At 33.5% G+C, this 72,089-nt stretch overlaps 2 protein-coding genes and 2 pseudogenes across 2 annotated transcripts; 2 read left to right on the forward strand and 2 right to left on the reverse strand.

The window, feature by feature from the left end:
* Positions 1-1,093: 1,093 nt before the first annotated feature.
* On the reverse strand, positions 1,094-2,963 carry LOC146885394 (uncharacterized; annotated as a pseudogene).
* Positions 2,964-9,007: 6,044 nt separating this feature from the next.
* On the forward strand, positions 9,008-43,186 carry LOC114187830 (uncharacterized). Its single transcript, XM_028076207.2, has 11 exons — positions 9,008-9,105; positions 39,740-39,825; positions 40,568-40,716; positions 40,898-41,114; positions 41,212-41,308; positions 41,394-41,478; positions 42,074-42,228; positions 42,319-42,439; positions 42,536-42,685; positions 42,786-42,863; positions 42,977-43,186. The coding sequence occupies exons 1-11, from the start codon at positions 9,008-9,010 to the stop codon at positions 43,184-43,186; spliced, it is 1,446 nt and encodes a 481-aa protein (XP_027932008.2).
* Positions 43,187-47,773: 4,587 nt separating this feature from the next.
* LOC114187835 (uncharacterized) lies at positions 47,774-52,602 on the forward strand (annotated as a pseudogene).
* A 915-nt stretch (positions 52,603-53,517) lies between these two features.
* Positions 53,518-54,765, reverse strand: LOC114189091 (uncharacterized). The gene is made up of 3 exons (XM_028077800.2): positions 54,606-54,765; positions 54,325-54,412; positions 53,518-54,098 (listed from the first exon to the last, which is right to left on the reverse strand). The coding sequence occupies exons 1-3, from the start codon at positions 54,674-54,676 to the stop codon at positions 53,907-53,909; spliced, it is 351 nt and encodes a 116-aa protein (XP_027933601.1). The 5' UTR covers positions 54,677-54,765; the 3' UTR covers positions 53,518-53,906.
* Between the last annotated feature and the right edge of the window lie 17,324 nt (positions 54,766-72,089).

Genomic DNA, 72,089 nt, shown 5'->3' on the forward strand with positions numbered 1-72,089 from the left:
CCACATAATTATGATCCAAAGAACCAAACATAGTGTATTGGGCAACAATCCCATGTTCTTGAAGAAATTTCGCAAATGGACTATGTGCTTGTCCACTCATAGTGTATCTACCATAATACTTTTCACCTCTATCCAATCTCACAATCTTAAGTTACTTTTCGTTTTGTAACTCTACTTCGATTCACTATACAATTGTATTAAGTGCTTCAATTCACAAGAATTTTGGAAGTTTTGCAAGACTCTTCATGCTTTTCACCATATCCATCAATGTTCGATTTCTTCCCTCTACCATATAATTATGATCCAAAGAACTAGGCATAGTGTATTTTGCAATAATCCCATGTTCTTGAAGAAAATTTGCTAAATGGGTAAGGTGCTTGTCCACTCATAGTGTATCTACCATAATATTTTCCACTTCTATCCAATCTCACAATCTTAAGTTGTTTTCCGCATTGTAACTCTACTTTAACCTTAAAAACTTTAAAGGCATTTAAAGCTTCATCCTTAGAACAAAGCAAGTAAAGATACACATATTGTGAGTAATCATTTATAAAGGTGATGAAATATCTCAGAATCTATAAATATATGTATGAATTATTTCTAGTAGGTTTGAACTCCTTTTAGTACCCCTTTTATTTATTTTTTTCGGACTTGTTAGTTTGCTTACCCTTAATGCAAACCATAGAAGTCCCAAAATTAGCAAAATATAACTTACTAAGTACTTGATCATTTCTTAATTGCTTGATTCTCTTAATAGAGATATGTTCCAATCTCCAGCGCCATAACATAGAGGAATTCTCATTCACAACACATTGTTTTAACCCAGTAGAAAGATGCATTGAACTTTAAGCAGTGTAATTTGTAATTTAATGGAGTAAAAACCATCAGACAGTTCACAAAACCAACAACGTAATGGAAATACCCAAAGATGCTAATTGAAAAATGGAAATTAATTCTTTTTTATCAAAAATAGGAACACAAAAAGATATTTTCTAAATACAAAATAAAACCACTACTTAAAATCAAATTGCATGTCCCAATGACCTTCACATGTGAACTCATATTTATTTATGAATGGATGCAATGTTCACTTTCAATTGATCTCCTTAGGTTTTGCATACCCTATATGGTATTATAAAAATGGATTGTAGTTCCATAATCAATCCACCTTGTGTTATGATTAATATTATTCATATTAGATTCATAACAAACAAAAGCAAAATAATTACCTTTCTTCTTTAGCCAATTCTTAAACTTTGTGCAATCCTTCTTCATGTGTCTCTTCCTTTTACAAAAGGAACACTTGGTCTCCTTTGTAACTAGCTTAACAAATATCTTTCCCTTCTGATTAACTTAATTCTTCTTATTCTTGAGAGAAGTAGTCAAGTTTACCATTTGACCTTCTTCCATTAGCAACCTTTCCTCTTCTTGAACACACATGGTCACTAATTCATTAATAGACCACTTATTCTTATGTGTGTTGTAAGCAATTTTAAAATGAGCATATTGATGAGGTAAAATATACAAAATATAATGTACTAGAAGGGAATTAGACATGATAACCTCTAAGGCCTTTAGTTGAGCCACAATGTCTCTTATGCACATGATGATCATGCACTTCTTTAGTCATGGTAAGCTTTAAGGATGAAAAATACATGATAATAGTGTTGATAAGAGATTTATCAAAGGTGATCAACTATTCATCAATACCCTTTAGCAAATATCTCACATTGTCATGTTGGTTTAGAAAACCCTAAATACTAGTAGAAAAGTTGGTCTTTATTAATGTCACAAAGAGACATTAACCTCTCCCACTTTTCATAGAAATAAACAACATTTGGAGTGTTAGTCTCAATAATAACAATGATTCTAGTTTTGTAGTAGCATAATCAATATCCATCCAACCCAAATAAAGAATAACTTTCTCCTTCCAGAACTTATAATTATCCCATTTTCTAGTTTGGGAATACCATAATGGATATAAGAAAAATTTACAGATTGAGAAATTGCAAAATTTTTAAAATATATGCTCATTATCATAATTTGAGACTATAATAAAGAATGTTTTGTCAATAGAAACATGTTTTAATCAATGAATCAAGTGACATAAAACTTGTTTATGGGCCAAAGTCACACTCAATTAGACTCACATAAGCAAATGATAAAATTATTTTGTTTTACCAATGCAAACATGTCTTAATGAATGAAACTAGTGATATAAAAGTTGCTTGTGTGCTAAAATCTTAATCAATTAGACTCACATAACCAAATGATAAAACTATTATACTATTATGTTACTAATGTAAACATATGTCTCAATGAATGAATCTAGTGACATAAATCTTGCATGTGGGCTAAAGTCTTACTCAATTAGACTCACAATATCAAATGATAAAAATATTATACTATTATCACTACAAAAAAATTGGATTTTCCAACAGCCAATATTAATCGATAATTAAAGAAATTCGTCAATAACAACATTTTTTCGACAGATTACCGAAGAATAAAAATCCGTCGGTAAAAGCATTGTCGGTAATAATTAATTTAAATGAATGAATTGATTAATTAACTAAAAGTTAAAACAATTATAAAATATCAATAATTAATAGTAATAAAATCTTATATTATAAAAGAAAAAAGAACTTAAATAAATATTTTTTATAACTAAAATTATGTAACGTCCCAATTAAATACATAAAACCAATTTAACAAAACGTCGCATACATGAATATTCAAAGAGTACGGAGTTTGGGATATGAAGGTACACAGTGCACCAAACATGTCCATAACAAAAGAAAAGGGCACCACACTGCCTAAAACAAAGTTTAAAAGTTCTAAAGGTAGTACAAGGTCCTGTCCAAGACAAGAGAATCATAACCTATCAGGTCTCCTTCATTTGTAGGCTCCATAGTGAGCCCAAAACCCGTCCAACCATCAAGCTGCGGTGTCTCTACTATCATTACCACTGCTAGGGATTCTCACATATGCTCACATCAATAAAATTGATGATCATCGCAATAGAGAAAGCCACACACAACATACACGCAAGCAAAAAGGGTAAGCTAGTGTAAAGGAATCTTATATCATAATAGTCAACATGCAGTTTCAAAGTCAGACATAACTAACAAACATTCACACATAGATTACCAAATCATTTAAGACCCCAAGACTTGATTATCCGGATACGTAAAATGAGGCACCACCACGAGACAGTGGAATTATGTCCTAGCAGTGAGGCATCACCACGAGGCCTTGGCGTAATTACACCCTTACATGAAGCACTACTACGTGACCTTCGTGGAATTACGTCCTGGCCTTGAGGCACCACCATGATACTCGCGTGGAATTACGTCTTTATGTTGAGGCACCACCATGAACTCTCACCACAAGGTTCATGGAATTAAGTCCAATAGATGAAGCACCACCAATGACTCTCACTAGGAAGGTCCATGGGATTACGTCCTACAGATGAGGCACCACCATGAGCTCTCACTACAAGAGTCATGGAATTACGCCCTACTCACGCTTTGTACATGTTTCACTAACCAATCAGAAAGTTCCCATAATACTAATGTCATGTATAAACAACCAATCATACAACTCATGCTTTCCAATTCATACACAATAAAGCAACATACCATTTCCATCTAAACCTCATATATTAATCATGGCATCATCCCTCAAACCCTTCTAGTAAAGCATTTAGATCAGACAAGCAAGCAACACATCAGTGAACCATTCAACAATAGTACCAAAACTCGCCCCAGTCTCGCTCAAGCTAATAGGTCTCGCTTAGGCGAGCCCCTTCTCGCCTAGGCGAGGGCTCAAATAGGGGAACAATGGATTCTGCGATTTCTCGCTCAGGCGAGCCCCTTCTCGTCCAGGCGAGGCCACTCCTCGCTCAAAAAGAAAACTCGTCGCCTAAGTGATCGTCGAGCAGCAGATCCTGGGCGAGCCTCTGTTAATTTCGCCTAGGCGAGACAAGCTCGCTTGGGCGAGAAAAACAGTGCCCACCACTGTTCACTCGTGCAGAAATGCAAGAACATCACCAAATCACATTTTAACCAATACCAAGTAGTCAAACCATTAGCATACCTCAAGCATACGACTTAAACTCAAAAAACATACAAAAAACATAGATAACCTTAAACCCTAGCTTCCCTTACTTGGAAAGGGTTTATCAAAAGACTTCGACCCTGACTCAACGAACCCAACAACTTCAAAAGCGGACCCAAGAGTTGAGAATAAAGACATAAGAAATGACGAGGTTGCTACAGTAAGCCCAACAGAACCATGAGAACCAAATTAGAACAAGAAGAGCACGGTTCAGGAGCAACTTACGTGGAGTAGAAGAACATAAATGATCGATTAACTAGCTTGAAAAAGAGAGAAGTCAAAACCCTAGCAGAGCTCTACAATGAAGAGAAGAGTTTGAGAGACTGGAGCGTTTACAAATGAGTGCAGAATGGTGAACCCTAGCTACTTTAGGGGCCTTGGCACCCTATGGGCCAACCCTTAAGCCCATCTGCTTAGGATCAACACTTAAGAATAAGGTAGAAAATAAACAGGCCTTACAAATTACATTTGTTTAAAATATTTAAATGAAAAATTAATTAACAAAACATTAAATAAAAAAATAAACGAATTAATAATTAAGAGTGGTAAAATTATTATACTATAAAAAATTGGGATAATTGTTATATATTATTATTATTATTATGTATAACATTAAATGAATGAATTAATTAATTAAAAAAGAATTAAAAGAATAAGAAAATATGAATAATTAATAGTAATAAAATACAAATATTATAAAAGAATAATAAAATTATAAAAATATAATATTATAATAAAATCTTTTATTTCATTTATTTAGTTTGATTGAGTCAATTACGGAAGATTTTATAAATGATATCCTCTTTTTAAAGATCCTTTTTCTTTCTTATTTATCATTTAGTGATTTTTTTAATTTGATTGGATCAATTATAGATAGATATTAATTAGTTAACATAAAAATTAAAAAATAATAAAATATTAATAATTAATAGTGATAAAAATTTTATATTAATTTAAAATTTAAAATTTTATATTAATTTAAAATTTAAAATTTTATATTAATTTAAAATTTAAAATTTTATATTAATTTAAAATTTAAATTTTTATATTAATTTAAATATAAAAATTTTATATAATTAAAATTATGTTTAACAATAAAATTCAAATGAATTAATACATTAATTAACACAAAAATTAAAATAATAATAAAATTTCATCAATTAATTGTGTAAAAACTAATATTTTTAAAGAAAAATAAAATAAATATTTTTCTATAATTAAATACTATACTTTTTATAAATAAACGTTTCCTTATAAAAGTAATTCGAAATAATAATTTTCTTATATATAGCAGTTTTTAAAATGATATATTCTTATTGAAGCTATCTTTCTTTATTTTTAATTTTTTAGTTATTTTTTAATTTGATCACATCAATTACATATAGGTTTTAATCAATTCATATATAATTAAAGTTATGTTTCACATTAAAATTTAAATGAATGAATGAATTAATTAGCAAAAAATTTAAAAAAATAATAAATTTTAAATAATTAATAACTACAAAAATCTTAAAAGAAAATTTGAAATATGTATTTTTTTCTGATTAAAATGATTTTTTATAGTAATAATGGATGAATTAACATAAAGGTTTAAAAAATAATATTTTCCTAGTAACAAAAATATTATAAAAGAAATAAATTTTGAAATAAATGTTTTTCTATATATAAATTATAAATAAATATATTTTTATGGTTAAAATTTGGAATAAATAATTTTCAATAATAAAGTATTTTTATGAATGTTATATTCTTTTTGAAAATCTTTTTCCTTATTGTTAACTTTTTAATTATTTTTGATTTGATTGATCAATTACCGACGGATTTACAGACATATATTAGGGTATGTGATCATTGATGAATTTTTTGAAAGATTTATCAATCGGTAATTAAAATTTGTTTTGTCGACGGATCTATCCATCGGTAATTAAAATATTTAAATTTGTCGGTAAATGATAGTTACCGACAAATTTATTTTCTTCGGTAATTACCACATTTTTTGTAGTGTATGTTTTACTGATGCAAACATACATATGAATGAATGAATCTAGTGACATAAAACTTGCTTGTGAACTAAAGTCTTACTCAATTAAACTCATATCACCAAATGATAAAACTATTATACTATTATGTTTCACCGATAAAAAAACAACGTCTTAATGAATGAATCTAGTGATATAAAACTTGTCTATGAACTAAAGTCTTACTCAATTAGACTAACCTAACTACATGATAAAACTATTAGACTATATTCCTTTTCTCGACTCCTGACAATTTGAGAAATATAATCCAATATTTCATCATACTAATTAATGTAATTCCTCTAGGTAAGAACTCACAACATCACATATAATTAATTATAATTAATATTATGTGATTATAAATATCAATCGATTAGAGATACTATGACTACTCTCTAATTTATTAATGAACCTTCCAAGCCATTCAAACTTTTGAAATAAATATTTGCATCAATATTATTTATAATGCAATCAAAATAAATAATAATATTTATTATATAAATAAAATATACAACATATAATTTATATCAACATTTATTACATACAAAAACTTAATAGTACAACAATTCAAATAAACTCATATGTTAATCCATAATAAACCCATACAGTAATTCAAATAAATAGAATTACTTGACCATTACACCATCAAATATTTCACGTTAAACTATTGATATAAAACAAAATTATATATTCCTCATTATTTTAACAAAATAAAAGGTACATTTTTAATTCATCTTTAACCTCAAAATAATTGGCACATCCACTGTCCAAAAGAAAAAAAACTTGTGTCAATTGCCATAAGTAAGTAATAGCGTTCCATACTACATGAGTACACAAAAACAAATTTCAGATTCCTTAGAGCAACTTCGGGAAAGCCTCAAAGAGCCCCAAGGCTAATGCTTTGAGATCTTCTGTACTCATAATAATAACACCCTAGCGCCACCTCATCAATAGTGACACCTTCAACACCGATAATGTTAGGTTCAACATCAAACACTAGAAAAACACAAATAAAGAATCCAAAAGGATAATCACAACAGATTCAAAGAACAAGACAAAGCTATTTAACATTGCTCTAATAAATGTCATTGTCACGAGAATTTTTCATTTCAAACCCTTCACTCTCTCAACTTTGATGGTATAGTATACTGTAGAAGAGAGAGCAGATTTGGTGACCCTAAAACACAAAGTACCTGTGAAATTTATAGGGTTCTCTACCCATTGCAAAATAGTTGACATAATAAATTATTGCCAATGATATGGATTACAATATCAAAATTTATGAAAAAGTTATAAAATTGATTGACAAATGGACCACATATATGGAAATAATTGACTAGGTGAATATTTCATATTATCCCACATATCATATATTTGAAAATTTTCCAACATGTTTTGGATTTTATTTCTTTAATGAGTCAATATTTAAATTATGTAGAAACCTAATTTTCATTTTATTTTCAAATAAATACCTGTAAAAGAACTTATTTTATTAGGACTAATTTATGTAGATTTTTTAATAACTAAAAAAATAATTGTACCGAAAATTTTAAATATATATAAACCCAATTAGTGCATACTTTTAATCTTTACCACGATATTATAATAATATATTACATTAATTAAAGTATACATCATATAAATTTACCATTTATAGTTGGATAATATGTGTAACACTTTTGAATACTATTTAAAAATGATTTTATTATTATTTTGTATTATTATTATTATTTACTATATCTATATGTATATAAATTTTGTGTATTTTATATTTAATCATTTAAAATAAATTGTTTCTAAAATTAAATTAACATTAAATAGTATAATAACGATAAAATGATTTTGTGTTTCTAAAATTTGTCATGTTTAGTTTATATGAAGACCTAGAAAATTGTATTTTAGAAGTGACACCGGTTTAAAAATAGTTAGATTCAATTATTTTAACATTAAAAGTTTTTAGTGTAAATAATTTTGTTATAAACGAACTTCATTTTTTTAAAACGCATTATCTCTCTAGAAACCACTTTTCTAGAGTTCTTTGACATCTCTCTAAGAACAAATATGTACCACACCTAGCCAAACTCGACCAAATAAGTAAACAATGCATATACCAAGGCAGCCAAGTATTCAGCCTAGGACGAGTCAGCCTAACTTGTACCAGTTCTAACCTAAACATCTAGAGGAATAACCTGCACCTCATATAAGCAACATAAGTCGTCAAGGTAGGTAGCCGGCCTAGGCCGACTACTCCAGCAGACCTGGTAAGATTAAGGCCCAGGCCGAGCACTCCAATAAACTTAGTGAAAATAGAAGCCCCCGCGTTCAATAGGTATTAAGGGCCTGGGTTAGGGCCCAGGCCCACTTACAGCCCAAGCTAGAGCCCAAGTCAAGGCCCGACCCATGAGGTAATCAGACATCATTAATGCTCTATAAATACGCGTGGATCCTAGTAATTAAAGGTACACATTCATTAATCACTGATTTGACCTTCTGAGAACTTTGACTTACTTGAGCTTCAGAGACTCTTCTGCAGGTAACCCCTCTTGGGTTCAAGCTAACATGTACCAACTGGGAAGAAACCAACTGAGTAGATAACGAACTACATGGTAAGGTGACGCTTGTGCTTGACTCATCTTATTTGTTCTCTACAGGAACAATTGGCGCCCACCGTGGGGCACGAGACGAACACCTTTAGTACCCATTTTTCTTTGAAGATGGTTTCCACCCGTAGCAAAGCTGGAGTGAACAAGCAGGCGGATGCTGGTCCCTCAAGACCTGCTGGCATCACCCCTGATCTGGCCGCCATCCTAGACGGCCAAGCGAAGGTGCAGCAAGAACTTGCAAATCTGAAGAAACGCAACGCCAACGAGATGGAGGCGCTACGACAAGAGAACTCTCGCCTGAGGCGAAAGATCAAAGCTGATCCCAACCTGAAGGGGAAAGCCAAGGAAACCTCTGAAGCTGCAAGGTCTCCGGCCTTCCAGCCCACGGAGGAGGAAAGAGAATACAACCTCACTCCTCACACCTTCACCACCACTCAACAAACACCCATTCCCTCTACCCAACTGAGGAGATAACGAACTACGTGGTAAGGTGACGCTTGTGCTTGACTCATCTTATTTGTTCTCTGCAGGAACAAAATACTATAGGATGGATCCTCGCAACGAGCTCTTCAATTTGAACTTATCAGTTTCTTTATTAGCTTGAGTTTAGTTTCAGTCATTTTTCTTGGTCTTTGTCTTTTTTTAGTGGCATGCATCTTTTAATCATCAGTATGAGTCTCTGCTAATCAATGATCATAACAGTATCTTCTGGTCGTTCCTTTGTTGTTCCTAGGTATAAATAGAGCATTTGGTGGAGCTAAATATGTTTTCGGTGTCTTATAGCTTGTTGAACAGTTTTAACAAGTAAGGGAAGCTAAAGTTCACACAAAATTGTATGTTGGTTTTCTTCTTGTTTTTGTCAATTGGTTGCTTATGTTAAATTTGTGATGTGGATTTTAAAGTTAGGCTTAATTAGTGATTTAGTCCTCTAATTTGTTACTTTAGTTCATTTTGGTTCTCTTATTATTTTTTGGATCAATTTAGTCCTTCAATTTTTTAAAAATGTTCAATTTTGTCCCCTTATTATTTTTCATTCAATTTAGTCCTTTTTTTAAATGATCCAATTTTGTTGATGAATTCATATTTTTGCCCTCATTTAATGTTTAATTTTGGGGATTTAATTGAATTTTTGTTCTTAAAATATTCATTTAATTGAGATTTCTTATAATTGAGTTTATTGAGCATGTGATACAAAAACATGTTAAAATAGCTTTTTAGTTGCATAAATGTTCTTTGGATATTTTGAGTGTGTTAGTGCAACTACAGCTAAGTTGAGCTCTTGAAAGTGTGGAAATAAATTGATTAAAGCTTCATGGCACCTCCAAGCAAACATTGCATGAAGAAGGCGTGAAAAGCTTCAAAAAGTGAAGAAGTTTGGCTAAGCCAAGAAGAGGAAACAGATAACAAAAATTGGCCCTTGTCGTTTTCTCTATCTTTATGATAAAAGTTAATTTGGAAAAATATATCTTTAGATATTTTATTTGATATTTTTAAATAATTATCTTATTTAATTATGTCATAAAATATCAAATATCTTTAAATAATTAATTTATCAGATATTGATATTATCAACCAACTATATTTGTCAAATAGTTTTAAAATTGACTATATCTCCAAATATTTTTAGATATTCATAAAACTAAAAAAAAATGATATTTATGATTATTTTAAAGATATTTGAGAGATTTTAGTGATAGAAAAACCTAGTCCAAGTCCTATATAAAGAGACCAAGGGGAAATAAAAAAGAAAAACTCGGAACTTCGGAGTTTAAGAACCCTTAGAGGGGCTTAATTTCATTCTCTCTCTCTCTCCACCTTTTGTTTTATTTTTTATTTTTTATTTTCCATTCTAGGGAGGGCTAAGCTTTAAAGGTTAGTTCCGCTGTAATTTCTTAATTGGATTCTAAGGTTAGATAAATAAATTTGTTTGTTCTTTTGATTCTTGTTGTGATTTATTTTCATCTAGGTCTTTTGGTTCTTAATCTAGTAAAAGTAATGATTTTTTAGATTATAGCAAGTTAGCACAATGTTAAATCTGCATACCATAACAATCATATGAGTCCAAGGGTTTTTAAATTTTAATTGAGAAGTTAATTTGGTTAACTTTAGAAACTTTCATTTGATTGAATGAGTTTTTGCTAATAATTGAGAGGTTACTTTGATTAAAGTTGAAAACTCTAATTAGAATTAATCAAGAAGTTATTTTGATTAATTAGTTGTTTACTAGATACAAGAGGTAAAAGAATAAACATGACTAGACATAGTAATATTTAATTGAGAAGTTCTTTTAGTTAAATTTACTATGATTTAACTATAAAGTTCTTACTTTTGATTGAGAAATTACTGTGGTTAAACGTGAGGACACAAACAAATTAATTGAGAAGTTATATTGATTATTTTGAAATCTTAGACAAGAAATCAATAACAATAATTTTTAGAAACCAATGATGAATTCTATTTTGAAAAAGTAGTGGAATCGACCTGTTTTCTTTATTATTATTTTTATCTCTTTTTATCTTTTCAATTCTATTTCTTTCTTTGTTAATGTTAATTCTCTTATATTTTTATTATTTTATTTGACTAACTCTTTTGTATAGTTTTTATAAATTCTAATTTGTTAAGAATCAACCATGTTTGTTGGTAGACGACTTAGGGTTGACTTTACTCTTTCTATTTTGTTGGTTACTGTATTAGCAATACTAACGTTTCTATAGTTTAGTAGTATCAATTTGATCGCATCAACGACAATGTTATCATTTGTCCTCTCCAATTTGAGACCAAATTAGTAATTAAACTTAATTACGACTTATATATACATGTTAGAATTTTTTTTTATAATTTATACATCAAGTCACTCTACCTAAATACTCAGATTATTTAATTTTTTACACCCCACCTAAATACTCACAAATAATAAGGGGACTAAATTGAACATTTTAAAAACATTTGAGGTCTAAATTGAACCAAAAAATAATAAGTGGACCAAAATGAACCAAAGCAACAAATTAGAGGACTAAATCAACACTTGAGGACTATTGATTATGTTGTTGCATGTAATGTTGGGGTTATGATTTGCTATTGGAAATTTTTTGTTGTAGATGTTTGGGTTGTGTTTTAGGGGTATTGATGAGATTAGAGGTTTCTACTTAGATAATTGGCCAAATTGGTACAATTAAGAAGAGGTTTTAAAATTGATTTGAGAAGGAAACAATTAGAGGGTGCAAAATTGAGCAATTGTGCAAGAATTGAAAATCCGATTTCACTAAAACCAATGATAGAGTGTTAAGCAATGACTTTGTACCGTTGAGAAACAATTAAAAATTCCAAAGTCAGAGAGCATTCTCGTCACAAAGAGCTAAATAGTATTTTTAGTGCTTAGCGCCACTCTAACATGCCAAATCTTGAATTAGAAGGCTTTAGAGAAAACAATTTTTCTTGTAAGGTTCCCATAGATTAGATTGTTGACAACTTTGACCTTTATTGCTTGTTCTGTGTATAAAATTTTATACAGTTATCCAATTAGGTTGATTCTTTTTGTATTGGGTTCTTGATTCAATTATCTTCCATTTGAATGTAAAAACCAAAATTTTGGAGTTCTGCACATGCTGCAATTTTATTTCTAAAATCCCAAAATAGTTTGTACCATGTTTTCAAGTTTTCTTTCTTTTATCTTTAAATACTTATGTGAGGATGTGCAAATTAATGTGTAATTCATTAAAAAGCATTTATATACATATATATATATATATATGTGTGTGTGTGTATATATACATATATATATATATATATATATATATATATATGTATATAAATGCTTTTTAATGAATTACACATTAATCTGCACATCCTTACACAAGTATTTAAAGATAAAAGAAAGAGAACTTGAAAACATAGGTACAAACTATTTGGGATTTTAGAAATAAATATATGTATACCAAAATTTTGGAGTTTTGCACATGCTGCGATTTTATTTCTAAAATCCCAAATATTTTGTACCTATTTTTTCAAGTTTTCTTTCTTTTATCTTTCAATACTTGTGGAGGATGTGCAGATTAATGTGTAATTCATTAAAACATATATATATATATATATATATGTATATGTATATGTATATGTATATGTATATCTAGAGTACTTGTGTGATGTGAAATGTTAAGGATGTACGTTGTTTGTGTTGTGAATGATGAATGGTTGAGGAACAATGGAATATTATGTTTGGGGTGATGGGCTTATATATTGAGAATTTTGAAGAATGGATTATATGGGGAGAGTTGTAGGAGATCTTAGTCACTAGACTTGTTAGGTCCTAAATGCGAAGAGGATTAACCTTGTGAGTGACAAGGTGATAACTCTTTTGTCTATAGCTCTATAGAGCATAGAGACTACTACAAGTGGATGCCTCTAGTGAATTCAAACAACAAAAGGCATGTATCTGAATAATTAAATTTAGTGTCAACTGCTTGTGTGCATATGAATATTCATTATATTTTATCCATGCTTAGTTTATATTTGATATGTTGTAATTGTTTAGGGATAACTCTTTTGTACACTAGCTTACCTTGTTATGTGTTTTGTGTTTCTTGTGTTTTGTTCACTCTTTTGTAATGATCACTTAATAGTGTGAGCAACAAGAAGAGTTTGGTGGTGATGTGTCTCGGGAGGGAGGTGGTTATACTGCATAGTAGTCTCATAGCTTGTAGTGGTTTCCTTGTATAGGAGTTAGATTTTGAAAGACTCGTGCTCTTTTAAGTTTCTTTGTATATATTATATTATTATGGTTATTATTTTGGGATAATTTTATTAATTCTATATATTTTGGCTATCTGATTTTGTTTTATCGATCTTATATTGTCTTATTTAATAATTTTATGCTACTCAAGGGGATGTTACATTTTTTGTGTCAGATCAGTTCATCCTTAGGATGACTTGAGGGTTGTGGGTTTGCCATGTCTAGCAAAGTTTAAGAGTTTAAGTTTAGATTGTAGTTGGTTATCAAACTTAAAGTATTAAGAATAAAAAATGTCTTGATAGAGTGATAAGGGTGCACACTCATGACTATATCAAAGATTTCCTTTTTTTAATTATGAAAGTTTGGGGAAAGAAAAGTCATAAAAAGTAAGTTGTTGGTAAAAAGTAGGCTTTGAGCCAGTAGATATTAAGAATATAGGTAAGAAATAGTTGGGTTTGTTAAAGTTATAGTTTGAGTTTCTTCTTCTATACCAATTCTTGTTACATTTACACCTCCGTGGTTTGTGTTCAGTATCTATAGTGGTAGAAGAATGAAGATTTAAGGTCAACTTGACTTGCTTACCTTTATAAGAGTTAGGTAAGGCTCTGAGACAATCTCTTGCCTTGAAGATGTGAAGTTGTAATAGGTTGTATATCGGTGTAAGACTAATACTAAGTTTGGGTTTAGTAGGTTGAGAAATGATGTTGGAGTTTAGAAGCAATGTTTTGGACTAACGGAGCTTCAAGAATAATTTCTTCGGACTGGATGCCACAAGTTTTGCAAGAGGAGTTGAGTCAGGAGGTTAGAATAAAGGGAGATATCAGTGCACACTTGTGTAGTAAGGTTTGAGAAATCAACTTGGTTTTACATCCCGATCATGTTTGAGTCCTGAAGGTGGAAGATTTGAGGTTAAAGATAAAACAGGTAGAGACCATGAAGTGTATAAGGAAGGAAAATCTCTAATGGGAGGCTATGAGGTAGAGCTTTAAGGATCATTCAAGCATAAGGGTGTTTTCTAAGAAAAGGGAAAATAATTTTTTGATGAGAGTGAAGTATATTAGGGGTTTTATACCCAACTCAACATCAGCAAGAGGTAGTTGGATCTTCTCAACAATAACAACATCAAAGTAGAAATTCGAAGGGACGTTCCAAATAAAGTGGTTCACACAGGAAGAAGGTTTGACATGGGTTGAGGTGAAGGGTTTCAAGTGATAAAGGGAGAAGCACATCAATAATATTATTCTTGTAGGGAAGGGCATCAAGTAATGCCATAATATAGTCAAGGGAGAAAGGAAAGGAAAGGTCTTGAGTAATTGGAAGGGTGTTTGCAATATCTAATATTGAAGTCGTTAGTACAAATGGTCACATTCAACATGTATGTTACATAAATTGCAGTTGTGTTAAGCATTTTGGTTTAGCTGGGGCAACACACTCCTTTGTGTCACATGCATAGGTAAACAAGTCGGATTGCCTACAAGGCAGTTGGAGCTTGAGATGGTGGTTTTTGTGACAACTTTGATTGATGGAAGACTACTTTAGTGTGTGGCATGCCTTGATGAAGGATTAAGTTGGTTTATTTTAGATTTTTGAATATGGCGATGAGTTGTTTAAGAAAACCTAGTAAAGATTCCCACTGAACATTAAGGTGGCAAACTATCTAGATGTGAAGTTGCATTTCAAAAGGATCAAAGAGAAGGAAAGAAACCAATTATACAAGAAAACAATATAAGATAGCAAAGGAATTGAAAGTGTCAATTTGAAACAAAGGGAAAACAAATAGAAAATGGAAGCAATGAAGATGGTTATGGTTGAAGATGGAGCATGCCACTCATAGGGGGGCCATAAGGCTAACCAACCCTGGAGATGAGTGATGTAGGCTACCACTTGCTATACAAGATAAGGCAAGGTAAAGACTCTACTCCTTGGAGGACAGCTCACGATTTTTTTGAGACAATATAAGTGTTTTACTTCGAAATGTTCAACCCTTCTACAAGATTATGAGCACCCTTTATATAGAGAGTTCTAGGGCTCTCTAGGAAAAAAAGTGTAAAAGAGTATCTAAATAATTAGAAAACCCTAGTTTCTAAAAACTAGGTGAAACCATATGGTACATGTGGTAGACAAGGTGGTCTCCATATGTGAATTTCGTCCAAGCCCATGGAGGACCACATGGTACATGTGCTTTTTGCTTTTTGCTTTATGCTTTCCTCTCTCTTCCACATCATACTTGTTTTATGCTTTATGCTTTCCATGTACACATGCCTTAATCTACTTCAATTGATGTTCATCCTCTCCTAATTACCATAAGCAAACCTACAAAACAAATCAACAAGGATTTAGTATGTCAAGTTAGGTTAAGTAAACTCTAGTCAACAAGTCAACCCTAGTCAAAGGTCAATAAGTCAACCTAGGAAAATTCAAACATAATGAAAGCTAAAATAATGGAAGAGATTAGGTAACTCCCATGTGGGTTTTCCTAGGCATATGTATTAGGCCACTATCCTTAGAAGGGGTCAAGCTTTCATTATGCTTGATGGTGGTAAAAGGATCCAAATTCAAAGTCAATTTGATTTGTTTCCTTTGCAAGGTTAGGACACAATCTCAAGGGCGAATTGGTTGTCTTCCGATCTCATTCTGGAATATTGTGGTACCAAAGAAGTGTTTTTCCTTTTTTTCAAAATGTGAGTCAATTGTTGCGGATCGAGGTGGATCAAGTTGAAAAGTGGGGGGCAAAGTCTTATGTGGGGGCAAAGTCTTATGTGGATAAGGGTTGTATGGCAAAGGCAAGTGAAGAATAGGTGTGAGGGATCATAATTGTGGAAGAGTTTTTAGATGTGTTTTGAAGCATATACTAGGAATACCACCTAGGAGCGGTGAGGTTCACTATTGAATTAATGTCTGAAGCAAAACCAATGTCAATAGTTCCTTAGTGGATGGTTTTTAATGAGAGTGTGGAGTAGAAGAAGAAAATGGAGGAGCTATTAGAAAAGCAATGGTTTAGTCTCAGTGTGTCACCGTGACCAAATACAATTTAACGAATCTGGAAGGAGACGTAGTTATATGTCAAGATATTCAAGCATAGGTTTTGTTTAAAGGAGTTGGATCTCTTGGGATGGATAGTTATGATTAGTGGGAACATGATGAAGGAAGGGAAGTTCTAAGAGTGTCTTTGAAATGAGGAATTTCAAGTGATTTATTGTTGTTATAGAGGTTTTGTGGTAAGTTTATCAAGTGTGGTTGTTTCCTTGTAATAACTGAGATGAAAGGATCATCGTTTTGAAGTAGGCAAAGAAGTGTGAAGGGAGTTTTATGGATGTTGAAAAAGAGATTGATCAATACTTCAATGCTAATCATTTTTGGCACACGAAAGCCTTTGAGGTCTACTGTGACTCAACACACCTGATGTAGGAATGTATGTTGATTAGAGTGGCATAACAAAGTTGTTGTCTTTATGAGGATTAGTTAACGGTGTTCAATGATCATCAAGAGCTAGTAGTGTGGAGTTTCACAGGGGAAGTTGGACAGGACACGAATGAGATGAATTGAGCTTTGGTTTCAAATTGTGGTGTCAACCTTGAAGTGAGAAAGTACCAGTAGATGCTTAAATAGAAAAGTGGTTCAAGTCGTTGTTTTGATGAGGAAGGTGTTAGCGTTGGTGAAGAAGTTCAGGGATTGAAGCTTGGGGAGTGAGACTTCACTCGTGTAGTCAACTGATTATAGCTAGTGAGTGTTTCAAAATGTTTGGGAAAGGGGCAAATCGAAAAATATTAGGTTGAGAAATATTATAGAGATGTTAGGTACTGATAAAGCTAGTGATTTCAAGTTAAACCAAGATGTTATTGAGGGATGGTTAAAGGTTAGTAGATTAGAAAATGAAGATGGAATGCCAAAATGAGTTTTGTCATTGCAATAGTTGAAAGTTATAGTTTGGAAGTGGGATAACATTGTTATGGACTACTCACTAGCCAAAGCTAGTAAAGGAAGCATGATGTTATGAGGGTGGTTGTGAATAGGGTGACCAAGAGTGTTCCCTTATTGACAGTAGGCCAAAATTCATGTGTGATCAAGTCAATTGAGTAATACTTCAGGGAGTGAATAAGGTGGTGTGAAGTGATAACTAACATGTTTTAGATTGAGACCTAAGGCTATCTTTAGATTTTGGTAAAACCTACAAGAGGTAGTAGAGAGCATATGGAAGATGAGTTCATTATAGTAGATAAAAATTGTTGTCAAGTGTATAGGATAATTCAAGCTTTAGAATTGAGGTTATGAGTTCTTCCTCATTGCTTGTCTAATTGAAGAATAAAGACCGTAGGATTGATCTTCCCGATGAGCTCTTGAATTTGAACTGATCAATTTCTCTATTCACATAAGTTAAGTTTTAGCCCTTTATCTTGGTCTATTTTTGTTTTCTGTTGCATGTGAGCTTTCTTCCACTTGCATGCGTCTTTTTAATCATCAATATGAGTCTCTACTGATCAGTGATCAGAACAGTATGTCTGGATCATTCTTGTGTTATTCCTGTAACACCCTCTATTTTACATATATCTACCTTTCTTGCTTAAATATACAATATGAAATAATTTTATGATTTCATAAGTAAATTGATAAAGGGCTTTGTACATTGTAAATGATGATTTTTTTTGGGTGCTAACTACTTCCTAATTTTGAGTTGTCTAAGTAACATTGTGATCAAACCCTTATAATTGTTGGATTAGGCTGAAAATTTTATAGTGCATTCTTAAGACATAGTTCTTCACTGTGACCAGTGTGATTTTGAATTGGAAGTGTATGGAAGGAGCAGTAATTCCCGCACTTTAGTGTAAAAGTTAGGTCTCCACATGGTGTCTAGTCTGAGTTGCCTAGGTAAATATTTTATTCTCGCTTCGTTAACTGTTGAATCGAGATGAAATTTTTATGCAAAGTGCATAAGACATAGTACTTAACTTTGAGCGTTTGGATTGCGATTTAGAGGTTTGTGGTTTGAGAAATAATTTTTGTAGTTTGAACTGGCGTCACTTACGTCCTATTTTGAGTTATTTAAGTAAAAATTTTATTTCAATTTTATTAACCATTGGATTGAGCTTAAATTTGGTCGAGATGTTATAGAGACATAAGGCTTCATTTTTACCATAGGGATTTACAAATATAGGTGTGCGGTAAGACATGAATTTTATAGCTTATGTATGTCATTTATGTGTTATTTATTTATTTATTTTGTTTTGATTATATATGTGATCATGTTAGTTTGCATGAAACATGATTGGTTGAATTGGTTGTGCACTTGCTTTGTGATTAGGTGGTTATGGGTTCAAACCTTGGTGAAACCTAAATTAAGCTTTCTTTTTCCTAAACTTGATTTTGGCAAAGAAGAGAAGGGGTAGAAACCCTAGCAGCCACGTTAAGGCGGGCTGAAAAGCAACTCTATAACGGCCTTGAATGACAATTATCATTAACATTAAAACTAATTTTCGTTTTTGATAATTAAACCCACATTAAGACCCATTTAAAAGGCCATTTTGAGGTAAGAGAGAAGGTTTGGCAAGGCTGGAATTTTACTCAGAAAAGAGAGCACGACTTATAGAGATTGGTGAGGTTGAGTAAGGTTTTGGGACTGAATTGAGAGAAAGCCAAAAGGGTGGTCATTGGTGATCATTGGAAGCTCTCAAGTAATCCACTTTTAAGTAAAAGGGTCCAGGTTAGGGGAGTTTTACACGCTATTTTTATGTTTGAGTATGAATCGTATGAATGATGGTATGAATTGTATGCATGTTCTTGCTCTGATTGCATTTTTCGTAATTCTGGAAAATTTCTACCAGGCGACGCATGACGTTATACCAAAATTCATACCTGGCGGCACATTCTCGACCACCAGGCGACGCATGACGCTATACCAAAATTTTGAGTTTTTGGATGAGCTGCCTGGCGGTGATGAACACCTTCCCGACGACGCGAGTTGAATTGACTCGATTTTTATGTTTTTCGTGTTCTGGAAGGATTCTGATCGGGGAGAAATCATGTTCTAAGGATTCATGAATGTTTGGGTATCATATAAACCTGGAGCCATTTCGTTTGGGAATTAATTGAACGAACAATTTGAGAATATGACTTTTGGGTTCGAGAATTGGGGTTTTTCATATTGGTATGAATTATGTAAGTCAAAACAAGGAAATTTTGTGTATTTTAGGTTTAACATAGAATTATTAATCTTAAATATATAATAGAGGGGAATTGAGTGGGAAAATTGATGAACTGGGAATTTTGAAATTTTTGTAGAGTTCGCGCAGGGTGATGAAATCCTGGGAACTGCCTAGAAAGGCATGCATCGCCTGGCGGCACGAGGCTTGCCGCCAGGCGCCAACGGAGGGATAGCACCTCTGCGTGGCTGTGAGGTGTAGTTCTATTTTGGATGTTTTGATGTGTAGTGGATATTGGGAAATTGATCGGGGTTGGTAGTGTATAGTCTTGAGAATGAGGGATGGATGAGAAGATGTGTGTAAGTGAGAGTATCTAGTGTAACTAATACGAAAGCCTAACCATGATATATTGGAAATTAGATGACTAAAGTAATGAAGGGTATAACCAGGTGGGAAAATAGTTCGAGGGAACAAAGAATGTATTTTTAAATGGGATGAAAATGATTGCTAAGTAAACTGTTTGATATTAGAGATTTAAGACTTAGCCAGGCTAATATGTGGTGCATTGAGAATCAGGATTTTGAATAATTACGAGAGTGAATCTAGCATTGAGGCAATTGTGACAGTAAGTAATAAGTATTGTGGGCACATTGTGTTATGGAGTGATGAATGAGGTTTTCTTAAGAAAACCAATTTTATGCACCTGGATAGTTGGCCTTAGATAGAAGTAGGAAACTGGATAGTAAGTTAGCCACTGGGAGAGCGATTCAACTGGATTGATGAAAGGCAAACTGAGGATTGATGCTTCGAGTGAAGAATTAAATATGTGCAGAAATACTTAGATACCAGAACTATGTAGGTACTGATACAACGCCTAACAGTGGGTTTAGACCGCTAAGCGATAGTTGTAGTTCTAGTGAGCATTAGAGGGTGTGGCACCTGGCGACAATGGATGATGCGCCAAGCGGTGACGGTGAAACAACGAGCAATAGGGCGCTTGGTGCTTGGCGGTACGCGTCCCCTGCCAGGCAGTCTGGAAGCTAGCAACGCCTGACGGCACGTGTCCCCCGCCAGGCGATTTTGCTGCTACAGCTCTAGGTTGTTGATTCTGTAGGCATGATCTACAAGGCTTTTGGTGATGCTTCAAAGGTGGGATTGCTGGTGTTCCTTTAGTTGTGGCTCGAAACGTATCCCTTGAGTTGTGGCTCGGGATAGGGGTTAAAGCACGTGGTATTCCTTGAGTTGTGGCTCGGAATAGCATTTCTTGAGTTGTGGCTCGGGATGGCGAATGAACACGAGGAACCCTTGAGTTGTAGCTCGGGTTGGCTAGTGTTGTCGGTGTGAGTGTGCTGGTTGTAGCCAGTACGGATAGGTCCAGATGGATTGTCCTCCTCAATAATTAGCTGACGAGTTTGGTAGTCTTGGGACGTTACGAACTATATTCGTATTTGGGAACTCCACCTCGCGTTACGGTGTATGCTCCGTAACATGGTTTCTTGCATGTGCTCTATTAGTTGTGGCCGATAGGTATGACAGCAAGTCACCTTGAAGTAATCACTAGAAGAGGTAGGACACGAATAACCTGGTTGTGGCCAGGTGGAATGAATTAGATGGGTTGGAATTCATTTCGGATGAATGTGTTGTCTATATATATATATATATATATGTGTGTGTGTGTGTGTGTGTGTGTGTGTGTGTTATATATGTGTATGCTATTTTATATGCTTTATTTGTTAAGCTCACCCTATCTGCTTGTGATTGACGATGATTGTGTACGCGGTACACGTGAGCATATGATGTTGATGCAGGTGGTTCTGGTGGAGCTTAGCCACGAAGAGGGGATAGCTCGGGAATCTTTTATTTTAATTTTTAGTGGTTTGGAAATGAGTTGTAAACCCATACGGGTGTTTGTTTTATAACATTCTAGTTTTGAGAATTGTGGATTTGAGTACTTTTTATTTATTTAATAAAATTTAAATTTCCCGCGTTTGGGGAAATGAGGTATTATTAAATGCGATGTGTTATTTATTCTTTCCTTATTTTATTAAAATCCGTAATATCCTGACGGGATGTTACATCTTTCATGTGGAAGTTTTAGATGACATAATTGACACTACAAAGAGCCAAATATTTGTGAAGTCTCCTTTTGCGAGAGTATTGATAGATGCTTGTGATGATTTGACTTTAAATGAGGAATCTAAAGTTGAAGAGGCTACACATCATTTAGACAAGTTGAAAGAAGTAACCTCCTCCACTAAGGTTCAAGTGGAGAAGTTGGAAAAAGGAAAGTTAGATGATCAAGGCAAAATGGAATTGAAATTGTTGCCTGGTCATATCACGTATGTGTTTTTGGAGGATGATTCAAAGAAGCCAATCATTATGAGAAATTCTCTATCAAAAGTTCAAGAGAAAAAGCTTGTTGAGGTTCTCACAGCAAATCAAGGCGCTATAGGTTGGCAAATTTATAATTTAAGCCCATAACATAATCATAGAGGAGATAAAATCCAACTATGAAAGTAGTGGTGAGAAAAGAGGTGCTAAAATTGTTGGAAGCAGGGATAATATATCCTATATCTAATAGTGCTTGGGTAAGTCCTATACATGTAGTGCCTAAGAAGGGAGGAATGACTATTGTTCAGATTAAGAAGAATGAGTTACTACCAACTAGGACAATCACGGGATGACAGATGTGTATTGATTATAGGAAGCCTAATAAAGCCACTTGGAAGGATCACTATCCGCTTTCCTTCATGGATCAGATGTTGGAACGGTAAGCAGGGCAACCCTACTATTGTTTCTTGGATGGTTATTTAGGTTACAATCAAATAGTAGTTAATCTTGAGGATTAAGAGAATATCGCCTTTACTTGCCCCTTCGGCATGTTTGCATATCGAAGGATGCCCTTTGGTCTTTGTAATGCACCTACTACCTTCCAACGAGGCATGTTATCAATTTTTTATGATTTGGTACATAAGTGTATTAAAGTGTTTATGGACGACTTTTCGGTTTTGCGAACATCCTTTGATTTGTGTTTGACGAACATGGACATTGTCTTAAAGAGATTCATTGACATGAACTTTGTGTTGAATTGGGAGAAATGTCATTTTATGGTTCGTGAAAGTATTGTTTTAGACCACAAGATTTCATCCAAGGGAATAGAAGTGGATCACGGTCATAACGATGCCGTGAAGTGATCAAATTAATACTACTAAACTATAACAACTTCAGTATTGCTAAGATAGTAGTTAAGAAAATAGAAAGGATAAAGTAACCCTAAGTCGTCTCCCAACGAACACGGAATTGATTTTTAAAAAATTAGTTATGAAAACTATATACAATGGTTAATAAAATAAAATAAGGAATAAAGAAATAAAATTTTGAAAAGATAAAAAGATAAAAAAAACAATGATAAAGAAAAATAGATTGATTTCACTACTTTTTCAAATAGATTCATCATCAGTTATCTAAAGATTATTGCTCAATTAATTATTGTTGTAGATTTACAAATTAATCAATGTAAATTCTCAACTAATTTGTTGGCGTTCTCACTATTAACCAAAGTAAATTCTCAATCAAAAGCAAGAACTTTGTAGATTAATCATAGTAAATTTAACCAAAGTACATTCTCAATTAAATATTACTATCCTTAATCATGTCCATTCTTTTACCTCTAAAATTAAGAAAAAAGCTAATTAACCAATGTACATTCTTGATTAATTCTAGTTAAAGTTTTCACCTCTAATCAAAGTACATTCTCGATCATTGGTAAAAACTCATTCAATCACATGAAAGTTTCTAAATTTAATCAAAGTAAATTCTCAATTAAAATTAAAAACCTTTGAACTCATATGATTGATATGTATATAGATTAAAACATCTCACCAATTAGCTATGATGTAAAAACCATTACTTTTCACGTGATTCAAAGATAAAAAACATAGATGAATTAAAACTTCAACAATAATAAAAAGAACAAAGAAATTATTTGATTCTAACCTCAGAATCCATAATGAAATTACAATGGAATCAACCTAAGAAGTTTAGCACTCCATGAAATACAAAATAAAATAAAAATATAAGAAGAAAGGAGAGAGAAATAAATTAGGCCCCCCTAAGGGTTCCTAAATTTCGAAGTGTTGAGCTCTGTTTTCCTCTACTTCCCCTTAGGTCTCTTTATATAGGACTTGGACTGGGGTTTTTTGTTGCTAAAATCTCTCAAATATCTTTTAAAATAAAGATAACGATAAATATTATTTATCTTTGTAGTGATTATGAATATTTAAAAATATTTGGAGAGATATAGACTATTTGACAAATATAGTTGGTTGATAATATCAATATCTGATATAATTAAATAAATTAATTAATTACTTAAAGATATATGATAAATTATCACCAACTAATATTTGCATTAAATTTCCAAATTAGCCCTTTGCAATCTCTTCAAATTATCTTATAAATAATTCAATATCTTCAAGATATATTTGTTGTTATGGAGATCTAAAAAGATTTAAAAAGATATCGCCATATTTAAAGAGGTTTGGTAGTTATTATCTTTTGATATAATTAAATAAGATAATTATTTAAAAATATCAAATAAAATATCTAAAGATATACTTTCCCAAATTATCTTTCCTAAATTATCTTTTATCATAAATATTTATGAATTATCAAAGTCCTTTTTTTTCTGGAAAAAGATAGAGAAAACCATAAGGTCCAATTTTTGTTGCTTGTTCCCTCTTCTACTAATGAAGGTGTGACCACCACCACCAACTCCTTAGAAGCTCCCTTAAGAAGGATCACTAGAAGCATGTCTAGAGGAGAGTCTTATATTCCATCATCTTTATCTTTGTTTTGCATTTCTTTAGTTTGAATTCCCTAAGTTGGTTTAGAGTTGACTTATTTTGGTTGACTTGTTGACTTTGACCCAAGTTGACCTTTTGACCAAGATTTGATTAACTTAAACCAACATGATAATCCTTGTTTGTCTTGTTTTTGTAGGTAATTAAGAAGAAGTAGAGCAAAGCTAGGTGGCACATGATGATTGAAGCACTTGGATGATGTGCAAGAGAGAGGAAAGCAAAAAGCATAAAGCAAAAGCAAAAGTAGACATGTACCTTTTCTCCTTTTGCCTTTTTGGTTTATTCCTTTGAAGGCTACTTGGTCTCCTTCCTCTTTTGGCCTAGAATCCTCATGGGAATGCATCCACCAATCATGATCCTTCACTTGGCCGAGACTTCACATGTTCTAGGTTTTGTAGGGTTTGCTTGTTAGTCCATTCCATGTTTTTGTATTTGCTAAAGGACCCCTATGAACTCCTATTTAAAGGGTGCTCCTTGTCTTGTAAAAGGGTTGATCATTTTGTTGCTAAGCTATTGTGTTTCAACCATTGTTTTTCTGTGAGCTCTCCTTCCTAGAAGTGAACTCACCTTTGCCTTATCTTGCTTGCAAGTGGCGGCACCATCACTCCTCTCTAGGGCTTGGTTGGCTTAGATCCCCCCTATGAGTGGTGTGCTTCTTCCATGTTTCATCTTCTATGCTTTCCATTTTTAATGTTTCCTCTTTCATTTTGGTTCTTAAGTGTTGTTAATGTCGTGTGAGTTTAAGCTTGAATCCAACTCTCTTCTTCCTTTCATGAGCTTGAGAAATGAACCTTCACATCTAGATAGCTTGCTATCTTAATGTCCAGTGGGAATTTTCAAAAATCTTTCTTAAACAACTTCACCATATTCATAACTCTAAAAGAAAACAAGATAATCCTTCATCATTTGGTATCTAGAGCCTAGGTTATCTTGAATATGGTGTTTTTTCTTGTGTTAACCTTTGTTTGTTGGCTTGTTTGGCTTGGGGAAGCTCTCGGCTTTTTGGTGTTCAAGTTAGTGTGCACATAATTTTTCCACTTCACTTGAGGTTAAAGTATCTAAAATCCCTATCTCTTGATATATGTTGTTTGGTGAAGTGAAAACATGAAAATTTGGTGTTTATGTTTCCTTTGGCCGAGAGCTTGCTAAAATGTTACCATGCCAAAATTTTTCTTCACATGTTAAAAGTCTTCTTAAAATGTTCCTAGCTACTTTTGAGTCTCTTGTCACATGCTCCTTTGAGTTTTCTTGTTCTTGTTTCTAAGTTTTTGAACTATTGCATGAGATCTATGCTTTGTGTTGTTGTATGCTCCTTGAAATTGATTTTTGACCTAATTTTAAGGAACTAAGTGTTCAAGACACCCTAAAACATCCTTCTCATCATTTTAAGTACCTAGTTTTGAAAAGAAAAAGTGTTTTCATGACCAAAAACAGTTTGGCCAAGAGCTTTAACATTGCTTGGTGAATCCATTTGGCCATTTTTACTAGGTGTTATGCTACCAAATTTTATACTTGGATTTTGGGAGATATTGGCAAATTAGTTCCATGAGTTAACTTGGTTATGATCTTTCTTGGTGTATGCATAATTTGAGATATAATCTTGGCTTGTTCAAATGCTTTCCATAGAGTCTTCAAAAGTGCTTTTCATTGCTTTAGTCTTGTTCAAGTTTTGTCTTTAAAACAAATTTCATTAGAAGTTAAACTTTCTTGTTTTTGAGCTTTGCTTGCTTGTCTTTAGGTAATCCTTGTTTTGTCTTAGTTGTTTTCTTTTCCTTGTTTTTCTAGAGTGTTGTGGCCGAGCCACTTGCTTGCTTTTGAAAGGTTTTCATCTCTTTAAAAGGTGTTTTCACTTGTTTGGAAGGATTTTGAGTGCTAGCCTTGCTTGTGTGCTTTGGGAGTGTGATCAAAAACACTTGGGTGCTTGAGAAGACCACACTTGGTCTCGGGTTTTACATTGTTTGCTAACTAACCTCTTGCTTGTCTCGGTTTTTGGTGAGTTTTGGTGTAGGGACATGAATATGGATCCAATATTGGAGGTAGAAGAGGAGGAGGAGTCGGCCTCACCTTATTCCCCTCCCATGGTGACTCCTATGGCCCAAGAAAGTGAACAAATGACCCTTGTCAACATCTTACGTGAGATGGAAGTGAGTAGGAGAGAAACTTTTGACCAATTGAGGGCGGATAGGAGGCAAAGTGAGATCTTCCTACAAGAGCACATCCAAAAGACTTGAGCTTAGGGAAGATGAGAGGAGAAGGAGGAGGTCCTCTTCCGAGGACTCTAGCCATGGTAGAAGAAGAAGAAGGCATGACCATGATGGTGGTGGAAGGTGCAATCAACTCCCACAAAGACAACCTCCACCAATCAAGATTCCAAAGTTCAAGGGGGAGAATGATCCAAACCTCTACATTGAGTGGGAGCAAAAAGTGGACCACACTTCTTCCCAATCTTCAAGTGAGGATGAAATCAAACCTAATGAAGTGGTTAGTCATGCCTTTTGGCTTGACCAATGCACCTAGTAAATTCATGAGACTTGTGCACCATGTTCTTAGAGAGTTCTTAGGGAAGTTTGTTGTGGTGTACTTTGATGACATTCTCATTTATAGTATGTCTCAAGATGACCACTTGCATCATTTAAAGAGTGTGTTAGAAACCTTGAGGAAGGCATCCTTGTATGCTAACATGGAGAAATGTGTGTTTGGGATGGATCATGTGATCTTCCTAGGGTTCAAAATAAATCAACATGGGGTCCATGTGGACCAAGAAAAGGTGATGGCCATCAAGGATTGGCCTCCCCCAAAGAATGTAAGTGAGCTTAGGTCTTTTCATGGGTTGACTAGCTTTTATAGAAGATTTGTGCCAAACTTTAGCACCATAGCCGTCCCTCTCAATGAATTGGTCAAGAAAGGTGTGGTCTATAAGCGAGGCAAAGATCAAGAAAGGGCTTTTGAAACTTTAAAACAAAAATTGATCAATGCACCACTCTTATCCCTCCCTAACTTCTTCAAAACTTTTAAAATTGAGTGTGATGCATCCAATGTAGGCATTGGGGTCGTGCTTCTCCAAGAAGGGCACCCCATAACTTATTTTAGTGAGAAACTCAAGGGGAGTCACATCAACTACTCTACCTATGACAAAGAGCTTTATGCTCTTGTGAGAACTTTGCAAACTTGGCAACACTATCTTCTTTCAAAGGAGTTTGTGATACATAGTGACCATGAGTCACTCAAATTTTTGAAAACCAAGGCAAGTTAAACAAGAGACATGCTAGGTGGGTAGAGTTCTTAGAACAATTCCCATATGTGATCAAACATAAGCAAGGAAAGGCTAACATTGTGGCAGATGCACTTTCAAGAAGGCATTCCCTCCTTTCCATTCTTGAAACTAAATTTCTTAGTTTTGATCATATTAAGAAATTGTATCCAAAGGATGTTGATTTCTCTTTCATTCTTAGTGAGTGCCACCAAGGGGCTTACAAAGACTTTTACCTTCTCAATCAATATCTTTTCAAAGGTAAGAGACTTTGCATTCCCCAAGATTCCTTAAGAGCCTCACTCATTAGAGAGGCACATAAAGGAGGATTAATGGGGCATTTTGGGCCAAAACAATACTTTGGAAGTCTTGAAAGAACACTTCTATTGGACTCACATGAGGAAGCATGTAGATAGGCATTGCAAGAGTTGCTTAGCATGCATGAAAGCCAAGTCTAGAGTCCAACCCCATGGTCTTTACACTCCCTTGCCTATCCCTTCCAAACCATGGGTTGACATTTCTATGGATTTTGTCTTAGGCCTCCCAAGGACCAAAAAAGGTAGGGATTCCATTTTTGTAGTGGTGGATAGGTTCTCTAAGATGGCCCATTTCATTCCTTGCCATAAGATTGATGATGCAATTTATATTGCAAATCTTTTCTTCAAGGAAGTGGTAAGACTACATGGCCTACCTAGGTCCATTGTGAGTGATAAGGACTCCAAGTTCCTATGCCATTTTTGGAGAACCTTGTGGGGTAAACTTGGCACCAAGCTTCTTTTCTCCACCACTTGCCATTCCCAAAGTGATTGCCAAACCGAGGTGGTTAATAGAACCCTAGGGCAAATATTAAGATGTATGATAGTGCAAAACATTAGAGAGTTGGAGGAACTTCTTTCCCACATAGAGTTTGCCTATAATAGGGTTGTGCATTCCACTACTTCTCATTCCCCCTTTGAGGTTGTGTATGGGTTCAATCCCCTAACTCCCTTAGACCTCCTTTCCCTACCCACTCATGAGGCATGGACTTGCCAAGATGGTGAGGCCAAAGCCAAGTACATCCAAGACTTGCATTCACAAGTCAAGGAAACCATTGAGAGGAGAGTTAAGAAACAACAAGAGGATGATAATAAGGGAAGAAAGGAAGTCATCTTCCAAGAGGGTGATTGGGTTTGGCTTTACTTGAGAAAGGAGAGATTCCCTACTCAAAGGAAGTTTAAGCTCCTCCCTAGAGGGGATGGCCTCTTCCAAGTCATTAGGAGAATTAACAACAATGCTTATGAGTTAGACTTACCCCCAAGCTATAACATAAGTAACTTATTCAATGTTTGTGACCTTTCTCCTTTTGATGTAGGGTTTAAGAATTCGTGGTCGAATTCTCTCCAAGAAGGGGAGGATGATGAAGGTGTGACCACCACCACCACCTCCTTAGAAGCTCCCTCAAGAAGGATCACTAGAAGCATGTCTAGAGGGGAGTCTTCTATTCCATCATCTTTATCTTTGTTTTGCATTTCTTTAGTTTGAATTCCCTAAGTTGGTTTAGAGTTGATTTATTTTGGTTGACTTGTTGACTTTGACCCAAGTTGACCTTTTGACCAAGATTAGATTAACTTAAACCAACATGCTAATCCTTGTTTGTCTTGTTTTTGTAGGTAATTAAGAAGAAGTAGAGCATGGCTAGGTGGCACATGATGATTGGAGCACTTAGATGATGTGGAAGAGAGAGGAAAGCAAAAAGCATAAAGCAAAAGCAAAAGTAGACATGTACCTTGTCTCCTTTTGCCTTTTTGGTTTATTCCTTTGAAGGCTACTTGGTTTCCTTCCTCTTTTGGCCTAGAATCCTCATGGGAATGCATCCACCAATCATGATCCTTCACTTGGCCGAGACTTCACATGTTCTAGGTTTCTAGGGTTTGCTTGTTAGTCCATTCCATGTTTTTGTATTTGCTAAAGGACCCCTATGAACTCCTATTTAAAGGGTGCTCCTTGTCTTGTAAAAGGGTTGAACATTTTGTTGCTAAACTATTGTGTTTCAACCATTATTTTTCCGTGAGCTCTCCTTCCTAGAAGTGAACTCACCTTTGCCTTATCTTGCTTGCAAGTGGCGGCACCATCACTCATCTCTAGGGCTTGGTTGGCTTAGATCCCCCCTATGATTGGCGTGCTTCTTCCATGTTTCATCTTCTATGCTTTCCATTTTTAATGTTTCCTCTTTCATTTTGGTTCTTAAAGTGTTGTTAATACCGTGTGAGTTTAAGCTTGAATCCAACTCTCTTCTTCCTTTCATGAGCTTGAGAAATGAACCTTCACATCTAGATAACTTGCTATCTTAATGTCCAGTGGGAATTTTCAAAAAGCTTTCTTAAACAACTTCACCATATTCATAACTCTAAAAGAAAACAAGATAATCCTTCATCATCTACTTGGCTTAGATTTTTGTGAATTTGATAATTTCCTATTCTTGGATTTATCTTTAACGTGTCATGAAGCTTTAATCAATTTATTTCCACACCTCCATGAGCTCAACTTAGCTGCAACTGCAGTAACACACCTCAAAATATCCAAAAAAACAGTTATGCAATTAAAAAGCTATTTTTAACATGTTTTTGTATCTCATGCTCAATAAACCCAATTATAGGAAATCCCAATTTAATTAATCTTTTAAGCACAAAAATCTATTAAAATTCCATTATTAAATACCAAATGAGGGCATAAATATGAACTCATCAACAAAGTAGTTAGACTTTATTTAAACACCAATTCTCGCCCAATGAGTAGACAATTTATAGTTTGGTTAAGTGTCGAGAATGAAACGAAAATAGGAATTCTTTGGTGTGGAAACACATAGAAACTCAAAAACTCGATTAAGGGCACTTCTAGGGCAAAAAGGAGAGCAAATTATTCCATTTGTTTGTGCAAATTCATCAAATTCGTATGTTAAGGGCACTTCTAGGGCAAAAAGGAGAGCAAATTCTTCCATTTGTTTGTGCAAATTCATCAAATTCGTATGTTCTAGATGATTACGAGTAATTAATCTCCCATTTCATTAGGATTGGATGTAATGAATTCATACTCTTTGTAAATTTTCCTATGCAATATATTCTATTTCGTATTCAATTGTTCTATCTTAGTTATTAATGTGTATGATGGAATGTCATGTCATTTATTGTTACCAAATCATCAGAAAGTGAAGTGGAACTTAGACATGGATAAAACAACTAAAATGTTTTGATTCTAAGAATAGACCTAATCTCTTGGTCCTTCGAGAAATCTAATCTTAATGCAAATTGTATGTTAAAATGGCTAAGGAATTAGAGTTTAATATATATATATATATATATATATATATGTGTGTGTGTGTGTGTACATATGTGTGTATATATATACACATATGTATATATGTATATACATATACACACACACACGCACACACACACACACACACACATATATATATATATATATATACACATATATATATACATATATATACATATATATATATATATATATATACATAGATATATACACATAGATATATGTATATATGTGATATTGTTACATTAATTTGGTTCAAAATCCAATCTTAACGAAACTTTTACCGAATCAACTTTTTACTTTTATAATTTTGAATGTGTTTCTCTTAGATCGAATTAGCAATGTTTTCACTATTGCTAAAATTAGTAAATAATCATAATTAGACAAACAAACGTAAACCCCTTGGGAAAATGATACTTGGACTTCCATTTTACTACTTGTAACGTATTGGTACACTTGTCAAAAAGTTAACATTAACCCTAACTTGGAGACCAAGCTACTTCAAGTAGTGCACTAAGGTGTGAAAGGCGTGAGCATGATGTGAAAGATGTGCTTGCTTAGAGTGGCAAGTCACACCTTGTGCATGCTCACCTTTTGGCTCCATTTTTCAAGTTTCTAGACCATGTTTCCCTCCTCTTTTTGGGGACACCTTGCTCTCCTTCTACCCTATAAATAGAAGGGCTTACCTCATGTAAATCTAGCTTGAATTTGAGTAAATAATTGCTGCCAAAATGAGTGCACATTCCTCTTGTTTGAGTTCTCCCTAGACCAATCTGATAGTGTAAGTATTGAAATGGTTGAAATGCCAAGAAGGGGGGTTTAAATTGGCTAGTTAAAAAATATGGTGACTTTTAAAAGCTTAAAACAATTTTCACTTGAATCAAATCGACCACAAATTAAGGATGCAACAGTTGTTGTAATGCACACTTTCAATCGATCAAAAATAGAGACATCCGATTGATTTCATTATATAGATATAATATTGATAAAATCAACAGATTAAATCACAAAAACAGTCGACTGAAAAACTGAAAAAATTACAGAAATACAAATTTTTTATTTAAACCAAAACTAGCAAGAAAGATCAAACAACATTGATTTCTATGAATGATATAAATATGAGCACAACTTCAAATCATGCCAGAACACACAAGAATATCATAAATATGGTTCAATTCAAATTTCTTTAAACTTTAAAGTGCTAAACAAGTGAGAAGAGTTAGAGACAAGCACAATGCACAAGATTTTTATACTAGTTCACTCAAACCTGAGATACATCTAGTTAGTCAAGGTAACCCAAGACTACCTTTGCACTATTTAAGATTTACAAAGTTTACAACATTACACTTTCAAAATATGCAAAAACACCACACAATGACTCTTGAATTATACAAGAACCACACCAAAACAACAAGAGAACCCTTGCAGACCTAGAAAACTACTGCAACAAACCTTTTAATCTGTTAAAAAACTATTCAACGGATTAAAAGTCATCATTTAACCTGTTGAAAAATATTTCAACAAATTAAAAGACACAACTAAGACCCTATACATTTATACAATGCAAAATGGTATACAAAATGAAGTCTAAACTTTAAGCTTATTTCCTTCATTTCTAAACCAGATAGAGAGCACGAACACAAGGCTTGGTCAACATGTGAAACATCAAATCTTCACATCTTCATCAATTTAAGCATGGTTCCAACATGTTCTAAGGCAATGGCTTTATTACCTTATCTTCAAGCACCAAATCATCCAGGCTATTTATGCTAACAAATAGATCCATCCTTTCTTGAGAGAGAAACAATTTTCTACAAAATTTCTTTATTTTTCTAATAGATACTTTAGCCTACTCATTTGTCTCCGGTTGATAGGAATGGAGAAGATTTTGAAGTTTTTTTAGGAGAGAAAAGTTATTTAGAAGATGAAGATTTAAGAATTATACACTTAGATGCTAGGGGTGGCAACTTGGGCTTGGCCCAACGAGCCGACCTGTAGGCCCACCAAAAAAACACGGGGCAAGCCAAGATAATGAACTCGCTGGCCTGCAGAAGCTCGGCTCGCAAAAGCCCGCAGCCAGCGTAGGCCGGTCTGTTGGCCCACATAAAAAAACTTGCACTTGTATATATCGATTACTTTCCTTTTGGACTTATGTATGAACGTTCCGAATTCTTATATGACTGGAAAAGTCAAGTATTATGTATTTTTGAATGTGCTAAAATTTGAAGAATACATAGTGTATGTCAAAGTACAAATATGAATATGATGAAAATATTGAATTATCAATTTATCATCAAATTTGTCAAAATTTTTGCTTAATTTTGTGAACTTGTTAAAATTTTCTAATTTGTTAAATATTAAATATCTGATACTATATACAATTGGGAACTAACAAAAGGAAACATTTTCAATTGAATAATATATCTGATCTAATTCACAATTCAAATTTTTATCTACAAAAGGTAAAATAGCTGATGTGTCACTCTCTCAGCGTTTTCAAGTATTAAAAAAAATGGAAAAGAAATTAAAATCTGAAGTTTAAATGAAAAGTTCTTTCTCTCTCTTCCTCAGTCTTCTCAGCTTCCTCCGTCTCAATTCTTTCTCTCTCTTGCTCATTCTCTCTGCGACCGCCTTCTTTCTTCTTTCTCTCTCTTTCTCATTCTCTCTGCGACCGCCTTCTTTCTTCTTTCTCTATCTTTCTCATTCTCTCTGGCAGCACCTTCTTTCTTCTTTCTCTCTCTTTCTCTGTCTCTGTTTCTCTGCATCGATCATGTTTTCATCTTCTTCTTTTCATCGATTTGTTTTTCTCTCGCCAAAAAAAGACTATGGAGATGGTTTTTGAGCTGTGTTGTGATCATCTTTTTCTGTTCATCATTATCATATTTTTTTCTTTACAGGCTTCAACTGACTCTTACAAAGACATGCATCTGAGATTTGCCGTTTATCTATCCATTTTTGTTGTGGATGTCTTTTTTATTTTGGTTTGTCAAGCTAACTAGTATTTTTATTTATGTTTTTTCCAAAGATCTAATGGTTTCTTTTGTTGATCTTATTTTTCAGTTATATAAATGCTTGAAATGAAGAGTACAACCACAAACATCTTTTTTAACCAGCAAAAAACCGAGTCTGGAGATGCTTTTTCTATTTTTCTTACATTTCATCTGTTCATCATGTTTGTTTTGTTTACAGGCTTCAACTGACGCTTAAAAAGACATGCATCTGAGATTTGCCGTTCATCTGTCCATTTTTGTTGTGGATATCTTCTTTTTTTGGTTTCTCAAGCTAACTGGTATTTTTCTTTATGTTTTTTACAAAGATCTAATGGTTTCTTTGCTTGATCTTATTTTTCAGTGTGTAAATGCTTGAAATGAAGACTACAACCACAATCCTCTTTTTTAAGCAGCCAAAAAACGAGTCTGGAGATGCTTTTTCTATTTTTCTTACATTTCATCTGTTCATCTTCTTCTGTTCATCATGTTTGTTTTGTTTACACGCTTCAACTGACGCTTAAAAAGACATGCATCTGAGATTTGCCGTTCATCTAGCCATTTTTGTTGTGGATATCTTTTTTTTTTGTTTCTCAAGCTAACTGGTATTTTTCTTTATGTTTTTTACAAAGATCTAATGGTTTCTTTGCTTGATCTTATTTTTCAGTGTGTAAATGCTTGAAATGAAGACTACAGCCACAATCCTCTTTTTTAAGCAGCCAAAAAACGAGTCTGGAGATGCTTTTTCTATTTTTCTTACATTTCATCTGTTCATCTTCTTCTGTTCATCATGTTTGTTTTCTAACCACTTCCTCTTATTTTCTAACCACTTCCTTTGATTTTCTTTTTTTTTGTCGAAACCTTTTTTTTTTGGTTTCTCAACCGAACTGGTATGGTTCTTTATGTTTTTTACTAAGATCTAATGGTTTCTTGGCTTCATCTTATGTTTCAGGTTTTTAAATGCTTCAAATGAATAGTACAACCACAAACATCTTTTTTAACCAGCAAAAAATCGAGTCTGGCGATGCTTTATCTATTTTTCTAAGCTTTCTGCAGTTCATCTTCTTCTGTTCTTCTTTTCTCGATATCTTTTTTTTTTGCTTTCTCAAGCCAACAGGTATGTTTCTTTATTTTTTGTTCTCAGTTGTATTTGATTTTTGGCTTCATCTTAAGTTTGAGTTTTTTTAATTCTTCAAATGAAGATTACAACCACAAACATCTTTTTTAAACCGTAAAAAATCGAGTCTGTAGATGCTTGATATTTTTTTCTGAACTTTCTTCTGTTCATGTTCTTTTGTTCATCATTTTTCTGCAGTTTAAATGCTTCAACTGATGAGTACAAACACATGCATGTGAGATTTTCCGTTCATGTTATGGTTCTTTATTTTTTATTATTATTTGTAATTGATTATTTGCTTCATCTTAACATTCAGTTTTTTAAATTCTTCATATCAAGAGTACAACCACAAACATCTTATTTTAACCGCAAAATACCGATTCTTGATATGCTTTATATTTTTTTTCTGACCTTTTTTATTTTCATCTTCTTATGTTCATCATTTTTCTTTTGTTTAAAGGTTTGATCTCCAGACTACCAACACATGCATGTCAGCTTTGTTCATGTCGTAATTTGTTATTATTTTTAATTTTTTTCGACTACTTCTTTAAATTTTTAACAACTCTGTGTATTCTGTTCTGACTGCCACTTTCCATTTTTCACGACATTTCTAATATTTTGAGATATTTTAATTTAGGTCAAAAAAACAGTTCACAAATCTTAAATTTGTAATTGTAATTATTTATTTATTTTATTATTTCAACCCTATTATTTTTTAAGTCGTACTTTTTTTTCACTTTTATATTCAAAAATAATTGAAAAAATTATGATGCACGCTTCACCTGTAAGTACGGACCCTACCAAAAGGAATGACTTATCCTTTTCTCTTTCTATATATTTGCAACAGTAATGACTTTTCGTTTTCTCTTTCTATATATTGGCGTCTACATACTGACAAATCTTATTTCTTTTGTGTGACCCATTATCTTCTCTTGAAATTATTCTTCATACTTTCTGGCAAAATGCTTGGCGGTTTCGTCACTATGTTTTTGAAAGACCAGGTTTTTTTTATTCCTTCACATTCCTTTCTATTTTTTGTTTGTATTTCTTTATTCTAAACTTCCTTATCTTTGCAGGATTTTGGACACGTCGACCGACTCTTCATAATACGTAATATGAAGGACTTTGGTTCACAGTGGACCATTGTTGATTACGACAGGAATGTTCATAATGTTACGTACAACATGAATATTCACACTCCAATGATCACCCAAGGCTGGAATGATTTAATCTCTTTTTATGCAGATGAGTCTGACAAATTGGTTGTCTTCAAATATTTTGGAAATTCGTCCTTCCAACTACACGTCTCTAGACGTGTTTGCGACTCAACATTGAAAGCCAACTTCTTCAACCATCTTTATATTCGTCGTCCTCTACATACTTCAAACTTAAAGCATTTTGAAGTTCAACTATCAACATACCACTGTCGAGCCAGCCACTTGGTTAGTTTTATTTTTCTTGGATTATTTATTTACATGGATTCTTAATAAGTAAGATATTTTTTCCTTTTTGTTGCAGTATTTGAAAAAAGAATTTGCCACTTATTTTAAAATCAGTGGTCTTAGATCTATTGTTCTACACGGACCACGGGGAGAAGTCGAATGTAAATTGATCATAAGACGTAATTCTGTTAAGATTGGAACTGGCTGGAAAAGTTTTTGTAATCTTCATCAACTTTCTGCAGATGATCATCGTGAGGTTTTTTTTGAAGTTGAAGGTCACACAACAACCAACCATATCAAAGTGTTTTATCCATTAATCTGGTTTTAAGTTATAACATTTTGTATATTGTTTTTGTTAATCTTCTTTTATATATATATATATATATATATATATATATATATATATATATATATATATATATATATAAGAAGATTTGAAGGTGAATTATATTTTGTATGCACTTATAACATATATTAGTCTCTGTGTTTGCTTTTATACATTTACTCTGTATGAAGTTTTTTGTTTTTTTTTTATGTTTACGACTTTTGTAGATTTTTATCAAATACATTAATCACTAATATATTTTTATAAAATAAAACTATTACATTTAAATCTATACTTTAAACAAAATATCAATTATTGTTAATTACAATTATAATTTTAATGATACACGTCATTAAAAGCCAGTAAATATTACTCATTATTTATTTGCTGAGAAGACATCAAAATATTTAAAATTTTAATTTGTAATATTAATTTAATTTAATATTACAATAAATAATCATTTTTATTAATTTCAAATCACCTTGTCTATCAGTATTCCCCGCATTAATTACTCCACTGCTCGAGGTAATGATGATTGAACTCCTTGATCATCTGCAACACTCATTCATTATGTCAAATGATTCAGCCGATTAAATTAATTACCATTCCTTTTTCCAAGAGACGTTTAGATATTTGAAACATTTTTCTCATTATGTTTTTCACTTCTCATTCTCCAAACTCTTCCACTGTCTGGTATATATTTGTTTCATTAATATTTTTTGCAGGATGAAAGTAATTAACATTTTCAGAGATCATCAAATTTCCACTTATCTTCTCTGCTTTACCTTAACACCATTACACTGCGATAACAAGCCATCCTCTTCCATTTCAAGAAGTTCTTATTCATTACAGAAAGGTATGACTGTTAAACCCTTTTATCAACTCTACTTCTCTTCATCTCCTATATCTTCTCGCCATATTCTATGCATGTTTTTATAAGCAGACTTTTTTATAATCGGTTTTGATCTTCATCTTCGTTTCATTTTTCTAAGCAGACGTTTCTATAAGCAGTGGTTTTTATAATATTTTCTGTTCATCTTTCTCGCCATATTCTATGCATGTTTTTATAAGCAGACTTTTTTATAATCGGTTTTGATCTTCATCTTCGTTTCATTTTTCTAAGCAGACGTTTCTATAACCAGTGGTTTTTATAATATTTTCTATTCATCTTTCTCTGATTTTTGTAAGCAGTGGTTTTTATATATTAGGTTCTGTTCATCATCTTTCTCTCATTTTTTTAAAACAGACGTTCTTATAATCTATTATTTTCATCATCTTCAACAATTTGTTTTACACTGTTAGAGAGCGTTTAATTTATTTTTCCAAAAACAAACCTATTTTACCAATTTTATAGATGACCACTAAGCAATGCATCCTTGGTGAACAATCCATACTTGGCTCAAAATGGAAGGGTGGATTCTTTACTATTTTCATGGAAGACCAGGTTTTTGTGAACTTGCTTCTTATAGAAAATTTACCATCATTGTTCTCCAACATCCTTTACTAATTTATTTTTTATATTGGTTTTATTATGAAGGATTTTGTGTTCGTCAATCGTTTGTTTGTCATTCAATTAGGCAATGAACTGGGTCCACGTTGGACTATTTCTGATAAAAAAGGTCATCTTCACCATGTTACCTTCAACATGAATACCTATGGTTCGCGAATTACTAATGGCTGGGTTGATATAAGAAAGTTTTATCAAGTTCAACCACCCAAACTATGTTATTTAAGGCATACTGGGAATTCTGCTTTTGAAATACACTTTTACGATCACTGTTCAGAATCAACTGTCCATAAATTCCTAAGTCATGTTCGAACAAATGCTCCTCTCATAAGATCCAAGTTAATTCATTTTGAGTTCCGGCTTTCTGGTGACTTTTTTTATCTTCTTTTTCGATCATTGAATACAATCTGTACAGAAAACTTCATTTATTCTTTTTAACCTTGACACATACAAAAATCAATTGTTTTTTATATTATTTTTTACATTTCTTATTTTCAGGGCTTAAATTCAGACTTACATCAATATTTTGCCAACACTCAGTTCTCACACATTGTGCTTTACGGTCCAAAGGCACGAGTTGAATGCAAGTTGTTGATTAGACATAGATCAGTCAAGATAGGAAGTGGATGGAAACGTTTTCGTGAAATTCATGGACTGGAGGAAAAAGATTTAATTCTTTTTGAGGTTGACGGTCAACAAGCAAGCAATGATGTCAATGTTCTTCTTAATATAAATGATTATTATCATCCGCTATGAAGAATCTATAAACAATAGTACTTAACAGATTTATAATCTGTATTTTTTGTATGAAGTTTAGTTGTTTATTATTATATTATATATATGTATATGTTTTACTATGTGTATTTTGAACTTCTGCAAAGTTATTTACTCATACCTGCTCCATATCTTCTTCCATATACGTAAATCTGTGGCATTTAATTACTGTCAGACACAAATCATATCATGTCTCTGCGTTTTAAAATTTTTTTATATATATTTAAATATATAACTTTCCAGAACATTTTTCATACACATCCCTTATAATACTTTTATAATATTTTATTTCAATGTCTATTGATATGACATATTGCACTGCTTCATTATGTTTCTTTATCTTCCACCTTCCACGAGATTTCTTCTGTTGTAAGCATCCGTCATTTCATTAAATATTTAATTGTACTATTTATATTTCTTTTTATTTTATTTTCTTACGTTATTAACTTAAATAATCCAACCCAGTGCATTCTCCTCTAAGTTTCTAACAAAGTTCCTTCTCCTAGAAGATTCTTTGGCTTTTCTACACCACACTTTTATTTGACTTTTTGTAGAGATCCAACACAGTTTCTTCATCCAGAACACGTTTCACATCCATTCACGTATTCTTACAAGCCATTAACGTTTCCAGTCACCACAGGTATGTATTTCATTTGTTTTATGTACAAATATAGTAGTCTTGCTTTACAGACGAAATGATATGAGATTTGCAGTTCTGAAATTTCGTCTAAGACATTATCGTTTGGTATCACTTTTTTCTACATTTCCTCTTTCGTGAATGCATAAGAAACCAGCATGTATATGCAGTTTTTTATTGTTTCCACATTACTGTTTCAATTAATTGTTCACTGCTTAATCCATCACGCCAACAATTTTTTTATTCACTTTCCAGTCATCTGCTTCATGCTTTATTTTCATCAGAATGCTTTTCTCTTAATTTTCCTTTTCTATGAAACCTGTCAATAAATGAATATGAATACTTTATTTCTTCTGACATCAATAGCTGTTATTTGCAGGTTTCACCAATATATATTCGCATGACTTCTGTCAAAACGTTGGTACTCCATGTTTGAAGAGTCCTTATTTGAATATATTCTACTTTTTGCTTTCTTCTACCATTTCAAAAATTGTCATATCCACGTGTTGATTAATCGTTACACTTCTTTTACTTTCCTTTGACTAATAAAAAATAGATTCTGATAAAGTTATTATTTCAACCTTTTTTTGGTATTTCTTTACTTTAGTTGTATGAATTACAATTTTGTCTTATTAGTTCCTTATTTATCTGTGTAAGTATAAATATGTCTCGAATCTAATCCTGACTTTTTTACTTCTCATTTTTCAATATTGTTGTTGTGAGTTCAACATGTCTCTCTGTGAAGTTCCAAACCAAAGCCAGAGCGTAAGCGAAGTAAGTCCCCAGAAGGAAAATTGGAATATTATCGCTAGGGTCATTCGTTCATGGTTTGTTCCTGATTTCACTAAACAGAGGTGTCCTTTTTCCATGGAGTTCGTTATTCAAGACAAAGAGGTTATTATTAATGTTATTCTTTAAATTCTTCCATTACACTTACTTTCGTTTACAAATTTGTATGAATTAAATATTCGTATGCTAAACATATTTATACTTAAATTTATATATGTTATTTTTATCTGTTTCAGGGTTCTAAATACATGCTTCAATTAGACGTACTCTAATTTACAAATTTCAGAATGACATTTCTGAAGGCCATGTTTATGCCATACAAAACTTCAGTGTTGCTCCGGATTCTGGAATATACAGAACAACACACCACCCTTATAAGATAAATTTCCAGTTTGGTACAAAAGTTTCTTTGCTTAATGTTAATTTGGTTCCTGATATTAAACCACAATACACACCTTTGTCTTTATTGACAACCACTGCATTTGATACTGATTATTTGGTTGGTAAGTCAATCTTTTTAGTTCCAATACTATTAACATTTTTATTAATAAACATTTTTTGCTAAAATATATTATTTAACATTTATGAATTGCATTTTAGATATTTTGGGATTACTGGTCGGAGTGGAGACTGAAAGAGAATTGCAAGTTGATGGAAAGACAACAAAATTAAATGTCATAACAATAGAAGCTGATGGGTATTGTATATCTATACTATATTAAATTCCTTTTATATTTCTTTTCAAATAACTACATGACATTATATTGCACTTTAATCTTTAGGTTTCGAATAGAGTGTACTTTGTTTGGTATTTATGTGGATGAACTGAATGTATTTCTTTCAAGTGGAGAAGTACAAAATGCTGCTGTAAGTATAGAATTTGCGAAAGTCAAAACTTTTCAAGGTAAAATTTTGTTATTACTTTTACAAAGTACTTTGTACTACTTATTCCATGTTACTCTCACATACACTATATTTTTAAATATAGATAAGGTTCAAGTTCAAAATTGTAAGTTCTGCACCCGTATTAAGTACAATGTTAACTTCAAGGAAGCATCTGAACTTAAATCAAGGTAATATTGAAATTGTTCTTCAGTTTATTCGAACTTTATAATCCATTTTTGTAACAATATTTTCGTTACTTTGTAATGCAAATTATACTTCATTTCCTCAACTTGATATTTCAGATCTACATACATTCAATAATAGATTTATTGTTTATGAGTACAACTATATTTTCTTTTGCACAAAATGTTTGAGAACAATGAATCTCCCTCTCAAGGATTAACGCAACTTTCTCAGACTTCCAAAAATACTGTCGAAGAGGACTTTTTAACACTTACACCTAGAACCACCATTCAAGGTCTAAAAGATTGTAAAGAGGTTAGAATAGATTTTTTTATTATTGTGCAATTTTTCTTATTCACAATAATCCCTTGATTAATGTTTTTTATATTGAAAGGTCACCACTTACATATTGTTTGGAACAATTAAGCATATCTTGGTTGACGATGACTGGTGGTATACTGCTTGTGTGTGCAACAAAGCTGTTTATCCAGATTCCAAGATGTTCTTTTGTGAGAAGTGTAACAAGCATGTTATAAAAGTCTTTCCAAGGTTAACGAATTGTTTTTTAATATTAATGTCAATTTAAAACAACATTGTAATTACAACTTTGGTTCATTAAATTTATTTTTCAATTTTCAGATATAGGATTAAGATCCGAGTTATTGACTCTTCCGATTCAACCACATTTGTCCTCTTTGATAGGGATGCAACTACCCTTTTAAAAAAAACTTGTGCTGATATGTTAGACACTCATGATAAGGTATACTCTTCAATATATCCACTTATATATTTAATTACACAATGTTTAATTATTTTCTTTTTGTAGATGAATTCTTTTGGAAATTTGCCTAAGTAGTTTGATGAGTTAGTTGATAGAAGTCTGCTTTTTAAAGTGGAAAGTAGGAACGATCAGAATTTCAAACTTGAGCAGTCTTTCAGAGTGAAGAAAATATGTGTTGATGATGATATAATTGAGAAATTCAATGATTCTTCGTTGAAATCTGTGGTAAGATGTAATTTACGATCAAATTTGTTACATTATAATCTCTTTATAATGCAGTTATCTTTTTCTTTTTTATAATCTCATTATTTCTACCTATTTGAAGGATGTTTATGCTGGGAATGGTGAGTTTAGCAGGGAAAAAATGAATATAGTCAATGAGTCCACTGTTAATATTTCAGAGGTATACAAATTATATAAATGTTTTTGACATGAATTATTTTTTTAATACTTTTAATAATGTTATCAATTTTGAATGTGGATTTACTTTTAATAAATTTACTTTTAATACTGTAGGATTTATTAGTCCGATTTACCAAAGAAACAATTGAGTGTGGATCCCAATCACCTGAACTAATCCAAGATAATCCAACCAACGATGATGCTAACAGTTCACATAAGAGAGAATATGGAAAGAAGACTGCATCACTTGAATCCATCGAAGAAGACAATGTTCCATTGAAGCTTTTAAAAAGAAATATTAAGAAGGAAAAAGCAGTGATTTGAGATCCACTTTTAGTTATTCTATTTGAAGACAATTTTTTTTATGCCTTTCATTTTGGGAATGTAATATGTCTACGCATCGTTTTGTCTTTAAATTCATCTAAACTACAACTTCTATGTTAAATTTCATCTTTAATTTCATCTGAACTACAACTTCTATGTTCAATTTCATGATAACAATATTATGCGCTTTTGAGTTACATTATTTAGATTTTAAATTATTTCATATGCTGGTGCACAAGATATTGTTGACATTTTTCAATTTTTGTCAACAAATATGACTACCAGCTACATCAAAACTTACTAAAATTGATTTCATTTTGTAGCATGATGTAATGAAAGTCGTAAATAACATATCTTTTGTCAAAAATATTTTTTCTTTAAACTTGTGTGACTCATAAATAAGATATATCTATTTTTTCTCATAACATAATTTATAAATGTCTATTTTTCATAATATTTACTTTTCATAAATAAGATAAATATGGCAAAGGAATTATCTGTTGACAGATTTTAAGTTGTCACAACAGAATTGGATGCCATATACAATTTTGATTGACTATTTTTTTTGACTTATCTTCTGTTAATTACTAACTTATTAAACTTTGTGCGATATAATTGAGATATTTTTATACAATAAGTACGAATGAAATATTATATTTTTACGTATAATATTATATATTACAGAAGTTCATTTTTGGAAATTTGTTATTGGTATATATTACATATATTATATTATTATATTGTGTAGCATAATAGAATAATTTAATATATCTTTAATAACGTTATATCTTTTTAATGTTTTATTCTATTATTATCGTCTTCCCGTTTTCCAATGCAGTAATAATTACATTACTGTTGAAGAATCTATTTGTAATCGTCCCGTCTTTTCATGTGTCATTTGTCTTCTATAAATAAATATTCATCTCTATTCTACCATGAAGATTAAACTTCAAGATCAGTTCAATCATATTCTACATTCTTCCAACTTTTACTCTACTATCTCTCTCAAAGTCGAACCAAATGGAAAACAACTTCAATGAAGATGACGCTATTAATAGAAGGGTTAAATATGTTTTTGGTCCCTTAACTTTTTGGGAATTTTGGAATTAGTCCATTTCGAAACTTTGAACCAATTTAATCCTTCATCTTTCGAAATATGTGGATTTAGTCCTTTTAATCAAATTTTGTTAGGTTTATTTGATGTTTCGTACGCATTTCATGATTGTATTTGAGTTATTTATATTGTTTGACACATTTTTGCTTTAAGGTTAAATCAAATACTATCATGAAACGTGCTTGAAATGTCAAATAAACATAACAAAATTTGATTAAAAGGACTAAATCCACGTATTTCGAGAAATGAAGGACTAAATTGATTCAAAGTTTCAAAATGGACTAATTTCAAAATTCACTGAAAGTTAAGGGACCAAAAACATATTTAACCCTTAATAGAATGAGTAGGTACCAATTCTCTATTATTCACCTTCAGGACGAGGTAAGTTCATTGTCAAATTTTTCAGACATATTTTCTTTTACAAGATTTCTTCTACTCTTTCTATTTCTGTGACGGATTTCTTCTTCTCTTTTACAATATCCTGATTTTAACCTGAACTAATCCATTTTTTTCTTTAAAAAATTCTGTCTTTCGAGGTTGTTGGTTTTGTGAATCGTGCATTCGCCATTCTTTATGATGACGATCTTGAGCGTCAATGGACTTTAAGAGATGAAGAAGGCAATAGACATGTGGTTACTTATAACAAGAATTTACAAAAACCAATGCTAATTGGAGGATGGACTGAATTAAGGCACATATATGAACTTCACGATTTTCACACTATTTATTTTGGATATGTGGGTGATTCTTGCTTCCACATCACTATTTTTCCCAGTAAATGCAAACCTTCGTCTATTGCACGTTTTCTTAAAAGAATTGAGGCAGATCAACCCCTTTTCAATGGACCGAAGTTGCATTTCTTCATATTTCTGAATCCAAATCAATGCAATGCTAGCTATCTGGTGAGATTCATTTCATATTTTTTAATAAATGGATGTTTCTTTCATATTTTGATTTATGTTTCGAAATTAGTTTAAAAATTTAATCCATATACTAATTTCATTAATACTTTATGTATGTTTTAGGATTTGCCAGCTGATTTTGGCAATTATCTTCGTCAAGGAAGATTTAAATACATTTTTCTTTATGGACCGCGTAAAATAGTGAAGTGCAAACTACTGTTGAGAAATCATCCTAAGAAGTCTAGCAAAATTGGAAGTGGCTGGAAGGAATTTTGTATTGCTCATGGATTTCATCAAACTATTGACTTGGTATTTGAAGTGGACCACATGAAAAGCAATCAGAATGTCAAAGTGCTAACATATTGTAATTTTTAATTTACAATTAGTATAAATTTTTTTTTTTATATTTCTGCCACTTATGTAGTTTTCAACCTAGAAGTTTTTTTATTTTCAGCAATGCATATGTATAGTTCTACCTTCTTATCAATGAAATCTCTTTGAAGCTTCTCTGAATTCCTCTAAAAGATGAAAAGTGATACATGTTATGGTATGATATTCATAAATAATATTATTTTGTTCTATAATTCAAATGAAATATATATGATGCAATTGAAAGATATATAGTTGGACGAATAATGAAAAGTTATCTGTTCTATAATCATATGTATGGATGTATGTTGCTTTAGTATGTGCATACACTCACTGTATGTTATCATTTTGACACATAATGAGTTTAAGATTGCAGATACTTCCTATGAAAAAGTCCTCTTTGTTGTACTATATATAGTAGTGCATAAAAAAGACGTCTGATTGTACCTACATAAAAAGCAAATGTTTTGTTAGTTGCAAGAACAAATCAACTCTGAAATAAGTGTTATATATATGAATGATTCTGATATATTAACACTCAGCACTGCATGCTCTTTCTATTTTTAATGTTTGTCTTCTGAAACAACTGCTTCCTATTATAATTACATATATTTCTGTTTCCACAATTGTGATTAGAGGTACAAGCTAGACAAAAAAGTTTAACAAAGACATTCATCAATATAGTAATAAAACAGTAAACACTTTTCCATCCATTGAGTCAACTTACCTTTATTTTTGCTTCTTCCATTGTAACCTTTGAAACTATTCCATAACATTTCTGTACTATAATGGAGCATAACGATTGTAAAAATGCAAGGCTCAAAAGGAAACTGGTGCTACAACAAAGGTTCAATGCAAGAAGTAATCAACATTCATGTAAGTCATTAACATCTTACTTAAACCATTTATGTTTTCTAATTCTTCATCAATAATTTATTTAAAAATGATGCATTTGTATGTTTGTATGTTTTTTTATATTGCAGATGACAAAGAAGAGAATGCAAGAAAGAAAACTAAATTTGCAAACCATTCTTCTCAAAGTAAACAAATCTCAGGATTTCTTTTTATATATATATTTGTAACTTTATGTTTTGGATTGTAACTTCACAACACAGAAGCATACTCAAACATCTTTGTTGTTTTAATCACAGATAAACCAACTGTATCTGAAAGATCATTTCAGAAAAATATAGACAGGAATCCATTACAACAGTTGGATATTAGTAAGTTTTTTTTCTAAGCTATATCTTTACAGATTGTTGTTAAATGAATCAATGAAGTCTTTTTCTTTATTTCTTTAATAACAATGCTTCTACAATAATCCTTTTCCAGATGTTGACAACAACAACAACAACCTTCACAATATGAATTCAATATTTCACAGACAAATTGGTCAGTTCTGAAGTTCTTCCAATACTTAATTTTAACATTGTTTATGAATAATATTAATTTCGTAGCACTTTAAACTAACCTTCGTTTGAATGCAGTAACTGTCAACAAATTCTCAAGTTTTTCAAGTACTTTAGTTGAACAACAAATCACTTCACAATCTACAACTTCTACTTTAACTTACCATAGTCCTTTCGGTATATTTCTACATTATTCTTAATTTCTTATATACTTATTTAAATGACAATTTTAAAATTTATATCAATGTTTTTGAATGACTCCAACTTTTAACAATAACAGTCAGAGAAATTATGGACAAAATAATTACAATTCCAGTGCAGGTAAGTACATTTGGATTCATACTCACAATGCCAATGCAGGTAGGACAATTGTTTTCTGTTGTTTTTCATAGGTAGGAGATCAGAGGTTGTAAATGAGTCGCATTCTGTTTCTAAGAATAAAGTTGTCAAATATCCTTTTCAAGTCATACAATCACTTCAAAACAGATTCAATCTTGATGATGAACCAAGAAGACAACATAATTATTCAGACACAACAAATGATGATTCAGCAACGATAAGAGATGATGGTAATTCAGATATTAAACTTATTGATGTTAATATAAATTCCTTTGAAATCATTAATTAGTTTTCATCTTACTAATATTGAAGAACATACTACAAGTACTACAAGTACTACAACTACAAACGAATTGTATTGCAAAGGAGAGTTACAAGGTACATAATGTCCAACACAATTGTATATAACTACAGATTAAAATATACGCATTTTCATGCTAATGTTTTGTAATGATGTTCAGAACTGCTCAATATTGGAGAACCTTGCTTGGAATGCCAATACTGTAAAGCTCAACTTTGGTATGAAGAAAGAGCAGAAAAATGTAACACCTCAAAGGGAGTTGAATTCTCATTGTGTTGTCAAAAGGGAAAAGTCCAAATTCCACTATTAAAAAGACCACCTAATCTTCTTGAAGGTTTGTTAAATGGTGAAGATCAGAGAAGCAAATCATTTCTACAAAACATAAGACTATACAATAGCATGTTTTCATTTACTTCAATTGGTGGTAAGATTGATAATTCAATGAACAATGGTTCTGCTCCACCATAATTTATTCTGAATGGACAGAACTATCACCGTATTGGCAGTTTATTGCCAGAGCATGGATCAAAGCCAAAGTTTGCACAGTTGTACATATATGATACCGAAAATGAAATGACTAACAGAGTCAAGCATTTCAGGTCAGTGAATATATTAAATAATTTCATTATATGAAATATTTAAATACATTGTTGACATGTATTCTCTTTATTATTTTTTAGTTCAAACACCAAGGAATCTGTTATAGATGAATCATTGGTTGCTGATTTGATTCAAATGATTGACAATCATAATGTTCTTGCGAAATCTTTTAGAAGAGTAAGAGATTTGTCACTGGAACATATGGAATCAGATTTCACGCTAAGACTATTTAGAGGCAGAAACAAAGACCCTAGAGTCTACAATACACCTTCATGTGATGAAATAGCTGCACTTATAGTTGGTGATTTTGGCAATATGGATGTAGGCAGAGATATAGTGGTCAAAAAATGTTCTGGTGAATTAACCAGACTGCACGAAACTCACACAGCTTTCATTCCACTGCAATATCCTCTCATGTTTCCATATGGAGAAGATGGTTATCAAGAGGATATCCCAATAAGAGAATCTCATTCAAAAACAAAATCCATGGTAAGAGTTAGAATTTCTTTGCGAGAATTTATTGCCTTTAGAATACAACAAAGAGCTGTAGAAGCAGGAAATATTGTGAATGCATGCAGATTGTTCCAACAGTTTCTGGTCGATTGCTATACAATGGTTGAAGCCCAAAGGTTGTCATTCATCAGAGCGAATTAGAAGTTAATTCGCTGTGATATTCTTAATAGATTACAGGAAGCTGTTAATAGAGGAGAGACAGATCCTTCTTTAATTGGAAGACGTATTGTCTTGCCTGCTTCTTTCATTGGTGGTACCAGATACATGTTCAACAATTGTCAAGATGCTATGGCAATTTGTAAAAAATTTGGATATCCGGATTTGTTCATTACTATAACATGCAATGTGAATTGGAGTGAAATAAAAGAATTTGTCTTAGCAAAAGGCTTATCACCTTCGGATAGACCTGATATTGTATGTAGAGTGTTCAAGATGAAGCTGGATGAAATGATGACAGATTTTAAGAAAAAGGACTTCTTTGGAAAAAGCACCGTAGGTATGTTATATATGAAGTAATATACATTATATAAATTTATATTAAATTAGATTCTGAAAACTATATTTATTTTTTATTTATATATGCAGGAATGTACACAGTAGAATTCCAAAAAAGAGGTTTACCTCATGCACATATACTTTTATGATTGGATGGAGAAAGCAAGTTGAAGAATTCAACTAATATTGATAAAGTAATATCAGCTGAATTTCCAAATGCTGATTTGTACCCCAAATTGGAAAAAGTTGTCTCAAGTTACATGATTCATGGACCATGCGGACCTGCAAGACATAATTCACCTTGCATGAAGGAAGGAAGATGTTCTAAATTTTATCCAAAAAAATTCACATCTTCGACTTCAATTGATGAAGAAGGATATCCATGCTATAGAAGACTTGATAATGGTAGATTTGTTAAGAAGAATGAAATTAAGCTGGACAATAGAAGTGTTGTTCCTTACAATCCACCACTTCTAATGAGGTATCAAGCACACGTCAATACAGAGTATTGCAACAAGACCAATTCAATAAAATATTTGTTCAAATATGTGAACAAAGGTCCCGACAGAGCTACTCTTAAAATAAGCAACAACTCTGCACAGTCTGAAAAATCAACCATTATTGATGAGATCAAAAGGTATTACGATTGTAGATATCTATCACCATGTGAAGCTGCTTGGAGAATATTTGCTTTTGACATCCATCACAGATGGCCTCCTATTCAGAGATTGACCTTTCATCTTCCTGGCCAACAATCAGCTTTGTTTAAAGATGATGATGATATTAATGTGGTCTTCAACAGATACAAAAATGCTAACACAATGTTTCTAGCTTGGTTTGAGGCTAATAAAGTTTATGAGGAAGGAAAACAATTGACTTATTCAGAATTTCCAAGCAAATTTGTGTGGTTTGCCAAAGAAAAAGAATGGAAACCAAGGAAGAAAGGCTACAACATTGATAGACTTACTTATATTCCTCCTGGTTCTGGAGAACTTTATTATTTGAGGATATTACTGACCATTCAAAAAGGTTGTATTGATTATCAAAGCATTAAGACAATTGATGGAAAGTATTATGAAACATACCAAGAAGCTTGCTATGTTTTGGGATTGTTGGCTGACGACAAAGAATATATTGATGCAATCAAAGAAGCAAGTGAATTTGCTTCTGGGTATCAACTTAGAAGATTATTTGTTACTTTGTTCTCGATGAATACAATTTCTAAACCAGATATAGTTTGGAATTCTACTTGGAGTATCTTATGTGATGGAATTTTGTACCAAAAAAGGAAGGAGATGAACTTACCAGGTATTTCATTTTTTTTAATTTGCTATACATATATATTTTAATTTTATTATTTACTTATTGTAGGTCTTCAAATTCAGACTGCTGAATTACAAAAACTATGTCTGCTGGAAATAGAGGAAATGCTAATGTCAAATGGTAGAAGTTTGAAAGATTATCCTTCATTACCTCAACTTGATCTTTCAGATGTACATACATTCAATAATAGATTTACTGTTGATGAGCTCCAATATAATAAACAAGACATGGTGAAAGAACATGACAGTTTGTTTAAAGCACTGAATGATGAACAAATTCATGTATATCAGGATATCATGACAGCAGTTCTTTCAAAGAAGGGAGGATTCTTTTTCTTATATGGCTATGGTGGTACAGGTAAGACTTTTATGTGGAAGACATTGTCGGCTGGTCTAAGAAGCGAGGGCATGATTGTTTTGAATGTAGCATCAAGTGGAATTGCTTCTTTATTACTTCCTGGTGGAAAAACATCACACTCTACCTTTTGCATCCCACTGTTAATTAATGATGAATCAACTTGCAACATAGCACAAGGTAGTCTCAAGGCAAAACTTCTTATGGCAACCAGTTTGATTATATGAGATGAAGCACCAATGATGAATAGAATGTGCTTTGAGGCATTTGATAGAACACTAAGAGATATTATGCGAAATGTTGATGATGCCAATAAAGACAAACCATTTGGTGGCAAAGCAGTTGTCTTGGGAGGTGACTTTAGACAAATTCTACCAGTTATCAAAAAAGGATCTAGGTTTGATATCATAAAATCATCAATCAACTATTCAGAGTTATGGAATTGTTGTAAAGTGCTAAAGTTATCCAAGAACATGAGATTAAGTACTACATCAAATACTGAAACAACCAATGATATTCAAGAATTTGCTGATTGGATATTGAAGATTGGAGACGGGAAAATGGATCTAAATGAGAATGGTGAGTGCATGGTTGAAATTCCAGAACAGATCTTGATTACAAACACAGATTTACCTTTATTGGCATTGGTTGAATTTGTCTATCCTCAATTTGTGGTTAACATGTTGAATCCTAATTATTTTGATGATGGAGCAATTTTGTGCCCAACAAATGATTCTGTAGAGCAAGTAAATGATTTCATGTTGTCTTTAATTGGTGGTGAAGAGGTCACTTATTTAAGTTCAGATACACCTTGCCAATCTGATGAACAAGATGAAGTGCAATCTGAATGGTTTACATATGAATTTTTAAATGATATCAAATGTTCAGGGATACCAAATCATAAACTGAAGTTGAAAACAGGTGTTCCAATTATGCTCTTGAGAAACATTGATCAAGCGAAAGGTCTATGTAATGGCACAAGATTGCAAGTCAACCATTTAGGCAAGAATGTAATATGTGCAACTGTAATTACTGGAAAAAACATTGGTGACAGGATTTTTATACCAAGAATGGATTTAGTGCCATCTGATTCAGGTTTGCCTTTCAAATTTCAAAGAAGACAGTTTCCGATATCTTTATGCTTTGCAATGACGATTAACAAAAGTCAAGGACAAACACTTTCTAGAGTCGGCCTTTATCTTCCACAACCTGTATTCACACATGGCCAACTATATGTTGCTGTTTCTAGAGTCAAAACCAAAAGAGGATTGAAAATACTTATATTGGATGAAGATGGAAAGGTAACAAACACAACTAAAAACGTTGTGTACAAAGAAATTTTTGAAACTCTTTGAAAAGAAATCAATTATAGGTATGTCATTTCTGTTTTTTTTTTTTCATTTTAAAACTGTTATAAATATATATCAATTGATTTATGTTATTTTCTGCTATGTAGGAAAATCATGGTACAAAAAAAGTTGAACAAAGAAGTCATTGTGTACAAAAGGAAATTCTGTACAAAACAAATTTATGAACTTCAATACCAAAGGATACATTCTAGGCATGTAATTTATTTCTTTTAAAATTCTTATATTAACAAAGTAGTTTATTAGTCATATTTTTGTTGTTTGTGATTGACAATAATATTCAATGAAATCAAATATTAACTTCACATACCACTTTAATTACATTCTAAATTGATCTATTCTATTGATACACTTCAACATCTTTTTAAAATATTAGATTCTCATCATATAGATTATTAAATATCCAAAACCCTATTGCTATTACCATAATTATTACATATAAAAAAACCCGTGCGTTGCACGGGTAGAAGGACTAGTATTATGATAAGATTAAAAAAAAAAAGCGAGGTGGATCAACCCACATTTTACGGTTCAAGTGCAGGCCGGGCTCGCATTGCCACTATTAAATGCTTTTAATGAATTGAAATAGGTTTACATAGTGATCTTTAATCAAAGAAGGCGTTATAGAGAATGTAGGAAAGTTAAAACTACTTAATAGACGGATTTCTTCGTAAACAACGTTAAGTGAACTTTTGACATACGTACTGTAAACATTATACAATTAAAAATAATAAAATAGTTGTCTAAAAAGTCAATATATAAGAATATAAAGTGATTTCAAAAGAAGTGACTAAAATACCATATTTAAAAAATTTATAAAATTTTAATATAGAAATGACAAAAAGAATATTACTAATTATGTTCTTATTGACCAACATTGTGGAATTCTTATATAAATAAAGTAATATAAAAGTTGAATTGTATTTTTAAACTTATTGTTTTTTTACGCATCAGAATTTTTTTTTTTTTTTTGAAAACATTCTAATGTTTTTTAGGAATTTGAAAAGCCACCAGTCATTGTGTTTTTCTTAATTGTTTCGCGCGCCATGTACTTTTCTTTCATTTTTGTTCAGAGATTCTCAAACTCCTCCACATGCCTATTGTCTTCACTTTTTCCTATTTTCTTCTCTTTGGTTAATGCAATGCCACCCATCCACACTTTCTTGCTTGCTTATGCCAATTTCAACCAATAATTGGGTGCTCTAAATGGATGCAATAGGAATACCGTTTAGGAAAAGAAAATCATTAAAATTCTAAACACATTTAATGGATTTAAAACATTAATTAAAATCAAACATCCTTTTCATAAGAGTACACTCATTTGGTTCAACATAAGGTAGCACCATCGAGATTCAAACTTTCCAATCAGCAACGGTCCTTTTTTTCATTTATTATTAGGAAGTGGAAAAGTGGTATTGAGATGTTGGTCTCCCAGAGGACTGAAATGGATGAAAGATATTTTTGGTTGGCATAAGCTTTAATTTGACTTTACATCACCTTACACTCAAGAATAGATGATTATTATTATTATTATTATTATTATTATTATTATTATTATTATTATTATTTTGAGTGGGTGTAACTAAAATGAATGATAAAAAAAAAAATGGATGTGAAAAAATGAGTAGGTAGTGCTAATGGGCGTGTGACTTTTGGGACCTTTTCTTTCTCTTGTGAAGGAAATTCCGCAGGGAAGTCTTAATTGAGAAGCCTTGGGGGGCATGCATTAGCAACGGTTGTGACTGCAACGAAAGCGACGTGGCAGAAGCTGCTCCTCTGCTGCTACCATCCATTTCTTGACTAGCCAACCATATTATCACCCTTGCCTGCACATAATTACCCAAATAAGAAAAAAAATTTACATGCTTTTTTTTCATCTTCATAAATTTTAATTACGAGAGAAATAAATAAAAAGTAATAGAAGGGTTTGTTTGTTTGTTTGTTTTTGGACGTGTCTGTATGCAATAAACAAGGAAGCAGAGGCATCAAGTCCTTTCCTGATTTAGAAATTGTCCAAAAAAAGGATGAAGAAAAATTCAAAGATAAGATTACCTGAAGTTCTGTGACGTCAAGCATGTGGCGAGCAGCAGCAGCATGTGGAATGGCCACAACTTTTTTGTTCATGTTCAACAGCTCATTCCTACAAAGTTCTTACAGACAAAAGGGGAAAAAGCTAACGACAAGTGCAAGAACGAAACACCGTTTGTTTCCTCAGAAAAACACAACCACAAAGCAACAAGCTATGCTTTTGTCCATATATAACTGTACCAGTAGTCAATAAAACAGTTTCTTTTTTTTTTTTTTAAATAAAGAAGAAGAAAAAAAAAGCTTACATTGAATGGTGGGGTGATGAGGAAGCAGAGGAAGAGCGAAAACGAAGATCCAGATAGCAGTTTCTCTTCATGGCAGTGGGAATAATGGGAGAGAGTGGATCACGTAGTGTTTTTATGGGAAGAGAAAGAAGAAGCCATGATGAAGTTGGTTATTGGGAGAATTAGAGATTTGAAAGGGGTTATAAATAGGGGAAAGAAAAAGATTGAATGAATGAGTGAAGGAATGGACACGTGGGAAATGAGTTACACGTGCTAAAAAACATGATGGCCTAGGTATAATAGGGTTGCGTTGTAGCACTAAATGGTTACGTAGGTTGGTGTTGAAAAGCAATTAATGTGACGGTAACTGGTTCTGTATTTTCACGTGGCTTCTATTTGATGGCAGCTACCTTTGCTTGCCCCTATCAAGAGGAAGTTACCCAAATTGGAAAACTTGCTTCCTTCTCTAACCACACCTACTGCATTCTCTCTTCTTTCTGTTTCCTCTTCTTTCACGTGATCCAATTCCATTCCCTCACACTTTTAATTCTTCTTATAATCATGCTCCCTCCCCACAAATCAAACACTAATTTTCCCGCTTCACCATGCATGCCCATTACCTGCCAAAATCTTCCTAAACACTTTTTCTCTCACCTTTTAATTACCTACACACATCTCAAACTTCATCTTTCAAAATTTTATTACAAATTCAAATTCATTATTTCTTTCTGCTCCTCTGCTTTTCAGAATGCTCACATACTCAAGAATCTGCATCTTTTCAATTCAAATAAGTTACTCATCCCTCTCAAAATTACAATTGCTTCATTTTTTACTTTTTTTTTCTTATAATGCCACGCATTTTCGTATTTGTTCTTGTGACATCATAATAAAATACAAAACCAACTATTCAATTATTACTTTTCTCATTATAAATAACTACTAAGCCGGCCTGTATTTTTGTAGCTATGATCACGTTTTAAAATTTTAAACAATAATTTGACAAGTACACTTTGCAAATTTTAGTATTTCAAATTTATCAACAATTGATTGAACAAGATAACAAAAATCACAGAAAATATTGGATCTTTTTAACTTCTATATTATTACTATTATGCAATCAAACTGACAGTTTTTGAAACGTCGAATCCCAATACCTATAACTCCACCAAATAAAGAAATATTGGAATCATTGATATCAATGTTGTTCCATGAAAATCTTAGTTGCCAGTGGAAGATTTCAAAGATAGAAAGGGGATAAAAAAAAGGAATAATGCATTGTTTACATCTTTAAAAATAATTCTATAATTTACATCTATTTGTTTACCTATTAGACTGTTGCAGTTTTGAGAATTAGGTAAATAGAAATAGAAAGAAAAAAAAAGAGATTTTTTTCCCTGCAACTTCTTTAGATGAGATAATAACATAGTGAAAATAATTAAATAAAGTGTATAAAGGTTTTTATATATGATTAAAAATTTAAAGTAAAAAAAGTTAAACTTATTATTACATGGTTTTTCTAAACTACTTTTTTTTTCATGTTGTAAGAAATAAAGAAAAAAAGAAATAATGCAACAAATATTTCACCTGTTTCCTGGAGGACATAAATTGTTTAATAAATGCTACCCACAAAAAAGTGTTTTCTCTTTACATTTTTCCTATAAAATAAATATTAAATTTTTAAATTTTTTCGTCATATTTCACACGTTTTGTTTTCTTTCTCTTGGCATTAAAACAAACGTAAGACAAATCTTGTGGGGTCGAATAACTCTTTTTTCTGTTCAAGGGTAAATGCACCGGAAACAAATAAAAACAAGATAATGATAATTTTTTTAAAGTTAGAAAAGAAAGTTAATTCATATATTAATAATTGGACAAACTTATCCACGCCTAAATTTAAATAGCTTATATATAAATTGATTTGTAAAAATTATCTCATATTTTTTTAATTTTATATTTAAATTATGCATAAGATATTTTAAATTCTAAAATGCATTTTTTTCTCAATTTTTTTACAAATGCATAATTTAATTTTTACTTATGGAAACACTCGTTCCTTTTTTTATCGTATAGTATTTACAGAAAAACTTGCACATACAAACCTATATCAGAGAATGACTGAATAAGGTTCTTCATATGTTTTTGAAAAAAAAAATGAAATGAGTTTGTATATAAATTATTATTAACTTCACACAAGTTAAAAACAAAAATTTAAGGGAATTATATAATTTTATGTCGCACAATTGAGTTGAAGTTCACCGCCGCTATGAGGCACGAATTTATGGACAGAAAAGGTGGTCCTTAACTCAACGAAGTTGAAGATAAATTATGAGCACTTTATAATTTTTTCAATTTGTTAAGTAACAAATTTAATCAAATTAGTCTGAAAATAAAAATGATTAATTATTTTGAAGAAGGGTAAATTAATTTAAAGTGTTAGAAATAGAAGAAAAGAAAGAGGAAAAAGATAAAATAAGGCAGCGTTTTAAATGCGAAGTTTGGGTTGGTAGTGGGAAGAGGGATGGAAGAAAAAAAAAAGGGTACACAATGCATTGTTTTGCTCGTGGCCACACATGAATGGTGTCTAGAGATATCACACGTGTCACGTGGCACGTGGGTGCTTTTTCTATTTCTGCAAGAGCATCATCAAATATAGGCACGTGCGTACCAAGTTTGCGTAGCTTTTTTCCAAGATTTAATGACCCACCTACCTTTCTATATAGCATACAGTGATATAGCACACCACAAAGGTTCCTCCTTTTATGTATTCCATTATTTCTCATCATCATTAACCAAAATTTCTCTCATCTCATTTTATCATACTTTAGATTAAGCTTATTTTTATTTATTTTTAATTGATTTAATCATTTGAATTATTCTCAAATGATATTAAAAGTTATTTTCTAAATATTATAAGTTACAGTAAAGTTTTTATTTTTAAACAACCTTAAATATTTGTGTTGTATATATGGTGTTTAGAATTCGAAAGCTTCATATATTGTTCGGAAAAAAATATTAGAAAGTAATTACTTTAATATAGATTTTTAAAAGTTTTACGATAAAATATTTTTAAAATTAAAATGAAAAATAAAATTAAAATTAATTTGATTAGATAAAGTTATATAATTTCAAATAACATTTAAAGATTAAGATTATAAAATATTTTATATTTTCTCCTCGTAACCTGTTCTTAAAGAGTGTCGACTTCAACCACAACAGTATCAATTCATGTATCTATTACAAATTTAAATACCTTGTCTACATTGATAATTTAAAATTTAAGAAAATTGAACTGATTTATTAAAGAAATAATTTCAAAATGTGGCGAATAAAATCAAGTAATTTAAATTTTAGAAGTGTAAGGTCCACTTTTCGTTCTGTCTTTTTATTTAAAGGTTGTCCTAACCCTAACTTTATGCTCACTTTTCGTAAAACAGAACCCTTACTTCCTTAGAGCTGTTGTCGTCTTCCTCCGCTAGGGTTCCAAATTATACTCAGTTTCACGTTCAGCTTGACCTCGCTTTGGCTCACGTAAGTGTTCCCCAACTCATACTTTTCAATCTATGGTTTTATTCTGTGGTCAATGTTAGGGTTCCTGTAGTAAACACACTCTGTTCGTTTTTCCAACTCCATAATTGTTATGACAAGATGAAAAGAAACAAATTAAGAGAAAAAAAAGACACACAAATTTACGTGGTTCAGTCAATGTGACCTACGTCCACAAGGCAGTTCAAGAGTTTCTTATTTCTGAATAACGATAGAGAGATACATGATACAGATGCCTTTTAGCCTTATAAAAGAGTAAAAAATAACAGCCCCTTTAAACCTCATTACAACCCATAACTATATAATAAATATATGAAGTAAGGAAGATGAAGGGACAACATAACATTCAAGGCATCTTAACAATAATCTTCTCCTAGAGCTGTGGTGCTCTGCTATTCGGTGTCGAAGTCTTAAACTAGCTCATTTTAGGTAAGGGAAGCTAGACCTTACTATATTTTCGGTAGAATTTGCTTATTTGATGCGTATATGATGATTGAATGGCCTGTGTGAGAATATAATCGGTTGAAAATGCCTGTTGAACTATTTGGATGTGTGTGGGTGGCTGTTACTCAAGAGAATAGTGGTGAGTACTGGTCTTCTCGCCCAAGCGAGCCTGCCTCGCCTAGGCAAGATTAACAGAGGCTCGCCTGGGTTTTCCCATGTGAATGGTCGCTCACGTGACTAACTTTGTTTTTGAGCGAGCGAGCGTCTCGCTCAGGAAGAGCACTGATAACGCTATCGTCAAGCGATCAAATTAATACTACTTATCTATAATAACTTCAGTATTGTTAAGAAAGTAGTCAAGAAAATAGAAAGGGTAAAGTAGCCCTAAGTCGTCTCCCAACGAACACGGAATTGATTTTTAACAAATTAGTTCTTATAAAACTATACAAATGAGTTAGTCAAATAAAATAAAAAAATATAGAGGATTAAGATAAACAAAGATAGAAATAAAGTTTAAAAGATAAAAGGAAATAAAAACAATAGTAAAGAAAATAGATTGATTCCATTGCTTTTTTCAAAATAGATTCATCATCGGTTATCTAAAGATTATTGCTCAATTAATTATTGTTATAGATTTACAAATTAATCAATGTAAAGTCTCAATTAATTTGTTGGCGTTCTCACTTTTAACCAAAGTACAGTCTCAATTAAAAGTGAGAACTTTTAGATTATCCACAAAAAATTCAACCAAAGTATAGTCTCAATCAAATTTTACTATGCCTAATCATGTCTATTCTTTTATCTTCTCGCCAAATAAAAAGCTTAATTAATCAAAGTAAAGTCTCAATTAATTTTCATTAGAGTAAATACCTTTAATCAAAGTAAAGTCTCAATTATTGGTAAAAACTCATTTAATCACATGAAAGTTTCTAAATAAAATCAAAGTAAAGTCTCAATTAAATTTAAAAACCCTTGAACTCATATGATCAACATGCATATAGATTTAAAATCATTACTTTTTATGTGATTCAAAGATAAAATACATAGATAAATTAAAACCTCAACAATAATAAAAAGGACAAAGAAATTAATTCATTCTAACATCAGAATCCATAATGAAATTACAATGGAATCAACCCAAGAAGTTTAGCAATCCATGGAATACAAAATAAAAATAGAAGAATGGAGAGAAAGAGAAAGGAAATGAAATTAGGCCCCCCTAAGGGTTCCAAAACACCGAAGTCCCGAGCTTGCGTTCTTCTGCTCCTCCCTTGGTCTCTTTATATAGGAATTGGACTAGGCTTTTCGGTTGCTAAAATCTCTCAAATATCTTTTAAAATAAAGATAAATATAAATATTTAAAAATATTTGGAGAGATATAGAGTATTTGACAAATATAGTTGGTTGATAATATCAATATCTAATATAATTAAATAAATTAATTACTTAAAGATATATGATAAATTATCACTAATTAATATTTGTATTAATTTTCCAAATCAACCCTTTGCAATCTCCTCAAATTATCTTCTAAATAATCCAATATCTTCAAGATATATTTGTTTGTTGTGGATCTAAAAAGATTCCAGAAGATCTTGTCATATTTAAAAAGATTTGGTAGTTAATATCTTTTAATATTTTATGATATAATTAAATAAGATAATTATTTAAAAATATCAAATAAAATATCTAAAGATATATTTTTCTCAAATTATCTTCTATCATAAAGATAAAGAAAACCGCAAGGTCGAATTTTTCTTTCCTTTCTTCTTGGTTTAGCCAAACTTCTTCACTTTTTCAAGCTTTTCTTGTCGTCTTCATTCAATGCTTGGCTTGGATTTTTGTGCTTTTGATAATTTCTTATTCTTGGATTTATCTTTAAGGTGTCATGAAGCTTTAATCAATTTATTTCCACACCTCCATGAGCTCAACTTAGCAGCAGCTGCACTAACACACCTCAAAATATCTAAAGAACATTTATGCAACTAAAAAGCTATTTTTAACATGTTTTTGTATATGATGCTCAATAAACCCAATTATAGGAAATCCCAATTAAATCAATCTTTAAGCACACAAATTCAATTAAAATACCCAGAATTAAACATTAAATGAGGGCAAAAATATGCACTCATCAAGCACCAATGGACCCGCGCTCAAACTTTCGGTGCCGATCACCCCCAACCATCGCGAGTTGAGAAAACGCAAATCTCAAAGGAAGTCACGATCCCAACTGTGGCCGAAAGTTCTAGGGCCAGTCGTGGAGGACACCCGTCTCGAATGATAATCCGCACCGAAGGAGATTTCCCTTTCACATCATTCATCCTTGAGACCCCACTCCCTGATCGGTGGAAGATGCCAGTTTTCGACAAGTATGACGGAACGACGAATCCAGATACTCATCTGCACACTTTTTCCAACCAGATGATGTTTCATGTTGTAAATGATCCTATTTGGTGCATGGTGTTCTCCTCGTCACTATTAGGAGAAGCCCTAGAGTGGTTCTTGGAGCTACCCCCCAACAACTATTTCACCATGCTGAAAGCCCGCTTCAACATGCAGTTTGCCCTACTCAAGCCTGCAAACCTCACCTAAGCAGCCTTGGTCAACGTCCACTAGGGAAAGGATGAATCTCTAAGGAGTTACGTGGACCGCTTCAACAAAATGTCGGTTAAGATTAAGGATTTGAGCGATTAGATTGCCAAACATCACTTTTCGTACGACCTGTAGCTCGGCGTGTTTGCCGATAAAATTAGTCGTAAACCACCCAAGACAATGGAGGAGTTGCATGAAAGGGAAGCGCAATTCATGTAGATGGAAGACATGCAAAACTTCCGAGCCCACACCCAAGAACCCGAGCCACCGATCGTTGCAGAGAAGAGCACACCGAAGTCAAGCAACATGCCACCGACCAGAAAGGCAGCCGAGTGTAAGGGCCCACAGTTCACTAGCTACGCCCCGCTTACTGTCCCCAAAGCCAAGATCCTGCAAGAAGCGTTCAACGTTGATACCCTTCCTCTCCCAAGGAAGAAACCACCACCTACAAATGTCGATGGGAGCAAGGATTTCTTATATCACTGCAACATCAACCATGCAACGGAAGAATGTCACACTCTTTGTCACAAGATAAAGAAACTCGTCTGATCGGGACAACTAAAGCAATACATCAAGCAGGAACAACAAGAGCGCAATCTTGTTAAAAAGAGGAGCCCAACACGAACCTCTTCTTGATCACATAGGATTGATCGGGCGAGAAGAGAACCTGATCAGAAGAGAGGAGGTTCCTCCACACGACGTGACCATAGCAGAAGCAGGAGCAAAAGTAGAGAGCGACCCCCCCCATCAGGGGGTATATCAACACCATGTCAGGGGGATTCGTGGGAGGCGAATCCAATTCCTCCACTCGGAAAAGACACATCTGAGCATTCAAATATGTTGGAAAAGAAGGTGCGAACGATGCCACCAATCACCTTCGCTGACGAGGATTTCAAGGCATCAGATCCAGACGATGATGATCCGACGATCATATCCATCAAAGTCGCAGAATATGGGATAGGAAAAGTCCTAGTGGATCAAGGGAGCTCTGTCAATATCCTCTACTAGAAGACATTCCAAAAATTGAATATCTCGGAAGACCTAATCGTCCCATACAATGAGCAGATCGTCGGATTCTCTGGCGAGCGGATAGACACTAGAGGATATTTGGATTTAAGGACCATAATCAGATCCAAGAGTGACGGAGAGAGGTAAGAGTGTACCTTTTAGTTGAGGCTAACATATCTTACAATGTCTTGCTAAGAAGACCTTGCCTGAACACTTTCGGGGCCATCTTCTTCACTCCACGTTTAGCCACAAAATTTCCGGCCGACAAGGGAGGTATTTGTATTGTCCATGCCGACCGTAAATCGCTAGAGAATGTTATGCCGCTGGACTCAATATGGTCCCATACTCCTGACCGAGGAAACAATGTCAATTAGAAGTTGCAATGGTTGTTTTTAACCCATGGACGAATACGGAGGACCGTATGCAACTTGAGGGGGATACCAAGGACCTACCGATCGACAAGACGGTGGAATAGGTAACAAAACTCGACAACCAACTCGGTCCCGAAGAGGAGAAGCTCATTATAGAGGTGATCCACAAAAATAAAGACCTATTCACTTGGACAACCACATACTTGCCCAACATTCACCTTGAGGTTATGTCCCACAAAATGGCTCAGAAGAAAAGAAAGATGGGTGAGGAGTGAAGGCAAGCAGTAGAGGGCGAAGTCAAGAAACTCTTGGAAGCAAGATTCATCCGAGAGATTAAGTACACCACGTGGCTAGCGAATGTGGTGATGGTGAAGAAGTCAAGCGAAAAATGGAGGATGTGCACGAATTTCACAGACATGAACAAGGCGTGTCCCAAAGATGCGTATCATTTGCCGAGCATCGATCGACTGGTCAACAGTGCGCCCGACCATAACGTGTCAAGCTTCCTTGATGCCTATCTGGGATACAACTAAATCCCCATGTACGCCCCAAATAGAGTAAAAATGACATTCATAACTAATCAAGCCAATTTTGCTACGACGTAATGTCGCTCGGTCTCAAGAACGCTGAAGCTACTTATTAATGCCTCATGGATAGAATCTTTTGAAGCCAGATCGGTAGAAGTATGGAGGTTTACGTTGACGACATAGTGGTGAAATTTTAAACAGTCAATGAGCATGTGCAGGACCTCAAAGAGATTTTCCACCAAGTGCGAAAATATAACATGTGACTCAACCCAGAGAAGTGTGTATTCGGAGTGGCCGTAGGAAAGTTCCTCGAGTTTATGCACAACTATCATTGATAAGAGGAGTTCGAAGAACTTGAAAGAGATTCAGCGGTTGGTCAGTCAACTAACATTGTTGGCTTGATTCTTGCAAAAACTCACCGAGCGGATCAATATGATCCTAAAAATAATGAAGAAGCAAACTACCGACAAATGGGACGAGCAATGTGATAGTGCTTTTCAAGAGTTTAAAACTGTGATTGCAAGTCCCCCCATCATGTGCCGACCGATCCCTAGCATTCCTCTCCAATTGTACCTCAATATCATACGAAACCATTAGCGCAACCCTACTGCAAGAAAATTTAGACCAAAGGCCAGTATTTCATCAACAAGGTGCTACATGATTCAAAGACCAGGTATCAACTCATCGAGAAGATCTCGCTGGCCTTACTCACGGTCGCCCAATGGCTCCGCCAGTACTTCTAAAGTCACCACGTTATAGTTTGTACTGATCATCCAATTTCGAAAATTATAAGGAAGCCCGACTTAGCACGAAGGATGATCGCTTGGTCGGTCGAACTATCAGATAAAAGGCCAACACTTGGCTGATTTCGCAGTAGAGTTGTACGACGAGGCCAAGGCGTTGAAGTTGGGATGAAGCCTGTTCATGGATGGATCATTGGACAAGAAATGAGGAGGAGTGGACATTGTCATAGAGGGACCAAACGATTTCACAATGAATCACTTGTTGATATTCAAGTTCAGATCCCAATAACCAAGCGGAGTACGAAGCCCTAATCGTTGGACTAAGGTTGGCAAAGGACTTAGGAGCGAGGAAATTAAAATGCCACACAGACTCACAACTGGTGATGGGGCAAGTCCGGGGAGAATTCCACAAAGATGACCTTTTGCTACAGTATTACCACAAAGCCATAGACACCATAAAATAGTTTGAAGAAGTCACTCTTCAGCACATCCCCCGAGCGGCAAATGTGCGAGCCGATTCAAAACTTGCTGAAGGGAAAGAAAATGGGTTAGTTTAAAACGATCATCCAACAAACCCTGGTGAAACCCTCAATGGGAGAGTTCTTGGCGGTTAATGAGTCGTCCGATTGGAGGATTGATATCAGAAAGCTGTTAGAGAAACAAGAAAAGGGGGAGGACATCAAACCCAACGAAGCTAGGCGAGCATCCTGATTCATAGTAATAGGGGATGACTTGTACAAAAGGGGGTTCACTGCTCCACTCCTTAAATGCTTATCTAAGGACGAGGTTTCCTATGTGATAGATGAAATTCACAATGGCATTTGTGGCATGCATACTGGCCAACGAACGATGAAAGCTAAAGTCTTGCGAGCAGATTATTATTGGCCGACCATAGAGTAGGAGAGCGAGACGATGATCCGCAAGTGCGACAGGTGTCAAGCACACGAAAATGACTCAAAGAAACCTTCGGCCGAGCTACACAGTATGACATCTCCTTGGCCGTTCGCTCAATGGGGAATGGATATACTAGAGCCTTTCCCCGTCGGTCAGGCGTAGAAAAAGTTCATTCTTGTCGCCGTTGATTATTTTACCAAGTGGGTCGAGGCCGAAGCCCTTGCCAACATTACCGCTCGACAGGTCCATTCCTTCGTATGGAGGAATATCATATGCCGCTTTGGCTTACCCTATACCATTATCACTGATAATGGAAGGCAGTTCATCGACAAAAAATGTGCGAATTCTACAAATAGGTAGGAATTCGCCATGTGACAAGCTCCGTGGAACATCCGCCGACAAACGGTCAAGCGGAAGTGATCAATAAGATAACTGTGGTAGAGTTAAAAAAGAGGCTGGGAGACACGAAGAGAGCTTGGATCCATGAACTTCCACAAGTCTTGTGGGCCTATCAATGCACGCTGCATGGAACGACGGGCGAACACCTTTGAACTTGACGTATGGAACAAATGCGATGATGCTAGTTGAAGTAGGGGAACCAACGCTAAGGCGCAAAGTGCAAGACTTGGAGGTCAACTATGGGAAGATCAGGCAGGAGCTGGATCTATCGACTGAGCGACGGGAAAAAGCGGTCGTACGAGCAGAGGCATGAAGAAGGATGGTAGGAAGAAGATACAATGCAAAAGTCAGGCCGAGGCGTTTTATTAAAGGAGATCTGGTATGAAGAAAGACCAACGAATCTAGGAAGAAATCAACACATGGAAAACTAGCTCCAAATTGGAAAGGCCCGTACCGAGTCATTGAAGATCTGGACAACAAAGCTTATCGATTGGAGTACCTGAGCGAGAAGGAAATACCAAACACGTGGAACACGACTCATTTGAAAATGTATTATAGTTAAGTTGTAACCGATCGACCAAATCAATGAAATTGAAATTTTCTATGATCAACTCATTGTTTAATGCTACACACATGAAGTTGTTTAAAGTTGAATAGCAATACGAGGGGTCTCTATAGGACCCCGTCAAATTAAAAAAGCCTATTCGATTAAAGGGTGAGCTTCACCGAAAGCCCCAGTCAAAGAGCACCGACCCAAGCTGTCAAAATGCTCGTCCTGATAGGACACTTCAAACCCTAAGACCCGAGCGGTCAACAGATGCCCGCACGGGGTTTCTCTTAAATCTAAGTCGAATAATAACTCGCGTCCCAATAAAATTCACACTAAAATCAGAAAGATCCTAGGGCGCCCAAATTTTATACAAACTTTAAAATCAATCAAGATCTCGAGCAGTCGAAACAAGTTAGTTACTTAGCTTATTATGTTATGGCACCGAGCGGATAAGTATTTAAGATCACTTGAAGCTCGGCTCACTAATTCAATCTTAAATTGCCTTACTACCGGTCGATGATGATTCATTGATTCAAAAGTCCCGATTGGACGAGGAAAAATATTTTGCGATATCAACAATGCCAAAAAGGTGATAGGCAAACAAAAGGCAATCATGATAGAATAAATGTTTTAAAGTCGATCGAATGCGATCGGCCAAATGGCCGATCAGACCTGATCGGTCATGCCAAAATATTACAGCACCAAAAAACAAAAACCTAACTATGCCAAAACTAAGAATATTAGAAATTAGGGGTCTGCATCATCGAGGACATGATTGAAGCTCTTAGATAGGTCTGCGGCAACGACTTTGACTTCCTTCACCTCTTCCCGGGAAGCAACCAGTTCTTTTTCCAAAGAGTCCACTTAGGACTTGTCGACCGTAGGAAACCAGGCGGTTAACACAGAGAGGCGAAAGCTCAGTTCGCTAGTTGTCCAGAGAGTCTCACTGCCCGAAATCCCTTTTAAAAGATCATTCACATCCGACCCTAGGTGATAAGAAATCTTATAACCTAGGCAAAGATCCTCGTCGAGGAAACTAGAAGCCAAGGACCCTGAGGCCTTGCCATTATGACTCCTTTTGGGCGATCGACTTGATGAAGAGGCATCAACCTTGCCTTCTTTCTTCCTTTTAGTGGAAGCCCCTTCTGCCGCAAGAATGGTAGTAATGGAAGGGTTGTTGAGGACATTAGCAACATGAGTACCAACCACCGAGGCACCGGTCGGAGTGTTGGGTTTCGAGGTTGGCTAGCTCGATGGTTGAGTGGGGTGAGCCATCGAACGAGGAGGCACAATTGAAGATCCACCAGCCTTCCTATGCGTCTTTGCCCTCACCATATATTCAACATTAATAAGAGCGAGACGAGACATCATATCTACGAGAAAACAAAAAGATTAGATAAGTGCATTTTATTCAAAACGAAACTGGTCGGATTAAAACCACTAACCATAAACTACTCCAGATAAGTCTTTCGAGAGTAGGCATCAGATCAAAGCCTTGGCCGGAAGTTTGTCAGGAAGCTTCTTAAGGATGGCGGGATCAGCCCACTCAGCGTGAGTCATCTGTTCAAGGGTCTACAAGTAACGACATTTGCATCCAGTATAAGGGAAATTTAGGACGATCGACCTCATCAAAAAACCATTTCCTGCCTCGTCATGTGATTGAGAACTTAAAAATACTGGTCTTAAAACCCTTATAGTAAGCAAGATACAGGCCGATCAAACTCTTCGAAGCTCCAACAAAAAAAACCCATCCCTTGGTAAGAGTAAGGCGAATCTTGTAGAAGTGAAGGAATAAAGGCATGGTGGGGGTCAGCCCGGCCGCTCGGTAGAGCACGTCAAACGCTTGCATAGAAGTCAAGGCGTTCAGGTGGATCTAGGTCGGAGCACAATGGATTATCCCCAACATTGCAATCTGCCAGTCGTTAAAGAGCAATGTCAAGAATAAATCCTGAAAGAAGCAGGCATAAATGTAGGAAAAATCCAACCTCGCTCCTTCCCGACCTTATTAAACCCTCTCGTTATCGGCGCACACCTTTAGCCGAAGAGAGTCGTCCACTACTTCTTCCTTAAAGTAATCTGCCTTGTTGACCAGACCGACCAGATCGTTTCCCCATCGGAACCTCGCACTTATGTTATGGGTTCGTGATGTGCCCACTCGTAACCAGGGATAGGAGGAAGGTCCAATCAATCGCCTTCGTCCGCAAAATCATTTTTTACATGACCCCTATCCTCACCCTCTACATCTGATCCAACTTCCCCAACCACTTCTCCAGATTCACCCACACTTTGCTTCAGCGAATCCCCAACCTTAGCCTCATTATTAATATTTACATGGGTCGAGCAATTACCCGACGACATCTCCCGACCAAGCGACCCCTCTATCTCCGACAGCGTCAGCGAGAAAGAAGAAGACAACCTCTCATCCTTAAGACCCGCGTTTTCCCGATCAGAAGACTCATCCGAGCTCGATAAATTGACAATAGTTATTTTTACCTAAAAATTATAAACTGATTGGTGCAAGAAGTAGAAAGAAGAGAAGAAAATGTGAAAATAACCTGAACCACATGTTGCTTTTATAAAAAATCTTGGAGACATGTGGCATCACCATATCCACACGATCACAAGACGACCAACGACCCAAGAGACGCAACGCTTCAGTTCCCATCTGACAGGAATGAAACACGAAGTGTCACAACCCTGTCAGATGTCACAACTCCACGATCCTCCTAAGCGACACTGTTTAAACCCTTTATGCTATGCTTCCATCAATGCTCAAGACTTGGGGGGCTTGTGTATGTAGGACCTATCAACACCCCCAACCGGGCGGCCCAAGGATAAGTAGCTGAAGGCCACTCGCTATAGGTGGACTATCCAATAGTTGGGGTTTAATGTTGTGAACTTTGTTGATGTGGAAATTTCTCTGGAGTGATTTTAGTGAGCTCACAACTGAACGACCTTGAGAACAAGCGGTCGAAGGCCCCCTGCTACAATTGGTGGGCTAGGCATTGTGTAATTGAAAATCACATTGAGATCCTTCTCAATGTGAACGTCAACAAACACAAGCCATGATTGGTCATTCTCGTCCGACCATTTGGACATAAAGACATGGCCGGTCAGCGCGAGTACGTTCAATATCATCAGTTGGGCAGACCCAAAAATATAAAGTCTGTATTTAAGATACAACAGGTCAATAATCAAGTTTAAAAAGCAATTGAGCCTCAATTAAGAAACCCTAATCATAGGCCTATATAGAGAACTATAAATAGGAGGACAAAGTAAGTTGGTAAGGACTTTTACTTCGCATTTATTACAACATTAATTGCATAACCCGAAGGGACTTGAACTGACTTAAGCCTTAGAGTCTAATTGACAGGTACCCCGATCGTCTAGACAACTGAACGGAAGAAAGGAAAGGAAGACCAAACAAGAAAAAAAGGAGAGACTATGACAACAAGAAGAAATATTAAGTGAAGAAGCTTGAGTGGGTGTTTTAGATAGGTGCTCAGTCCTTACACTCGAAACAATTAATATTTAATATATCACAAAATTTTATTAAGAATTCAATGAAACGTGAACTTAAAATTGACTAAATATAATTAATATAATAAATTTATTAAAGTATTATCACATTAATTTTGAAATCACATACACACGAGTATATAATGTTGAGTATTAACAAAGCATATATCGAAGCAATCAACAATATTTGAGTTCGATTATAAAGAAAAAACAACTCCAATAACAACTATAGTCGTCCAGAATGTGAATCAAAAGTACATGAAAGAATTAGAGTTTAATAGTAGAAAAAGATTAGAGAAACAACAGAAAGAATTTCACTAGTGTAAAATAGGCCTACCACTACACTAAATAAAGACAATTATCCAAAATTTGTCTTGGAAAAGAGTGGTGGCACATTTTGTAGTTTTTGCCTTTTTTTCAGCTACACTTATATGAACAATCATCGACATTTTACCAACTAAACATATATAACAATTGTTAGAGTTAAAAATAAACATCATTTTTCTAATTTACCATATATGATGACGATTTTGAAGGATGATTATCGTCATATATTGCCTTCATTCTCACTTTTACAAAAAATTTGCTTTTGTGCTTAGCTTTTAATGCACATTTTCTCTGTAGCTTCGTGTATGTTGTTCAAGAGACGTTATTCGTCGTTCTTCGATATTGTGAACGCAAACCGTTACTATCAATGAGTTCACTCGCGAAGTTGATCTCTTCTCCGTGACTAGTTCTTCTCCCTGAGTTTTCTATAGTCGACGAGTTCTCAATTCCTCTCCACAAAGTTAGTACCCTCTCGCCTCTATCATTGTTCCACGTTCATTCATTTCTTTGCCTCTGCCTCTCGCCTCCCTATTGCTCGCTGCCGGTTGTCGCAACCTAAATCCCTATGCGATGACTAACTCAAAAAAATAAAATTTTTGGGAGTCGCCACCATAGATTATTTTGGAAAACTATGGAAAACCATAAAGCAAAGGAAAATTTGCGAAAAAACCAAATTTGAAATTCGGAAGTCGGTTACACGTAGGGAAAATGTTAAGTACCCTACAACTAGGGTATGGGTAGTAGCTCCCCCGTACCCTACCCGCTGAATAAATATCCATCCTATACTCGTATCCGTATCCGTCGTGTATCCGTTATGCGGGTACTCGCATAATTTTTTCATATCCACGGATATCCACGGGTACATGTGGATATTTATAAAAAAATAAAAATAAATATTTATAAACATATTTTAATTGTAAATTCAAATAAAATACAATACATAACATTCATAAACTTCAAACAAAAGTCCAAATAACCCATATAAATATTGTTGAATGAGAGTTTACAAAGAAATGAATTTTTTTAAAACTAATTGATAAAAAAATAATTCATTCAAAATCAATATGTTAATATTTTAATCATGTTTTTTATTTTTTTTTAATTTAAATTAAAGTATAGTGGGTACGGGTATCAACGTGTACAAATACTATGATACCCGTACCCGCCCCTTTAACATGCGGATATAAAAAATACATGTACCTGTTACCCGCGGGTATCCATTTACATTATCCATTTCCTACCCGTTGTGAGTTTTATCTACGGATATTTGCGGATATTTGCGGGTACAAATTTTTTTGACATCCTTACCTATAATGCCTGCCTTAGGGCAGTAATTTTAATTAAATATACAAATTTATGTGGTTTTAAAAATGCTAATTTTTCCCAAAAGATAAAAAAAATGTGCAAAGGAAACAAAATTATTATTTTTTTTATTTTTAGGCCTTACAAGGATTAATCCTTGATCGTACGTATTCTCATTAAAAATAAGAAATCATGGTTACGTAGTTTTTTCTAAAAACTTATTAGAAAACTATTTCGGGAACATTTAATTTTTCTAGAAATGAACTCGACAAGGATTGACCTAATTATTACATATCTCCATTCATAATAGAGAACTAGGGATCATGTAGTTCTAAAAGAATCTTTTGAGAAATTGTTGAATTGATTTTGTTTTTATAATTTTAACCTTTTTATGTTTTTTTTTTTGTATTTTAAATTACTTGAAAAGGAGTGAGAATATTAATTTTTTTATTTTATTTTTTTGAAACTATAATATTGTTTTGAATAATTTTTTTGAAGAAAAAAGAAGGTACTAAGTACCAAGCTAACGTGGACGGTTGTTCAAGTACTTATACTTTAAAAGAAACATATTTTGATTATTTCTTAAAAACGAAAAGCATTAGGTACTAAGCTAACGCAGGTGGTCACTCGAGTACTCATAGCTTAAAAAAACATATTTTAATTATTTATTTAAAAATGAAAGACATTAAGTACTAGGCTAACGTGGACGATCGCTCGAGTACTAATACCTTTTAAAAGCATTTTTTTTATGTGGAGAAATATCAAATACTAGGACAATGAGATTAAAATAAAGAATAGAGAAAAGGTCGAAATAGGATTAAACTTACATGGAAATGGAGAAGAATTGTCCTCATAGGAGCAAACCATTTAGTAGAGGCGTACGGTGATAGAGCGTATGTGTTATATGGTTGAAAATGATTGATGTGGTTGAAGAAGACAACAAAGGTGGAGAATCCTTGAGGTAGGAGAAAATGGAGGATGAGTGATCTTAGAAGTGAAGAGAGTGGGTTTGTGATGAAGGATTATCTTGTTCCTTTTTAAGATTATTGAATATGATGATGAGTTGCTTAAGAAAACTCAAGGAAATCCCCACTAGACATTAAGTTAGCAAGTTATCTAGATGTGAATGTTCCTTTCCAAGAGTTCAAAGGAAGAAGGAGATGGATTGTAACTTTAAAACAAAAATACAAGAATTGGAAAAACGAATGGAAATGCAATGAAATTAAGAAGAATAAAGCAAAATGGAAGAAAAGAGAGTGTTGATTATGGAAGTGGAGCATGCCACT

This window comes from Vigna unguiculata, chromosome 6, assembly GCF_037176805.1.
Source record: "Vigna unguiculata cultivar grain cowpea cultivar isolate G323 ecotype 2 chromosome 6, ASM3717680v1, whole genome shotgun sequence".
Classification (NCBI taxonomy): domain Eukaryota; kingdom Viridiplantae; phylum Streptophyta; class Magnoliopsida; order Fabales; family Fabaceae; genus Vigna; species Vigna unguiculata.

Coding starts and splice junctions, on each gene's coding strand:
- LOC114187830 (XM_028076207.2), top strand. CDS start 9,008: ATGGAGGCGCTACGACAAGAGAACTCTCGCCTGAGGCGAAAGATCAAA. Junction 41,115..41,211: donor TGATACTGATTATTTGGTTG/GTAAGTCAATCT, acceptor ATTGCATTTTAG/ATATTTTGGGATTACTGGTC. Junction 41,479..42,073: donor GAGAAGTACAAAATGCTGCT/GTAAGTATAGAA, acceptor TTATATTGAAAG/GTCACCACTTACATATTGTT.
- LOC114189091 (XM_028077800.2), bottom strand. CDS start 54,676: ATGAAGAGAAACTGCTATCTGGATCTTCGTTTTCGCTCTTCCTCTGCT. Junction 54,413..54,605: donor TCATCACCCCACCATTCAAT/GTAAGCTTTTTT, acceptor AGAACTTTGTAG/GAATGAGCTGTTGAACATGA. Junction 54,099..54,324: donor TTGACGTCACAGAACTTCAG/GTAATCTTATCT, acceptor AATTATGTGCAG/GCAAGGGTGATAATATGGTT.